Source organism: Phyllobates terribilis, unplaced genomic scaffold (genome assembly GCF_046119375.1).
Source record: "Phyllobates terribilis strain yellow unplaced genomic scaffold, ASM4611937v1 Scaffold_1__5_contigs__length_1240528914, whole genome shotgun sequence".
NCBI classification, from domain to species: domain Eukaryota; kingdom Metazoa; phylum Chordata; class Amphibia; order Anura; family Dendrobatidae; genus Phyllobates; species Phyllobates terribilis.
Genome location: NW_027362761.1, coordinates 210,927,601 through 210,999,689, shown reverse-complemented (window position 1 = coordinate 210,999,689; position 72,089 = coordinate 210,927,601).

The window sequence follows — 72,089 nt, the reverse complement described above, 5'->3', positions numbered from 1 at the left end:
TCCTCTGCTATGTCAGTTTCTGGTTATGAGAATGTGTGTACTAACAGTGGTGAACCGATGGAGATTGGATCGGTGGCACCTCGCTCTCAAGAAAAAGACCGTAGATTTTCTGAAGGCTTGTGTTTCTATTGCGGAAAATCTGGTCATTTGATTAAAGGCTGTGAGCTTCGTATGAAGAAAGAAAAAAAAATGGTCAGTCATGCCCGTATTGCCTGTTTAAATTCCAAGGGTGTATTTTTAGCTGCTTCCACGATTGCTCAGGAAAAATTAATGGAATTTCGGGTGTTTGTTGATTGTGGGTCTACTCTGAATGTAATTGATGGGGGATTCTTGGAAAGACTCAATTTAAAACCCGAACCTTTATCATCCCCCATTGCTGTGGTTTCTGTGGATGGTTCCCCTTTGAAGAATATTACTCTCAAGGTCTGTGAATTTCCTCTCACTATTAATGGTGTTCACCATGAGAAATTGGATTTGGTAGTTTTGAATAACTTGCCTTCTCCAGTAATATTGGGATTGCCCTGGTTAAAATTTCACAATCCTGTACTGGATTGGTCTACCAGTGAAATTAAATCCTGGAGCCATAAATGGTATGACAAGTGTTGTAACGGGCGTATTGCAGCTTTGGATAGGGGAGAATTGCCTGTTCCTATTCAAGATTTTTGGAGAGTTTTTTCTGAGAAGGAATCGCAGGTTTTGCCTCCTCATAGAGACTATGATTGTTCTATTGAATTTGTCCCTGGAGCGACTCTTCCTAAAAGTCGTTTATTTAACCTTACTATTCCTGAGAGGAAGGCTTTGGAGGAATACATACAGACAAGTTTGGCCGCCGGTCACATTAGGCCCTCTAAGTCTCCTGTGGCGGTTGGATTTTTTTTTGTAAAAAAAAAGGACGGCGGTTTACGTCCTTGTCTGGATTTTCGTGAGATTAACAAAATTACTGTACGCAATCCTTACCCACTGCCATTGATTCCTGATCTGTTTAACCAGTTAATGGGGGCCAAGTGGTTCTCTAAAATTGACCTTAAGGGGGCATACAATCTGTTGCGCATGAAGGAGGGTAACGAATGGAAGACTGCTTTTAACACTCCTGTGGGTCATTTTGAGAATCTGGTTATGCCTTTTGGTCTTACTAATGCTCCTGCATTTTTTCAGAATCTTATTAATGACATCCTTAGACCTTTGATCGGCAAAAATGTGGTTGTGTATTTGGATGACATTTTGATTTATTCGCCGGATCTGGAGTCTCATTGGCGGAGCGTACGTGAGGTATTACAGTTATTAATGGACAATTCGCTTTTTGCTAAGCTGGAGAAATGTGAGTTTGCTGTACAGAGAATTAGTTTTTTGGGTTACATTATCTCCAGCGAAGGTTTTGAGATGGACCCAGTTAAAGTTCAAGCTGTACAGGAATGGCCTAGGCCTATTGGTTTGAAATCGATACAGAGGTTTTGAGGTTTCGCCAATTATTACAGAAAATTCATAAAAAAAATTTCTAGTATTGTCAAACCTCTGACCGATCTCACCAGGAAAGGTGCTGAAGCGGTTCAGTGGTCTTCTGAGACCATTGAAGCTTTTGTGTATCTCAAGGAGAGGTTCACCTCTGCTCCCATCCTTATGCAGCCTGATGTGACTAAGCCGTTTTTGGTTGAGGTTGATGCTTCCTCTGTGGGGGTTGGCGCAGTATTGTCTTAGGATAACGGGGATGGATTACATCCCTGTGCCTTTTTTTCAAAAATTTTTTCGGAGACTGAACTGAATTACGATATTGGTAATCGGGAATTATTGGCTATTAAACTCGCATTTGAACACTGGCGCCACTTCTTGGAAGGTGCGGAATTTCCCGTTCAGGTTCTTACGGATCATAAAAATCTGATATATCTTGATGCTGCCAAGCGCCTGAATGCCCGTCAGGCTAGGTGGGCACTGTTTTTCTCGCGGTTTAATTTCTCCGTTACTTACATCCCTGGTACTAAGAATGTTAAGGCGGATGCCTTGTCTCACAGTTTTTCTCCCATAGTCGGTGCTGAGAAAGAGGAGAACATTTTACAAGAAGGTGTTGTGATAGCTGCTTTGGACTCCGTTTTGGAAGATGAGATTCTTAAAGCACAGGAGAATGCCCCATCTAACACTCCTCATGGGTGGTTGTTTGTGCCTGGGACCTTTAGGAGAGATTTGTTTGTTGAGTGTCACGAATCTCGGTTGGCAGGTCATCCCGGAATCTCTGAGACCAAGAGACTGGTGGGTCGCAGTTTTTGGTGGCCTGGATGGCAGAAGGAAGTCATTAAGTGGGTGCGTCAATGTACTATATGTGCTAGATCTAAGTCCTCACATACTCCTGCTGCGGGGTTGCTTTGTCCTTTGGAGGTTCCCAGTGCTCCTTGGACACATTTGGCTATGGACTTTATAACTGACCTTCCCCCCTCTGAGGGTTTTACTGTCATCTGGGTGGTCGTGGACCGTTTTAGCAAGATGTGTCACTTGGTTCCCTTCATCAAACTGCCCTGCGCTAAAACTCTCGCTAAGGCCTTTGTCAAGGAAATTGTCAGACTTCATGGCGTTCCTACTGACATTGTTTCTGATAGGGGTCCTCAGTTCGTGGCTCATTTTTGGCGTGCCTTTTGTGACAGGTTGGGAGTTCATTTGTCGTTCTCGTCCGGATATCATCCTGAATCTAATGGCCAGACAGAAAGGAAAAACCAGGATGTTGAGCAGTTCTTGCGTTGTTTTGTGGCAGACAATCAAGAGGGGTGGTCTGAGTTTCTGCCACTTGCTGAATTTGCTCTGAACAATCATACATCTTCTTCTGCTGGTTGTTCGCCTTTTTTTTGTTGTTCTGGGAGACATCCGTCGTTTGGGTCGTTCTCCAAGTTGGGATCTGACGTGCCTGAGGAGGAGAATTTTTCCGGTGATTTGGAGAGAGTTTGGACGGATGTGCGTGGTAATCTTCAGGAGGCCAACAGAAAATCTAAAGACTACTTTGATAGGAAACGACAGGAGGTTTTGTTCGCTGTTGGTGACATGGTTTGGTTGTCCTCTAGGAATCTGCGGTTGAGGATTCCTTCTAAGAAATTGGGTCCCAAGTTTGTAGGGCCCTTTAAGGTGCTTCAGGTTGTCAACCAATCTGCTGTTAAGATGGAGGTTCCTACCTCCTGGAGAATTAATCCGGTATTTCATGTCTCTCTGTTGAAAAAAGCTGTTGTATCGGATTGTGACGCCTCTGCCTCTGTTCCTCCGGTGGTGGAGGACGGGGAATATGAAATTTCTCGCATCCTTACCTCTAGACGGTATAGAGGTAGTTTGCAGTATCTTGTGGCCTGGAAAGGTTTCAGACCCGAGGATAACTCTTGGGTGAGGTCGGATGATGTTTCCGCGTCCAGACTTATCAGAGCGTTTCACAGGAGATTTCCTGATAAGCCTGGTCCTAGGGGATCCGGAGGATCCTCTTAGAAGGGGGGGTACTGTTAGAACCTTGCTCTTAGGTTTTTTCCTTTGCTGGTCACATGACCTTGTTGGCCTATTTAATCCTGCTCCGCCCTTCTGGCTTTGCTGGACTTCATTGTATAACTACTTTCTAGCTAGCCTGTGCTCTGTATCTAACTCTGTTAGTTTGCTTGGTCTACGGACCTCTGTGTTCTTTATATTTTGTTTGTTCGTCTGTCTGCTACTATTTCTGTTAGGAGGTGTCCCATTTTCCTCCCAGTCCTTAGTACTTGTAGGGATTCCTTCCCCACATCTATAGGTCTCCGTACAGACTAGCTTAGGACTTTAGCAGGTCTGATCGCAGGATCAGGTCCCCTGTTACATCGTAGGGATTAAGCTGAGTTCTATCGTAGGGACAGATCTCCTCTCTTTCCTTAGCTCTGGTAGCAGAACATAACAAATATTTTTTCAGAGGTAGATGCAGAAAAAAATATATTCAGCTTGCAACCTGATGGAGGTCAGTATAGATGGACTAATACAACAAGTCCCACACACAGCTAGAAGCCCAATATTTTTTCAGAGCTAGATGCAGAAAAAAATTATATTCAATTTGCAACCTGATGGAGGTCAGTATAGATGGACTAATAGAATGATGCTATGCCCAAAAGATTTTACTTCACTAGGTGCAGTAAAAAAATTGGTATTCTATACACAGGTGGTATATCTTGCAACACAGATAGGCTACTCCACTGACTAACACACTCTGCAATAGGCCAAAAAGGATTAGCTTTGCTAGATTCAGCCAAATGCTGTGAAAAAAACTTGCACAGCACTGGCACAGACCTGCCTGGCAACCTAGTCCTTAAAAGGACTGCAATCACAACTATTCCCTACTCCCAAGCTATCTGTAGATTTGAAATTAACAAGGTATAGCGCACACAGCAACAGCGGTGCCGTCTAACACGCAGCTGCAGCAGTGAGAAAATGGTGGCGATGGGGAAAATGGCTTGGTCTTATAGGGCAAGGACATGTGACATACACTGCCAATGACACATGCCCTTGCTTGTGTGAAAAAAAGCACTTCGCTCCGTGTGTGCGCTGCTGATAGGCTGACAGATTGCACCTCCCCACTGTAAATGCGGGAAAGAGAAAAAAAATGGAGATCTTCATTGTTCCTGCAGAGATCCATCCCCTGCCCCTCCCCCCACCCCGCTGTACACTCAAACTGCGCATTAACATTAATTTTCATCATTACTGAGAAAAAATCCAGTTATGATTTTGGTGCACGAACAGTTATCGAACATAACCTCGAACAGCCGAATTTTTCTCAAATTGTTCGTGTTCGCCGAACGGCTCGAACACCGCCCAAAACAGCTCGAATTTGAGATTGGCGAACAGTTCGAGTAGAACAACGCTCATCTCTAAATATGACACGGAGGAAGACAGAAAAGCAGCAGAAGCAGCAAGAAAATGACAACGTCGAGAGCAACAGACACCAGAACATACTGCCGCCAGACAAGCCCAGGATGCGGAATCTCACAAAAAACGCCGGGAACAGGAGACACCACAACATACTGCCGCCAGACAAGCCCAGGATGCGGAAGCTCACCAAAAACGCCAGGAACAGGAGACACCGCAACACACTGCCGCAACACACTGCCGCCAGACAAGCCCAGGATGCCGAATGTCACAAAAAACGCCGGGAACAAGAGACACCGCAACACACTGCCGCCAGACAAGCCCAGGATGCGGAAGCTCAACAAAAACGCCGGGAACAGGAGACATCGCAACACACTGCTGCCAGACAAGCCCAGGATGTGGAAGCTCAACAAAAACGCCGGGAACAGGAGACATCGCAACACACTGCTGCCAGACAAGCCCAGGATGTGGAAGCTCACCAAAAACGACGGGAACAGGAGACACCGCAACACACTGCCGCCAGACAAGCCCAGGATGCGGAATCTCAACAAAAACGCCGGGAACAGGAGACACCGCAACACACTGCCGCCAGACAAGCCCAGGATGCGGAAGCTCAACAAAAACGCCGGGAGCAGGACACACCGCAACACACTGCCGCCAGACAAGCCCAGGATGCGGATTCTCACCAAAAACTCCGGAAGCAGGAGACACCGCAACACACTGCCACCAGACAAGCCCACGATGCGGAATCTCAACAAAAACTCCGGAAGCAGGAGACACCGCAACACACTGCCGCCAGACAAGCCAAGGATGCAGAATATCGCCAAAAACGCCAGGAACAGGACACACCGCAACACACTGCCGTCAGACAAGCCCAGGATGCAGAATCTCACCAAAAACGCTGGGAACAGGAGACACCACAACACACTGCCGGCAGACAAGCCCAGGATGCGGAAGCTCACAGAAATCTTCGGAAGCAGGAGACAACAACACACACTGCCACCAGACAAGCCCAGGATGCGGAAGCTCACAGAAAAATTTGGCAACAGGAGACACACGACACACTGCCGGCAAACAAGCCCAGGATGCGGAAGCTCACAGAAAACTTCGGGACCAGGAGACACCACAACACACTGCCGGCAGACAAGCCCAGGATGTGCAATCTCACAGAAAACGTCGGGAACAGGAGACACCACAACACACTGTCGCCAGACAAGCCCAGGATGCCGAATGTCACAGACAACGTCGGGAACAAGAGACTCCACAACACACTGGCACCAGACAAGCCCAGGATGCGGAATCTCACCAAAAACGCCGGGAACAAGAGACACCACAACACACTGTTGCCAGACAAGCCCAGGATGCGGAATCTCACAGACAATGTCGGAAACAGGAGACACCACAACACACTACCACCAGACAAGCCCAGGATGCAGAATCTCACAGACAACGTGAAACACCGCAACACACTGCGGCTAGACAGGAACACGATGCGGAATCCCATAGACAATGTCGGCTGAATGAATCTCCAGAATCCAGGACAAACCAAGAACAACACGATCGACAAATTTATCAAAAACAAATGCTCTACCAACTAAGGCAAACCCAGCAGAACATTCAACAACTTGCACGTTACGTAATAGACAATGAAACTATAATTATTCAACACTACTGTGGGAAGATGAATGTAGTTTGTTCAAAATGCGACTCTCTGAATTTCATCGAGGAAAAACCATCTGACAATCAGTTTACTCAGTGCTGCCAAAAAGGAAAAGTGATGCTACCAAGATGTCACTACTCAGATCTGTTTGAGCAGTTGATGAAAGGAACGCATGAACACAGTAGAAATTTTATGGAAAATATCAGAAGTATCAACAGTTCTCATGCGTTTGCTTCTTTTGGTGCCAACATTGCACCGCCCCCTGGATTCGGACCGTATTGTTTTAAAATTCATGGCCAGATCTACCACCACACTGGAACACTTCACCCAGAACTAGGACAACCACCAACATTTGCACAATTATACATCTTTGATCCAAATGAGGCTACAGAACAAAGGATGAACCGAAAAGAAAATGAAAAGTGTAATGCAGAACTGATGAATCTAATTGCCATACATTTACAAACAATCATCCCATTTGCTGCCGCATATCGCATGCTAAAAGACGTCGAAGCTGACGAGGAACAGAGAGCTATACAAAATGGGACGGAAATGCCTTCTATTATCATGCCCATTAAACAAGAATGTCAACAAGATCCCCGATGTTACAACAAACCACGTGTAAGTGAGGTCGCAGTTGTTTTTCAAAATGATGATGGAGAGCCTCCTTTTCAAAGAGATATATTAGTCCATCTTAAGCCAGACAAAAACAACCCTTTCGTTCCTAAAACACAACGTGTTAGCATTTTGCACAGCAACCTTGATGCTCTTCTGTATTTGCTATTCTTTCCAAGCAGTGATCAAGGGTGGCATGAAAACCTACACCAGCAAGAAACTTCAAGAAGAATTACACAACTACAGTACTACAGTTTTCTTCTGTCTGTGCGAAATTACTTCAATCCTATTTTAAACGGTGGGAAACTGACACAACAGTACTTAGTCGATGCATACGTTAAAATTGAAGCTAATCGGCTCAATTTCATATGAATGAACCAAAAACAACTTAAAGTTGAAGACTACTGCGTTCTTCAAGAACATTTGCAAAAACAATCCATCCAAAAAGGAATTCCAATTGGAAAAACAGTAATTCTCCCGTCGTCCTTTGAAGGTAGCCCCCGCAACATGCAACAGCGTTATCAAGATGCAATGGCAATAGTAACAAAGTATGGAAGACCTGACATTTTTTTAACAATGACCTGTAATCCTAAATGGCCGGAAATTACCGAAAATCTACAACCCAGGCAGCAAGTTGAACACAGGCCGGACTTAGTTGCACGTGTATTTCGACTAAAACTCAGCAGCCTTTTTAAAGACATCAAAAATGGGCTTTTTGGAACAGTCGTAGCAATGGTACATGTCATAGAGTTTCAGAAACGAGGTCTCCCACATGCGCATATACTAATTATTTTAGACGCGGATTCCAAATTTCACACGGAGGACGAAATTGACAACATAGTGTGGGCTGAAATTCCTAACCAAGAAAAGTATCCTGAATTGTATAATATTGTAATCTTTAATATGGTTCATGGTCCATGCGGTGTAGCAAATCCAAAAACTCCATGCATGGAAAATGGAAAGTGTACAAAAGGGTTTCCAAAGCAGTTGAAACAGCACACTGTTAAAGATTTGGACGGCTACCCATCCTACCGGAGACATCTGATTGATAACATTGTACACAACAAAAAGATTATAAATAACTCATGGATAGTTCCATACAACCCGTACTTATTAAAATGCTACAACTGTCACATCAACGTTGAAATCTGCGCTTCAATAAAAAGTGTTAAATATCTTTTCAAGTACATCTACAAGGGGCATGACAAAGCTAACATCGAAATACAACAAAAAACAGTCAATCACGATGAATCATCACGGTTTCTTGACTAAAGATATGTCAGTGCTCCAGAAGCTGCTTGGAGAATATTTGCATTTCCAATCCCATGCCATTATACGTTTAGCTATTCATTTACCAAATCAACAGCAGCTTTATTTCTTTGAAAATGCTCAAGTCGAAGATGTCTCAAAAAATTTAAGCACAACATCAACATTAATGGAATGGTTTTTGCTGAACCAATGTGACGAAAACGCAAGGCAGTATTTGTATCGAGAGATTCCAGAGCATTACGTTTGGAATAAAACTTGGAAGCCAAGACAATGAAGACTTATCAGAATAATTGGACGCATGTATACTGTTAGTGTCAAGGATCAAGAAAGATATTGCCTTCGGCTGTTACTACTGCATGTCAAAGGAGCTAGAAGTTACGAAGATTTGAAAACAGTTAATGGAGTATTGCATGATACATTTAAAGCTGCAGCTTTGGCTTTAGGACTTCTATTGGATGATACTATGTGGACACTTACTTTAGAAGATGCAGTTACCCTACATATGCCTAAGAAACTTCGCGAATTGTTTGCCTACATTTGTGTCTTTGGACCGCCTACAAATCCGGCTCAACTTTGGACAAATTTCAAAGAACATATAATTGAAGATTACTGCTTACGTCTTCACAACAAAAGTGGAAATTGTCAAAATTGCGAATCTTATGCCATGCAAGATGTCCAAAATGTCCTACTACTGCATGGAAAAACGTTTTCAGACTTTAATTTGCCACAGCCTGCAAGTCAAGTTGCACAAATTCAAGAGTATGACGAAGCTTATGAATTATTGTTGGCAACAGAGAAGAAAAACTCCTTAAATCAAGAACAATGGATTGCATATGACACTATTGTGAGCGCTGTAGAAAACCAAGCCGATCCAATGCCAAAATGTTTCTTTATTGACAGTCCTGGAGGCAGCGGTAAAACATACCTCTATGAAGTTTTAATGCATCACGTTAGAGGGTTGGGAAAAGTCGTATTGCCATCGGCTACAACAGGTATTGCCACAAACCTTTTAAGAGGAGGTCGCACTATGCATTCACTCTTTGGGATACCAGTTCCAGTCAATGAAATCTCCGTTTCCAGAATCAAACAAGACACATTTGAAGGAAAACAGTTGAACAGTGCAAATCTTTTGATTCTTGATGAGTGCACCATGGCACCCAAATATGCTTTGAGCTTAATTGACAGACTTCTGCGTGAAGTTATGACTACAAATATTGCTGAAAAAAATGAAATTCCTTTTGGAGGTAAAGTTTTTGTACTTGGCGGAGATTTTAGGCAATGCCTTCCAGTTGTACCAAATGGAACAAGAACAAATATTATTGAGTCAATCTTAAAAATGTCAGACCTTTGGAAAGAGTTTAATAAACTCCAACTATTTAACAACATGCGATCTTCTGACCCAGAGTACAGAAACTGGCTTCTTAAACTTGGTAATGGTGAACTTAGCAATGAATATAACCTTGGAGAAGACATTATTGAAATACCAGAAGACATGTTGTGCACTGACTGCATCGTAAGTGATGTTTTTGGACAATGCGTTGAAATAGATGTGAACGACCAAAGCAGTGTTGAGAGTAGTGTTGAGCCACCCCCATAGTGTTCGAGTTCGGTTCGGTTCGTCGAACACCCGTGTGTTCGCCGAACTGTTCGTCGAACTGTTCGTCGAACACCTTCGAACACCGTTAAAACCAATGGCAGGCAAACAAAAACATATAGAAACACATAGAAAACACCTTCAAAGGTGTCCAAAAGCTGACAAACTGCTCAGAAGACACAACTAACACATGGAAAAGTGACAAGTACATATAGTCATGCGAAAAGAAAAGAGGTGGAGGAGTAAAAGGAGGGGGAGACACAGATATAGGCATGTCATGCCCTTCTAAAATCCAAAAAGTGAGAAGCCTACACGTTCAGTCCGCTCCTGCCCGTGCCACCTCCGCGTCGCCGGGTTTGTGCCAGAGCCGCGGTGAACCCTGACGGCCAGCCCCCCTCTCCCAATACTGGTGCCTGTCCGCTGGTGGGTTGAGTGAGCCCCCCTGTGGTGGAGGCAGCTCTAAGCTTTTTAATTTAAATTGTCTCTCTAATTTGAATGAATACACTTTAAATCCATTTACAAGGATCTATTGGAGGGCAAGTCTCATGCCAGCAGCCGCATAATTCCAGCTCCAGTAGCGTCCACTAAAGCTGCTGCAGTTAAAAAGCTTTTATAAGGATCGAGCTCGGCTGTCCACCGCAAGGCATCCTACTGCCAGTCCCAGCCCCTATGCCTTGGGGTGCCTCCTCATGCTCTTCACTGAGTATCCCGTGGTCCCGAAGCATTTCCTTTGAAAAAATTAAGTGTCCAAACTACAGATGGTGTAGCTTGCTTAACAGCCGGGATAATCCGCTGACTAGCAGACACTGCTACTAGGCACAAAGTATTTCCTGGGCTAGATGCAGTTAAATATTTGTAATTAGATACTCTCGTTGGATGCTGAGAAAGCATTCCATAGAGTCTCCTGGCACGCCATATATGATTCTCTTAAAAAGCTTGGGGTAGGGGTCTAGGGGACCCTTTTATAGCCAAAATCACGGCCCTGTATCACAATACGTCACCTAGGCTGAAGATAAATGGAACTGTAGCACCCTGAGGGCTCGGTTGCTACAGAGGTATTGCACCTCACCCAGAGGTGTGATATCTCACTCTCAGGTAAGGATGGAGTGTGGATCAGGACCCCGACACCTGCATGCATTACACCACATTGCCGTGGGGCAGGGCGACCAATATGCCCCTGATATGGGCACGACAGTCACTGACCCTGGCTGGAGTTGGGGGAGGGAACACTGAGGAAGGGGAACCCTGTAGTGCAGGAGCAGGGAGGAAGCAGTTCCTGGGTGCATTGATAAGGGAGTATAAAAGGTGGGCACTTTTACTCATCCCCAGTCCCTATCTATTTGCCTTATCCCCCACCATATTTAATTAACCCCTGTCCATAATTAATTGATTGATTCCCCAGACCACAATTAATTATTTCCCCAGTCCATATTTATTGATATTATTGATACTTATTGATCCCCAGTCCTTAGTTAATTGACCCACCGTCCATACCTATTTATTTGCTTTACCCCCCATCCTATTTAATTAAACCCCCTGTCCATAATTAATTGATTGATTCCCTAGTCCACAATTAATTATTTCCCCAGTTCATACTTATTGATCCCAGTCCATAGTTAATTGACACACCGTCCATACTTAATTAATCCACCTGACCCACTCAGCTGATTCCCCGTCCATACTTAATTGATACTTAATTGATCCCCCGTCCATACTTAACTGATCCCGCGCCGATATCTAATCGATACACTTGCACATCCCTAATTGATCCCCGTCCATACACCTATATATAAATAATTGTGTTTTGTACTTGTACATATATACTGACTGTATCCCCATATTTAGAATGACGTCCATGTTGGCCGGAGCCGTGCAGTGTACATCTTGCGCAATGTATGCATTCCCTGAGCTACCGCTCAGGGATCCATACTGCTGCGAGAGATGTGAGCATATCGTGCACTTGGAAGCCCAAATCCTGGATCTAAGTGCTCAGATAGCGGTACTGAGGAGCATCGACAACATGGAACGGAGTTTGCTGCTCACCGAGCAGACACTCAATGGGTCAACACTGGGGGTGGAGCTTAGTGGGGAAGCGCAGGCTGAACAGGCAGGGAGCTGGGTAACAGTTAGAAGGGATAGAGGGAAGAAGTATAGGAAGGCTGGTTCAGAACCGGCATTATTGGAGCACGACAGATCCTCTGACCGCCGGGGGAGTGTATGCTCCAGTAATGAGGGGGAGGGGGGAAGTGTAGGGCAGGCTAGACAGGTCCTGGTAGTGGGTGACTCTATTATTAGGGGGACAGACAGGGCAATCTGTCACAAAGACCGGGATCGCCGAACGGTGTGCTGCCTCCCTGGCGCTCGAGTCCGGCACATCGCGGATCGGGTTGACAGGTTACTGGGTGGGGCTGGCGAAGACCCAGCGGTCATGGTCCACATTGGCACCAATGACAAAGTGAGTGGTAGATGGAGGGTCCTTAAAAATGATTTCAGGGATCTAGGTAGGAAGCTTAGGGCAAGGACCTCCAAGGTAGTTTTCTCAGAAATACTACCAATCCCGCGAGCCACACAGGAGCGCCAACGGGAGGTTAGGGAGGTGAATAAGTGGCTAAAGAGTTGGTGCAAGGCAGAAGGGTTTGGGTTCATGGAGAACTGGGACGACTTCGCTGTCGGCTACAGGCTCTACCGTAGGGACGGGCTGCACCTCAATGGGGAGGGTGCAGCGGTGCTGTGGAAGAAGATGGCTAATAGGTTGGAGGAGTTTTTAAACTAGAGACGGGGGGGGGGGAACCAAGGAAATAGGTGGGATGTGAGGCAAGCAAGGGGGAAGGGGAGAAGTGAATATAATGAGGGTGGAGAGGGGGGTGGGGATAGTACAGTTAGATCGTTAGAGAAGAATAGGATGCTAAATAACCCCAAAGTTTTATCTTGCATGCTGACCAACGCAAGAAGCCTGACCAATAAGGCGGATGAGCTGCAGGCGCTTATATCGGAGGAGAGGTATGACATCGTAGGTATAACAGAGACTTGGCTAGACGATAGCTACGACTGGGCGGTAAATTTATTAGATTATAGTTTATTTAGAAGGGACCGGAAACAGGGGAAGGGCGGAGGAGTCTGCTTATATGTAAGGTCACGTCTAAAGCCCAGACTAAGGGAAGATATAGGAGAGGGAGAAGAGGGGGTCGAGTCCATGTGGGTAGAGATAGAGGGGGCAAAAAATAATAATAAAATATTACTGGGGGTCTGCTATAAGCCACCCAATATAACAGAGGAGAATGAGAAACTGCTATTAGGACAAATAGACAAAGTAGCAAAACATAATGAGGTGATTGTAATGGGGGACTTCAACTACCCGGATATTGACTGGGAAACAGAAACCTGTAGATCGCAGAAAGGAAAAAGGTTCTTGACAAATATCAAGGATAATTATCTCTCCCAACTAGTGCAGGAACCAACGAGAGGGAAGGCCGTGTTGGACTTAATATTGACTAATAGGCCTGATAGAATAACTGAGGTACAGATAGGGGGGCACCTAGGTAATAGCGATCATAATATTATCAATTTCAAAATGCCCTTCAGTAGGGTTATCAATAAGGGAACAACTAAAACATTAAACTTTAGGAGGGCGAAGTTTGATCAGCTGAAACAAAACCTTCAACTTATAGACTGGGACAAAGTTCTTAATCAAAGGAATACGAATAGTAAATGGGAAACCTTCAAAAGATTTCTGAATACTCAGTGCGAGAGGTATATACCGTATGGGAATAAAAGGGCCAGAAATAAGAGGAAACCAATATGGTTGAATAAGAACGTAAAAGGGGCGTTAAATAGCAAAAAAGAGGCATTCAAGAGATTAAAACAGGAAAACAGCAAGGAGGCACTAATGTGTTACAAGGAAAAAACGAGAACCTGCAAAAAACAAATAAAAATAGCAAAGGAGGAAACAGAGAGACGTATTGCTAGGGAAAGTAGATCAAATCCCAAACTGTTCTTTACGTATATAAATAGTAAAAGGATTAAATCGGATAATATTGGACCGATAAAAAGTGATGAAGGCAAAATCATAGAGAAAGATGAGGATAAAGCTAATCTATTAAATAAATTTTTTTTGTCAACTTTCACAAAGGAAAAAGAACTAACAGGCGAAATGAGAAGTGACAAACTTAATCCTCCACTAAGTATGACAAATCTAACCCAAGCTGGGGTACAGAAACGCCTCAGTAACATTAAAATAAACAAATCACCAGGACCTGATGGCATACACCCACGGGTACTAAGGGAACTAAGTAATGTGATAGACAGACCGTTATATCTTATATTTAAGGACTCTGTTGAGACTGGGTCTGTGCCACTTGATTGGCGACAGGCGAATGTAGTGCCAATATTCAAAAAGGGAGCGAAAAGTGACGCCGGAAACTATCGGCCAGTGAGTCTGACGTCCGTTGTGGGCAAAATTTTTGAAGGCTTTATTAATGAGGCAATTACGGAGCATCTTGATGCTAATAATCTATTAACCCCGAACCAACATGGATTCATGAGGAATCGCTCCTGCCAAACAAACCTGATTGACTTCTACGAGGAGGTTAGCTCTCGAGTAGATCAGGGGGAACCAGTGGATGTCGTGTATCTCGACTTCTCAAAAGCGTTCGATAGCGTGCCACATAATAGGTTGGTATACAAAATGAGAATGATGGGGCTGGGGGAAAATGTCTGCAAGTGGGTAGCTAACTGGCTAAAGGATAGAAGGCAGAGGGTGGTTATAAATGGAATATACTCAGATTGGGTAAGCGTCACTAGTGGGGTACCACAGGGGTCTGTACTAGGCCCAATGTTATTTAATATCTTTATTAACGACATAGTCAACGGGATAAATAGTAAAATATCAATATTTGCAGATGACACAAAGTTATGTAAAACAATTAATACAAAAGAGGACAGTGCAGACCTACAGAGGGATTTGGATAAGCTGGGTAGGTGGAGCATTAAATGGCAAATGAGGTTTAACGAGGAGAAATGTAAGGTCATACATATGGGAAGGAAAAATGGAAGTCACCAGTACTCACTGAATGGGAAATCATTGGGGAATTCAGAGATGGAGAAGGACTTGGGCATCTTGATTGATAGCAAACTAAATTGGAGTGCCCAAAGTCAGGCCGCTGCTGTAAGGGCAAACAGGGTAATGGGATGTATCAGAAGAGGTATAGCTGCAAAGGAGGAGAACATTGTTCTTCCACTGTACAAAGCACTGGTCAGACCACACTTGGAATACTGTGCTCAGTTATGGGCCCCAATATATAGAAAGGATATAAATGAGCTTGAAAAGGTACAAAGGAGGGCAACAAAATTAATAAAGGGAATGGAGGGACTGCAATACCCAGAGAGGTTGGCAAAACTAGGACTATTCAGCCTGGAAAAGAGAAGGTTGAGGGGGGACATAATAAATGTGTACAAATATGTTAGGGGACAGTATAGAGACCTTGGCCGGGATTTGTTCAAAAGGAGGGATATTACGGTAACAAGAGGGCATTCACTAAGACTGGAAGAGAAAAGGTTTCAGCACCAGCATAGGAAGGGGTTCTTTACGGTAAGAGCAGTGAGAATATGGAATTCACTGAGTGAGGAGACGGTAATGTCGGATTCACTACACCAGTTCAAGCGGGGACTGGATGCATTTCTAGATACCAGGCAGATTTCAGCATATACTTAAAAATAAAATAAAATAGTAGGTTGATACAGGGATTTATTCTGACTGCTGGTTTCAGAGTCGCGAGGGAATTTTTCCTCAGGTGAAGATTGGCCAAATCATTTGGGGTTTTTGCCCTCCTCTGGATCAACCTTAGCAATTACAGAACTAACAGGTTGAACTTGATGGATGCAAGTCTTTATTCGGCTTTACTAACTATGTACTATGTACTATGTACTATGTACTATTAGTTCAGTGCAGAGAAGTCTGAGCAGAAGTGACAGGGAGCAGGGGCTGTGCATGAGCTCTGCTCCGGAGGCGGGCCTAGTAACACAGGCCCAGGCCTGGAAGAGGGAGAAGGAAGGAAGAGGAGCGGAGAAGGCTCCAGGAAAGAGGAACGAAGGGATCCCAGGGTTGCGGATGGGCGAGTCGCCACCGCACGCCCGAATCCACCTGCGTAGAGGGGTCAGGCCAAAGGGGGAGACCGGTCCCTGAAACTAGTGGAGGCGGGAAACGACCCTCAGCTAGAAACCGGAGGCTGTGACATTTTATGTGGCGCAGCCCCTTGCTACACCCGCTAGGAAGGCACCACATAGGGTCAGGGAAACTGGTGCCAAGTTTACCAAGAGGAGGCCCGAGGCAGCCGGACAGAAGCGTTGGTAAGAAAGGCCAGACAAAGGACACACAAAGGGGGTACTGTGAAGCGCTCCAAAGTTATCTGGGAGTTGTCTGAGCCCCTCACCTGGTGAGCACAGTACGACGTGGGCAGCCGTTACCTGCAGACGTGGTCTGGATAATAAGAACTGTGAGTAAAGGCCCTGGACTGCATCACTGACTCCGTGTCGTTACTGCTGCTGCCCTGCACCATCACCCCCATCCTCCGCATACACTGCCCTGAGGCTATACTCCTCCCGTGGGGAGTTATGCTACGCTCTGCTGCACCCACAACACCAGCCTCAGCGGTCTGCCCTGCAGCGGCGGTTCACTCTGACCGCAATCCACGGGTGGCGTAGTCGGACATTTAAACATCAAAACCACATAAATAGTTCCGCCACTGGTTTGACCACCCTGAGCCACGGAACCGGGTCGCCGCCACGAAGACTACAACCACCAGCATCCACCAAAAAGGGTCCGGCTCCGGGTGTCCCAAGGCCCAGGGGGTGCGTCAGAACATTTTCATCACCTTTCACAATCACCAATGGGACAAGGCAGGGATGTCCTCTGTCCCCTCTCTTATACATCCTAGTGACGGAGCACCTGCTCTCATCAATTCGCCATAACCCCAATATTAGGTGGATTGAGGTGGGAGGCACCGAGTACAAGTGCTCTCTATTTGCTGATGATGTCCTAGTATATATCACTCAATCACATATATCCATCCATGCTGTTATGGCTGAAATAGATCACTTTGTTACATGGTCAAATTTTAAAATCAATGCAGCGAAGTCTGAGGCCCTCGATGTCTCCCTCCCCAAATCCATATAGGATTCCATCCAGTCCAACTTTCCCTTTGCCTGGCCCTCACAGGGTATCAAATACTTAGGAATTCCTATTCATAGAGACCTCTCCCATCTATGTTATCTTAATTTTGGGACCTTTATTGAACAACTCCATACAGACCACGGTTGGCAAGTTAGAACTGTAAGATTCACTACGTGAACCACTGGTGTTTTGTGGAAAAGCACATGTACAGTGTTTCAAATTATTATGCAAAAAGTGTTTAGGAGTGAATTTGTTTGTTTGTCAGTTAAACTCATTGATGGTGATGTGTGTCAGGGCTCTTTATATCACTGTAAGCAATTGCAGACACCTGTGCTAATTAGTTTGGCAGGTGTGTCCAATGAAAGGCAAGACTACTTAAGAAGGCTGTCTCACATTATTAAGCAGCCTACATTTTCTGCCAAAATGGGAAAGAAAAAGGATGTGTCGGCTGCTGAGAAGCAACAAATTGTGGAGTGTTTAGGTCAAGGCATGACTACAATCAACATTGTGCGATGATCAGGATGAAGTGTCTTGGCAATCAAGAAGTATGTAGCTGACTCACAGTACACACGTGTGCGTGCTGATAAGGGCAAATTGAGGACTCTTTCCTACAGGCAATTACGTCAGGTTAAAAGAGCAGCGGCAAAAAAGCCTTGTCATAGCAGCAGACAAGTTTTTGAAGCTGCTGGTGCCTCCAACGTCCCCCGAACAACAAGATGCAGGGTCCTTCAGAGGTTTGCAGCTGTGCATACGCCATCCTGTCGACCTCCTCTATCCACTTCACACAAGCAGAAACGGCTCCAGTGGGCCAAACATTACATGAAGACTGATTTCAAAACTGTTTTGTTCACGGATGAGTGCCGTGCAGCGCTCGATGGTCCAGATGGATGGAGTGGAGGATGGCTGGTTGATGGACACCCCACGCAAACATGGCTACAGCGCCAACAAGGAGGAGGTGGAGTAATGTTTTGGGCTGGAATCATGTGGAGAGAGATTGTCGGCCCCTTTAGGATCCCTGAAGGTGCTAAAGATGAACTCCATAATGTATGTGGATTTTCTCAAACAGCACTTCCTGCCATGGTTCAAGAAGAAGAACCGTGTATTTCACAGCAAGATCATTTTTTTGCATGATAATGCACCATCTCATGCTGCACATAAAACATCTGCATCTCTGGCTGATATGGGCATAAAAGGGGACAAACTTATGGTGTGACCCCCATGCTCCCCTGACCTCTACCCCATTCAGAACCTCTGGAGCATCATCAAAAGGATTGTCTATGATGGCGGGAGGCAGTTCACATCTAAGCAACAGCTCTGGGAGGGTATTCTGTCCTCATGCAAAACAATTGAAGCAGAAACCATCCAAAACCTGACAAATTCAATGGACGAGAGAGTTCAGAAGCTCCTTTCGAACAAGGGGTCCTATGTGAAAATGTAACATCACCTAGAATAAAGTTTTGAGTTGAAAACTGTTTGATTTCAGTTTCTAATAACCTGCTAATGCTTATAATTTCAAAAATGACCATTTTTTTGGTCTTTATTAAAATGAAAAGGTTGACCGAAAAGTTTGGGGGATCTAAGAGTGTGGCAACCCACTAGTCATGATTAGTGTTGAGCCACCCCCGTAGTGTTCGAGTTCGGTTCGGTTCGTCGAACACCTTCGAACACCGTTAAAACCAATGGCAGGCAAACAAAAACACATAGAAACACATAGAAAACACCTTCAAAGGTGTCCAAAAGCTGACAAACTGCTCAGAAGACACAACTAACACATGGAAAAGTGACAAGTACATATAGTCATGCGAAAAGAAAAGAGGTGGAGGAGTAAAAGGAGGGGGAGACACAGATATAGGCATGTCATGCCCTTCTAAAATCCAAAAAGTGAGAAGCCGAGACGGCCAGTCCGCTCCTGCCCGTGCCACCTCCGTGTCGCCGGGTTTGTGCCAGAGCCGCGGTGAACCCTGACGGCCAGCCCCCCTCTCCCAATACTGGTGCCTGTCCGCTGGTGGGTCGAGAGAGCCCCCCTGTGGTGGAGGCAGCTCTAAGCTTTTTAATTTAAATTGTCCCTCTAATTTGAATGAATACACTTTAAATCCATTTACAAGGATCTATTGGAGGGCAAGTCTCATGACAGCAGCCGCGTAATTCCAGCTCCAGTAGCGTCCACTAAAGCTGCTGCAGTTAAAAAGCTTTTATAAGGATCGAGCTCGGCTGTCCACCGCAAGGCATCCTAGTGCCAGTCCCAGCCCCTATGCCTTGGGGTGCCTCCTGATGCTCTTCACTAAGTATCCCGTGGTCCCGAAGCATTTCCTTTGAAAAAATTAAGTGTCCAAACTACAGGTGGTGTAGCTTGCTTAACAGCCGGGATAATCCGCTGACTAGCAGACACTGCTACTAGGCACAAAGTATTTCCTGGGCTAGATGCAGTTAAAAATTTGTAAGTAGATACTCTCGTTGGATGCTGAGAAAGCATTCCATAGAGTCTCCTGGCACGCCATATATGATTCTCTTAAAAAGCTTGGGGTAGGGGTCTAGGGGACCCTTTTATAGCCAAAATCACGGCCCTGTATCACAATACGTCACCTAGGCTGAAGATAAATGGAACTGTAGCACCGAGGGCTCGGTTGCTACAGACGTATTGCACCTCACCCAGAGGTGTGATATCTCACTCTCAGATAAGGATGGAGTGTGGATCAGGACCCGACACCTGCATGCATTACACCACATTGCCGTGGGGCAGGGCGACCAATATGCCCCTGAGATGGGCACGACAGTCCCTGTCCCTGGCTGGAGTGGGGGGAGGGAGCACTGAGGAAGGGGAACCCTGCAGTGCAGGAGCAGGGAGGAAGCAGTTCCTGGGTGCATTGAGAAGGGAGTATAAAAGGTGGGCACCATCTTAGTTCAGTGCAGAGAAGTCTGAGCAGAAGTGGCAGGGAGCAGGGGCTCTGCATGAGCTCTGCTCCGGAGGCGGGCCTAGTAACAGAGGCCCAGGCCTGCAAGAGGGAGAAGGAAGGAAGAGGAGCGGAGAAGGCTCCAGGAACGAGGAATGAAGGGATCCCAGGGGTGCGGACGGGCGAGTCGCCACCGCACGCCCGAATCCACCTGCGTGGAGGGGTCAGGCCAAAGGGGGAGACCGGTCCCCGAACTAGTGGAGGCAGGAAACGACCCTCAGCTAGAAACCGGAGGCTCTGACATTTTATGTGGCGCAGCCCCTTGCTCCACCCGCTAGGAAGGCACCACATAGGGTCAGGGAAACTGGCGCCAAGTTTACCAAGAGGAGGCCCGAGGCAGCCGGACAGAAGTGTTGGTAAGAAAGGCCAGACAAAGGACACACAAAGGGGGTCATGTGAAGCGCTCCAAAGTTATCTGGGAGTTGTCTGAGCCCCTCACCTGGTGAGCACAGTACGACGTGGGCAGCCGTTACCTGCAGACGTGGTCTGGATAATAAGAACTGTGAGTAAAGGCCCTGGACTGCATCACTGACTCCGTGTCGTTACTGCTGCTGCCCTGCACCATCACCCCCATCCTCCGCATACACTGCCCTGAGGCTATACTCCTCCCGTGGGGAGTTATGCTACGCTCTGCTGCACCCACAACACCAGCCTCAGCGGTCTGCCCTGCAGCGGCGGTTCACTCTGACCGCAATCCACGGGTGGCGTAGTCGGACATTTAAACATCAAAACCACATAAATAGTTCCGCCACTGGTTTGACCACCCTGAGCCACGGAACCGGGTCGCCGCCACGAAGACTACAACCACCAGCATCCACCAAAAAGGGTCCGGCTCCGGGTGTCCCAAGGCCCAGGGGGTGCGTCAGAACATTTTCATCACCTTTCACAATCACCAATGGGACAAGGCAGGGATGTCCTCTGTCCCCTCTCTTATACATCCTAGTGACGGAGCACCTGCTCTCATCAATTCGCCATAACCCCAATATTAGGTGGATTGAGGTGGGAGGCACCGAGTACAAGTGCTCTCTATTTGCTGATGATGTCCTAGTATATATCACTCAATCACATATATCCATCCATGCTGTTATGGCTGAAATAGATCACTTTGTTACATGGTCAAATTTTAAAATCAATGCAGCGAAGTCTGAGGCCCTCGATGTCTCCCTCCCCAAATCCATATAGGATTCCATCCAGTCCAACTTTCCCTTTGCCTGGCCCTCACAGGGTATCAAATACTTAGGAATTCCTATTCATAGAGACCTCTCCCATCTATGTTATCTTAATTTTGGGACCTTTATTGAACAACTCCATACAGACCACGGTTGGCAAGTTAGAACTGTAAGATTCACTACGTGAACCACTGGTGTTTTGTGGAAAAGCACATGTACACTGTGTTTCAAATTATTATGCAAAAAGTGTTTAGGAGTGAATTTGTTTGTTTGTCAGTTAAACTCATTGATGGTGATGTGTGTCAGGGCTCTTTATATCACTGTAAGCAATTGCAGACACCTGTGCTAATTAGTTTGGCAGGTGTGTCCAATGAAAGGCAAGACTACTTAAGAAGGCTGTCTCACATTATTAAGCAGCCTACATTTTCTGCCAAAATGGGAAAGAAAAAGGATGTGTCGGCTGCTGAGAAGCAACAAATTGTGGAGTGTTTAGGTCAAGGCATGACTACAATCAACATTGTGCGATGATCAGGATGAAGTGTCTTGGCAATCAAGAAGTATGTAGCTGACTCACAGTACACACGTGTGCGTGCTGATAAGGGCAAATTGAGGACTCTTTCCTACAGGCAATTACGTCAGGTTAAAAGAGCAGCGGCAAAAAAGCCTTGTCATAGCAGCAGACAAGTTTTTGAAGCTGCTGGTGCCTCCAACGTCCCCCGAACAACAAGATGCAGGGTCCTTCAGAGGTTTGCAGCTGTGCATACGCCATCCTGTCGACCTCCTCTATCCACTTCACACAAGCAGAAACGGCTCCAGTGGGCCAAACATTACATGAAGACTGATTTCAAAACTGTTTTGTTCACGGATGAGTGCCGTGCAGCGCTCGATGGTCCAGATGGATGGAGTGGAGGATGGCTGGTTGATGGACACCCCACGCAAACATGGCTACAGCGCCAACAAGGAGGAGGTGGAGTAATGTTTTGGGCTGGAATCATGTGGAGAGAGATTGTCGGCCCCTTTAGGATCCCTGAAGGTGCTAAAGATGAACTCCATAATGTATGTGGATTTTCTCAAACAGCACTTCCTGCCATGGTTCAAGAAGAAGAACCGTGTATTTCACAGCAAGATCATTTTTTTGCATGATAATGCACCATCTCATGCTGCACATAAAACATCTGCATCTCTGGCTGATATGGGCATAAAAGGGGACAAACTTATGGTGTGACCCCCATGCTCCCCTGACCTCTACCCCATTCAGAACCTCTGGAGCATCATCAAAAAGATTGTCTATGATGGCGGGAGGCAGTTCACATCTAAGCAACAGCTCTGGGAGGGTATTCTGTCCTCATGCAAAACAATTGAAGCAGAAACCATCCAAAACCTGACAAATTCAATGGACGAGAGAGTTCAGAAGCTCCTTTCGAACAAGGGGTCCTATGTGAAAATGTAACATCACCTAGAATAAAGTTTTGAGTTGAAAACTGTTTGATTTCAGTTTCTAATAACCTGCTAATGCTTATAATTTCAAAAATGACCATTTTTTTGGTCTTTATTAAAATGAAAAGGTTGACCGAAAAGTTTGGGGGATCTAAGAGTGTGGCAACCCACTAGTCATGATTAGTGTTGAGCCACCCCCGTAGTGTTCGAGTTCGGTTCGGTTCGTCGAACACCTTCGAACACCGTTAAAACCAATGGCAGGCAAACAAAAACACATAGAAACACATAGAAAACACCTTCAAAGGTGTCCAAAAGCTGACAAACTGCTCAGAAGACACAACTAACACATGGAAAAGTGACAAGTACATATAGTCATGCGAAAAGAAAAGAGGTGGAGGAGTAAAAGGAGGGGGAGACACAGATATAGGCATGTCATGCCCTTCTAAAATCCAAAAAGTGAGAAGCCGAGACGGCCAGTCCGCTCCTGCCCGTGCCACCTCCGTGTCGCCGGGTTTGTGCCAGAGCCGCGGTGAACCCTGACGGCCAGCCCCCCTCTCCCAATACTGGTGCCTGTCCGCTGGTGGGTCGAGAGAGCCCCCCTGTGGTGGAGGCAGCTCTAAGCTTTTTAATTTAAATTGTCCCTCTAATTTGAATGAATACACTTTAAATCCATTTACAAGGATCTATTGGAGGGCAAGTCTCATGACAGCAGCCGCGTAATTCCAGCTCCAGTAGCGTCCACTAAAGCTGCTGCAGTTAAAAAGCTTTTATAAGGATCGAGCTCGGCTGTCCACCGCAAGGCATCCTAGTGCCAGTCCCAGCCCCTATGCCTTGGGGTGCCTCCTGATGCTCTTCACTAAGTATCCCGTGGTCCCGAAGCATTTCCTTTGAAAAAATTAAGTGTCCAAACTACAGGTGGTGTAGCTTGCTTAACAGCCGGGATAATCCGCTGACTAGCAGACACTGCTACTAGGCACAAAGTATTTCCTGGGCTAGATGCAGTTAAAAATTTGTAAGTAGATACTCTCGTTGGATGCTGAGAAAGCATTCCATAGAGTCTCCTGGCACGCCATATATGATTCTCTTAAAAAGCTTGGGGTAGGGGTCTAGGGGACCCTTTTATAGCCAAAATCACGGCCCTGTATCACAATACGTCACCTAGGCTGAAGATAAATGGAACTGTAGCACCGAGGGCTCGGTTGCTACAGACGTATTGCACCTCACCCAGAGGTGTGATATCTCACTCTCAGATAAGGATGGAGTGTGGATCAGGACCCGACACCTGCATGCATTACACCACATTGCCGTGGGGCAGGGCGACCAATATGCCCCTGAGATGGGCACGACAGTCCCTGTCCCTGGCTGGAGTGGGGGGAGGGAGCACTGAGGAAGGGGAACCCTGCAGTGCAGGAGCAGGGAGGAAGCAGTTCCTGGGTGCATTGAGAAGGGAGTATAAAAGGTGGGCACCATCTTAGTTCAGTGCAGAGAAGTCTGAGCAGAAGTGGCAGGGAGCAGGGGCTCTGCATGAGCTCTGCTCCGGAGGCGGGCCTAGTAACAGAGGCCCAGGCCTGCAAGAGGGAGAAGGAAGGAAGAGGAGCGGAGAAGGCTCCAGGAACGAGGAATGAAGGGATCCCAGGGGTGCGGACGGGCGAGTCGCCACCGCACGCCCGAATCCACCTGCGTGGAGGGGTCAGGCCAAAGGGGGAGACCGGTCCCCGAACTAGTGGAGGCAGGAAACGACCCTCAGCTAGAAACCGGAGGCTCTGACATTTTATGTGGCGCAGCCCCTTGCTCCACCCGCTAGGAAGGCACCACATAGGGTCAGGGAAACTGGCGCCAAGTTTACCAAGAGGAGGCCCGAGGCAGCCGGACAGAAGTGTTGGTAAGAAAGGCCAGACAAAGGACACACAAAGGGGGTCATGTGAAGCGCTCCAAAGTTATCTGGGAGTTGTCTGAGCCCCTCACCTGGTGAGCACAGTACGACGTGGGCAGCCGTTACCTGCAGACGTGGTCTGGATAATAAGAACTGTGAGTAAAGGCCCTGAACTGCATCACTGACTCCGTGTCGTTACTGCTGCTGCCCTGCACCATCACCCCCATCCTCCGCATACACTGCCCTGAGGCTATACTCCTCCCGTGGGGAGTTATGCTACGCTCTGCTGCACCCACAACACCAGCCTTAGCGGTCTGCCCTGTAGCGGCGGTACACTCTGACCGCAATCCACGGGTGGCGTAGTCGGACATTTAAACATCAAAACCACATAAATAGTTCCGCCACTGGTTTGACCGCCCTGAGCCACGGAACCGGATCGCCGCCACGAAGACTACAACCACCAGCATCCACCAAAAAGGGTCCGGCTCCGGGTGTCCCAAGGCCCAGGGGGTGCGTCAGAACATTTTCATCACCTTTCACAATCACCAATGGGACAAGGCAGGGATGTCCTCTGTCCCCTCTCTTATACATCCTAGTGACGGAGCACCTGCTCTCATCAATTCGCCATAACCCCAATATTAGGTGGATTGAGGTGGGAGGCACCGAGTACAAGTGCTCTCTATTTGCTGATGATGTCCTAGTATATATCACTCAATCACATATATCCATCCCTGCTGTTATGGCTGAAATAGATCACTTTGTTACATGGTAAAATTTTAAAATCAATGAGGCGAAGTCTGAGGCCCTCGATGTCTCCCTCCCTAAATCCATATAGGATTCCATCCAGTCCAACTTTCCCTTTGCCTGGCCCTCACAGGGTATCAAATACTTAGGAATTCCTATTCATAGAGACCTCTCCCATCTATGTTATCTTAATTTTGGGCCCTTTATTGAACAATTCCATACAGACCACGGTTGGCAAGTTAGAACTGTAAGATTCACTACGTGAACCACTGGTGTTTTGTGGAAAAGCACATGTACACCGCGTTCCAAATTATTATGCAAAAAGTGTTTAGGAGTGATAAGGGAAGAATTTGTTTGTTTGTCAGTTAAACTCATTGATGGTGATGTGTGTCACGGCTCTTTATATCACTGTAAGCAATTGCAGACACCTGTGCTAATTAGTTTGGCAGGTGTGTCCAATGAAAGGCAAGACTACTTAAGAAGGCTCTCTCACATTATTAGGCAGCCTACATTTTCTGCCAAAATGGGAAAGAAAAAGGATGTGTCGGCTGCTGAGAAGCAACAAATTGTGGAGTGTTTAGGTCAAGGCATGACTACAATCAACATTGTGCGATGATCAGGATGAAGTGTCTTGGCAATCAAGAAGTATGTAGCTGATTCACAGTACACACGTGTGCGTGCTGATAAGGGCAAATTGAGGACTCTTTCCTACAGGCAATTACGTCAGGTTGAAACAGCAGCGGCAAAAAAGCCTTGTCATAGCAGCAGACAAGTTTTTGAAGCTGCTTGTGCCTCCAACGTCCCCCGAACAACAAGATGCAGGGTCCTTACGAGGTTTGCAGCTGTGCATATGCCATCCTGTCGACCTCCTCTATCCACTTCACACAAGCAGAAACGGCTCCAGTGGGCCAAACATTACATGAAGACTGATTTCAAAACTGTTTTGTTCACGGATGAGTGCCGTGCAGCGCTCGATGGTCCAGATGAATGGAGTGGAGGATGGCTGGTTGATGGACACCCCACGCAAACACGGCTACAGCGCCAACAAGGAGGAGGTGGAGTAATGTTTTGGGCTGGAATCATGGGGAGAGAGATTGTCGGCCCCTTTAGGATCCCTGAAGGCGCTAAAGATGAACTCCATAATGTATGTGGATTTTCTCAAACAGCACTTCCTGCCATGGTTCAAGAAGAAGAACCGTGTATTTCACAGCAAGATCATTTTTCTGCATGATAATGCACCATCTCATGCTGCACATAAAACATCTGCATCTCTGGCTGATATGGGCATAAAAGGGGACAAACTTATGGTGTGACCCCCATGCTCCCCTGACCTCTACCCCATTCAGAACCTTTGGAGCATCATTAAAAGGAGTGTCTATGATGGCGGGAGGCAGTTCACATCTAAGCAACAGCTCTGGGAGGGTATTCTGTCCTCATGCAAAACAATTGAAGCAGAAACCATCCAAAACCTGACAAATTCAATGGACGAGAGAGTTCAGAAGCTCCTTTCGAACAAGGGGTCCTATGTGAAAATGTAACATCACCTAGAATAAAGTTTTGAGTTGAAAACTGTTTGATTTCAGTTTCTAACAACCTGCTAATGCTTATAATTTCAAAAATGACCATTTTTTTGGTCTTTATTAAAATGAAAAGGTTGATCGAAAAGTTTGGGGGATCTAAGAGTGTGGCAACCCAGTAGTCATGATTACTTCGAATTCTGACAATATGAGGGTCATGCTGCAGGTAGTGCAGCAAGAAGGCACTTATGTGTCTTGCGCATCTCGGAGCCCCAAAATTATTTTCCGGGCTAGATGCAGCTAAAAATTATTTTTAATTTTAAATCTGGTGAAGCTTATTATAGATGGCCTAATAGGATCAGTGCTGCACACTGCTACAAAGCCCAAATTATTTTCCAGTCAAGATACAGATAAACATGATTAGTAATTTGAAAGCTTAAAACGGTTGGTAGGGTGATTTTAACCAATCATCAAGCTTTTACTCTCCCCAGGATGACACAGGGGTAGAAAAGTCGTTTCGGATCCATGATTTGTTCATCTTTATGAACGTGAGTCTGTCTACATTATCAGTGGAGAGCCGCGTGCGCTTATCTGTCAGCACACCACCAGCAGCTCTGAACACACGTTCAGACAGAACGCTGGCTGCGGGGCATGACAAGATCTCCAAGGCGTAAGTGGCTAGCTCCGGCCATTTATCCAGATTGGAAGCCCAAAAAGAGCAAGGGTCCAGTGACACAGTCGTGGCTTCAATGTTTACTTGGAGATACTCCTGTACCATCGTCTCTAGGCGTTGACTATGTGTCAGACTTCTTGTCTCCTGTGGCCTTGCAAAGGATGGGCTAAAAAAGTGGTGAAATGATTCCGCAAAATTGATGTTACCAGCAGATACTGTGGTTCTGTTACGGTTTGAGTGCTGAACACTTGACGGTCCCACGGTTGGCAAGTTGGAACTGTGAGATTCACTACATGCACCACTGGTATTTTGTGGAAAAGCACATGTAAGATTCTGCAACAGTCTCTGCTGATACTCCTGCATGCGTGCATCCCTTTCTATGGCAGGAATAATTTCTGCAAATTTACTTTTGTACCGGGGATCTAACAGTGTGGCAACCCAGTAGTCAGGATTATTTCTAATTCTCACAATTCGAGGGTCATGTTGCAGGTAGTGCAGCAAGAAGGCACTCATGTGTGTTGCGCATCCAGGAGCACCAAGTCCCTGTTGTGTTGGTGGCGAGGTAGCAATCATGCTTCCTTCCTCTGTCCTCTCCCCCCAACCTCGCACAACAGAAATGTGATCAAGGTCTCCCTCATCTGATGAGTCTTCCATCAGTTCGTCCTCCACTTCTTCCTGGGCTCCTGCACCTTCCTCACTAGTTTGGCTGCTACCATGCGCCCTGGTAAAATCATCTCCCCCACCCTCACATGCCTGCCGCCTTGGTGCTGCTGACCGTCTGGACCTTGCAGATGTTAGCCCTTCCGCATACAACTCCTCCTCCTCTACTTCCTCCACCTCCTCTTGTGCCACCACCTGACTCCGAATTCTGTTTAACATGTGCTCCAGCATGTAAATCACCGGAATAGTCATGCTGATAATGGCATCGTCAGCACTAAACATCTTCGTCGCCATTTCAAAACTGTGCAGAAGGGTGCATAGGTCCCTGATCTGAGACCACTCCTCCAGCGTGATTTGCCCCACCTCTGAATCTCGTTGGCCCAGGCTATACGTCAGAACGTATTGCACCAGGGCTTGTCGGTGCTGCCACAGTCGCTGCAACATGTGCAGAGTTGAATTCCACCGGGTAGGCACATCGCATTTTAGCCGGTGAAGTGGCAGGCCCAACGACTTCTGTAGAGATGTAAGTCGCTGAGCTGCGGGATGCGAACGGCGGAAGTGAGCACACAGCGACCGTGCCCTCTGCAGAAGGCCATCTAGTCTGGGATAGTGGGCTAAAAATTGCTGGACAACCAGGTTCAACACGTGAGCCATACAAGGCACGTGTGTGACATTGCCCCGGTGAAGGGCCGCACCCAGGTTTGCAGCATTGTCGCACACGGCCTTCCCTGGTTTCAGGTCCAGTGGAGACAACCATTCATGAAATTGGTTCTCCAGAGCTGACCACAACTCCTCAGCTGTGTGACTCACATTTCCCAGACATTTCAATGTAAAAACCGCCTGATGACGTTGAGCCCTACTGCCAGCATAGTAAGGAGGTGTGCAGGATCCCTTCTGCGCAGTTAGGAAGCTTGTGGCATGACCAGACAGGCTTTGGGTGCAGGTGGAAGACCGAGAGGAGGTTGAGGAGGCAGAAGCAGTGGAGGAAAAATGACATAAAGAGGATTGACGCACAACTCGTGGGGACGGCAAGACTTGGACAGCAGCCCCTTGTCCTGCTGTCACCATAGTTACCCAGTGCCCAGTCAGCGACATGTAACGCCCCTGTCCATGCCTACTCGTCCAAGTGTCTGTGGTGAAATGCACCCTGTCACACACAGAGTTTCTCAAAGAAGCGGTGATGTTGTGTGCGACATGCTGGTGGAGCGCAGGCACACCTTTCTTTGAGAAGTAGTGCCGACTGGGCATCTGGTACTGGGGCACTGCGACGGACATAAGGTCTCGAAAATCCTCTGTGTCCACCAGGCGGAAAGGCAGCATTTCTGTAGCCAAGAGCTTGCAGATGGTGAAATTCAACCTCTTAGCTTTCTCATGGCTAGGAGGAAATGGTCTTTTACTTGTCCACATCTGAGGGACCGAGGGCTGGCTATTGTGCTTAGACGGGGTTGATAAGGGTGTCCCCGGCAAACTGCCGGTCTGTGAGGAAGATGCAGGCGGACATGTTAGGTTGCCTTGATCCAAAGGTGGTGCTATCGATGTCGGACAGCGCTCAAGACCAGCTGGTGTTACCACCTCCAAAGAAAATGATGACCTGCCAATCACGCTGGCTGTTGCGGGTAAAGAGGTGGCAGGTCTGCGCCCCAAAACAGGTGTGACTGCTGTCCCCCCAGTCACAGAGGATGAAGAGGCCGCGGATGCACAAGATATGGCAGACGGTGGTTGGCCCGGCCGGCTAGACCGCATTGTAGCACACTGAGCTTCCCACTGCAACTTATGCTTCATGTCCATGTGCCGGTTCATGCATGAAGTACTCAAACTATGTATTTTTTGGCCTCTACTTAGCTTTTGCTGACAAATGTTACAGATAACACGAGTTGGGTCATCTTTATCGATCTGAAAAAATGCCCAGGCTATGCAAGGCTTAGCACCCATGCGACCTGAAGAGCCACCACGACTTGTGGTGAGAGGCAGAGTTGTGTTTGAGGATGCAGTTGTTGACGTGCTTCCAGTACTACGTCTCTGTCCAGGAAGGCGCAACCTGACCTCGTCGTCACTAGCATCTTCCTCCACCTCCTCTGCTGACCTCATCTCTTGGCTGACTGTGGGTTGACAGTAAGTGGGATCTCCGACCTCATCATCATCACCCTGTGCGTTATCACACCCGTCGTCCTCAGAGCCAACCTGTTCCTGCCCTGACAAAAAACTAAAGTTGTCGCTCCAATCAGGTATTTGAGTCTTATCATCGTCTTCCTCATTGTCTTCACCAACAGGAGTTACAGTTTGGGAATGAGGGTCTACATTATGGTCAGAACCTTCTGCGTCTGGTCCTGGATCCGACTCATAAAGATTCTGGGCATCAGTGCAGATCATTTCCTCGTCTGGATTCACAGAAGCGCTGGAGTCGACCTCTGATTCCCAGGCTATAGTATGAGTAAACAGCTCTGCAGACTCAACCATCTGTTCTACCTCATACTCAGACGGGCAGCTGGAGATTTGGGAGCTGTGAGGAAGCAAGTGCGATTTGGGTGACACCTTTGAGGACTGGAGTATTTGTGATGTTGAAGTTGATGTGGAGGAGAGCCCACTTAAAGGAGCACTTGATATCCGTTGAAGCACCTGCTGTTTTTGTGCCTCATCTGGAATTTGTAGCGATTGGCGTGGCCATAAGAAAGGGATCTTATCACATTGTCCGCTAAAAGAAGTAGACATTTTAGTTTGGCTGGAAGATGGTCTTTCTTCTGCACCTACCCCACGGACACAACCTTTTTTCCCCTTCCCAACACGCCTATTCCCCTTTCCACCAGCAGCAGGCCTTTTTCCACTCATTTTGGTGGTTAACTAATTCACAACTCTGGAGTTGTTTGCACAAAAAAACAATGGATGGTAACCGAGCAGAGCTGAGTGGCCAAACTGTGGTATTAGGCCAAAACTATTGGCTGGGTTAGATGCAGAAAAAAATTATTTTTAATTTGCAACCTGATGGAGGTCAGTATAGATGGACTAATAGACCAAGTCCCACACACCGCTAGAAGCCCAAATATTTTTTCAGAGCTAGATGCAGAAAATTTTTTTATTCAATTTGCAACCTGATGGAGGTCAGTATAGATGGACTAATAGACCAAGTCCCACACACTGCTAGAAGCCCAAATATTTTTTCAGAGCTAGATGCAGAAAAAAATTATTTTTAATTTGCAACCTGATGGAGGTCAGTATAGATGGACTAATAGACCAAGTCCCACACACCGCTAGAAGCCCAAATATTTTTTCAGAGCTAGATGCAGAAAAAAATTATATTCAATTTGCAACCTGCTGGAGGTCAGTATAGAAGGACTAATAGAACAAGTCCCACACACTGCTAGAAGCCCAAATATTTTTTCAGAGCTAAATGAAGAAAAAAATTATTTTTAATTTGCAACCTGATGGAGGTCAGTATAGATGGACTAATAGACCAAGTCCCACACACTGCTAGAAGCCCAAATATTTTTTCAGAGCTAGATGCAGAAAAAAATTATTTTTAATTTGCAACCTGATGGAGGTCAGTATAGATGGACTAATAGACCAAGTCCCACACACTGCTAGAAGCCCAAATATTTTTTCAGAGCTAGATGCAGAAAAAAATTATTTTTAATTTGCAACCTGATGGAGGTCAGTATAGATGGACTAATAGACCAAGTCCCACACACTGCTAGAAGCCCAAATATTTTTTCAGAGCTAGATGCAGAAAAAAATTATTTTTAATTTGCAACCTGATGGAGGTCAGTATAGATGGACTAATAGAACAAGTCCCACACGCTGCTAGAAGCCCAAATATTTTTTCAGAGATAAATGAAGAAAAAAATTATTTTTAATTTGCAACCTGATGGAGGTCAGTATAGATGGACTAATAGACCAAGTCCCACACACTGCTAGAAGCCCAAATATTTTTTCAGAGCTAGATGCAGAAAAAAATTATTTTTAATTTGCAACCTGATGGAGGTCAGTATAGATGGACTAATAGACCAAGTCCCACACACCGCTAGAAGCCCAAATATTTTTTCAGAGCTAGATGCAGAAAAAAATTATATTCAATTTGCAACCTGCTGGAGGTCAGTATAGAAGGACTAATAGAACAAGTCCCACACACTGCTAGAAGCCCAAATATTTTTTCAGAGCTAAATGAAGAAAAAAATTATTTTTAATTTGCAACCTGATGGAGGTCAGTATAGATGGACTAATAGACCAAGTCCCACACACTGCTAGAAGCCCAAATATTTTTTCAGAGCTAGATGCAGAAAAAAATTATATTCAGTTTGCAACCTGATGGAGGTCAGTATAGATGGACTAATAGAATGATGCTATGCCCAAAAGATTTTACTTCACTAGGTGCAGTAAAAAAATTGGTATTCTATACACAGGTGGTATATCTTGCAACACAGATAGGCTACTCCACTGACTAACACACTCTGCAATAGGCCAAAAAGGATTAGCTTTGCTAGATTCAGCCAAATGCTGTGAAAAAAACTTGCACAGCACTGGCACAGACCTGCCTGGCAAAAACTGATAGGAACTGATGTAACCTAGTCCTGAAAAGGACTCCAATTACAATTAGTCTTTACTCCCACAATCTATCTATTTAAGAGCACAGACCTGCCTGATAAAAGTCGTAGGAAATGCTGTAACCTAGTCCTTAAAAGGACTGCAATCACAACTATTCCCTACTCCCAAGCTATCTGTATATTTGTGCGAAAATTGGCTTGAAATTAACAAGGTATAGCGCACACAGCAACAGCGGTGCCGTCTAACACGCAGCTGCAGCAGTGAGAAAATGGTGGCGACGGGGAAAATGGCTTGGTCTTATAGGGCAAGGACATGTGACGTACACTGCCAATCACACATGCCCTTGCTTGTGTGAAAAAAAGCACTTCGCTCCGTGTGTGCGCTGCTGATAGGCTGACAGATTGCACCTCCCCACTGCAAATGCGGGAAAGAGAAAAAAAAATGGAGATCTTCATTGTTCCTGCAGAGATCCATCCCCTGCCCCTCCCCCCGCCCCGCTGTACACTCAAACTGCGTATTAACATTAATTTTCATCAATACTGAGAAAAAATCCAGTTATGATTTTGGTGCACGAACAGTTATCGAACATAACCTCGAACAGCCGAATTTTTCTGAAATTGTTCGTGTTCGCCGACCGGCTCGAACACCGCCCAAAACAGCTCGAATTTGAGATTGGCGAACAGTTCGAGTAGAACAACGCTCATCTCTACTCTGCAGACCACTTAACAAAGGCTGATGGCATTACCGGAGTGGCGGGATTAGAAGCATGGGTGATTTATAAGATAAGTAATAATTTTTGGTTCTTCAATGCTCTTTGAACATTCATTTCTTACAAGTCCTGGAAAACTACTTAAAAAATGGACCTATAACTTATGTACAGAAAAATGGTCAGGCATATCTCATTCAATAACACAATACCAATGTATGAGTAAAAAATATGGTAACAAATCAGCTTTAGATATACATGATTAGAACATATTATAGACCTATAACAGATTTAGAGGCTTAAAAAAGGGTTACTTATACTACCTTGAGGAATAATCTTTAAAACTCTAGTAATTTACCTCATCAAAAATGACAATGTCACTTTTTTTGATAATTCGGTCTTAAAACTTAAAAAATTTAAATTCTAAATCATTATTTTCAATTACTACTCTGCTTCATTAAAAAAGACATGATTTACATTTCATTCTCAGCTACTTTTCCTAAATTATGAGCAAATAGATCGGCCACACTCAGCAAAAACATCTAAAAAACATCAGCCTCCTCCATAACCCTTCTAGCTGTCCTTTCCATCACCAAGAGTAGTGTGTTTTCTGCCACTTTAGGCAAAATAAAAAGGTTAATCCATTTGCTTATAATTTAGGAAATCTCATACTAATTTAATATTCACATAATGTACTCCTTGAGGTTTTGAACTGTTTTGTAATATGGGTATATATTAAACCTATAATTTGTTCAAAATTTTTCAATACTGGCCACAAAGCAGGGAATGTGTCAAACTCAAAAATAGGTAGAATTTACCTAAAATTTCCGTCCGACAGCAGATTGTTGATATAATGGTCCCGCTGGTCTTTGAAAACTGTTTTGCATGACTTTTGAGCTGACCATACACAGGTTACAGCTACGGCCAATCCCTGGCTTCACCAGTCATGATACTATGCTGCATAAATGCATTGGCCATTGACAAGTCATATCTGTCCCGATGGTACTGTTGGGATCTAATTGCCGCAGGATACTCTAACAAGGACCAGCAGGACAAATGGGCATGCGGCACTGGAAATTACGTGAAGATTTACAAGGCAAGTAATAATTTTGAGTATTCCCTCCTCTGTGTCCATTTCTTAAAAATCCTATACAACTTAAAATGTACCAATAATTCATGCACAAAACATCATCACTGCAGACCACTTAACAAAGGCTGATGGCATTATCGGAGTCGTGGGTTTAGAAGCATGGATGATTTATAAGATAAGTAATAATTTTTGGTTCTTCAATGATCTTTGAACATTAATTTTTACAAGTCCTGGAAAACTACTTAAAAAATGGACCTATAACTTATGTACAGAAAAATGGTGAGGCATATCTCATTCAATAACACAATACCAATGTATGAGTAAAAAATATGGTAACAAATCAGCTTTAGATATACATGATTAGAACATATTATAGACCTATAACAGATTTAGAGGATTAAAAAAGGGTTACTTATACTACCTTGAGGAATAATCTTTAAAACTCTATTAATTTACCTTATCAAGAATGACAATGTCACTTTTTTTGATAATTCGGTCTTAAAACTGAAAAAATTAAAATTCTAAATCTTTATTTTCAATCATTACTCTGCTTTATAAAAAAGACATGATTTACATTTAATTCTCAGCTACTTTTCCTAAATTATGAGCAAATATTTCGGCCACACTCAGCAAAAACTTCTAAAAAACATCAGCCTCCTCCATAACCCCTCTAGCTGTCCTTTCCATCACCAACAGTAGTGTGTTTTCTGCCACATTAGGCAAAACAAAAAGGTTAATCCATTTGCTTATAATTTAGGAAATCTCATATTAATTTAATATTCACCTAATGTACTCCTCGAGGTTTTGAACTGTTTTGTAATATGGGTATATGTTAAACCTATAATTTGTTCCAAATTTTTCAATACTGGCCACAAAGCAGGGAATGTGTCAAACTCACAAATAGGTAGAATTTACCTAAAATTTCCGTCCGCTAGCAGATTGTTGATATAATGGTCCCGCTGGTCTTTGAAAACTGTTTTGCATGACTTTTGAGCTGATCATACACAGGTTACAGCTACGGCCAATCCCTGGCTTCACCAGTGATGATACTATGCTGCATAAATGCATTGGCCATTGACAAGTCATATCTGTCCCGATGGTACTGTTGGGATCTAATTGCCGCAGGATACTCTAACAAGGACCAGCAGGACAAATGGGCATGCGGCACTGGAAATTACATGAAGATTTACAAGGCAAGTAATAATTTTGAGTATTCCCTCCTCTGTGTCCATTTCTTAAAAATCCTATACAACTTAAAATGTACCAATAATTCATGCACAAAACATCATCACTGCAGACCACTTAACAAAGGCTGATGGCATTACCGGAGTCGTGGGATTAGAAGCATGGATGATTTATAAGATAAGTAATAATTTTTGGTTCTTCAATACTCTTTGAACATTAATTTTTTACAAGTCCTGGAAAACTACTTAAAAAATGGACCTATAACTTATGTACAGAAAAATGGTCAGGCATATCTCATTCAATAACACAATACCAATGTATGAGTAAAAAACATGGCAACAAATCAGCTTTAGATATACATGATTAGAACATATTATAGACCTATTACAGATTTAGAGGCTTAAAAAAGGGTTACTTATACTACCTTGAGGAATAATCTTTAAAACTCTATTAATTTACCTCATCAAAAATGACAATGTCACTTTTTTTGATAATTCGGTCTTAAAACTTAAAAAATTAAAATTCTAAATCTTTATTTTCAATCATTACTCTGCTTTATAAAAAATACATGATTTACATTTAATTCTGAGCTACTTTTCCTAAATTGTGAGCAATTAGATCGGCCACACTCAGCAAAAACATCTTAGAAACATCAGCCTCCTCCATAACCCCTCTAGCTGTCCTTTCCATCACCAAGAGTAGTGTGTTTTCTGTCACCTTAGGCAAAACAAAAAGGTTAATCCATTTGCTTATAATTTAGGAAATCTCATATTAATTTAATATTCACCTAATGTACTCCTCGAGGTTTTGAACTGTTTTGTGATATGGGTATATGTTAAACCTATAATTTGTTCAAAATTTTTAAATACTGGCCACAAAGCAGGGAATGTGTCAAACTCACAAATAGGTAGAATTTACCTAAAATTTCCGTCCGCTAGCAGATTGTTGATATAATGGTCCCGCTGGTCTTTGAAAACTGTTTTGCATGACTTTTGAGCTGACCATACACAGGTTACAGCTACGGCCAATCCCTGGCTTTACCAGTGATGATACTATGCTGCATAAATGCATTGGCCATTGACAAGTCATATCTGTCCCGATGGTACTGTTGGGGTATAATTGTCACAGGCTACTCTAACAAGGACCCGCAGGACAAATGGGCACGCGGCACTGGAAATTATGTGAAGATTTACAAGGCAAGTAATAATTTTGAGTATTCCCTCCTCTGTGTCTATTTTTTAAAAATCCTATACAACTTAAAATGTACCTATAATTCATGCACAGAACATCATCTCTGCAGACCACTTAGCAAAGGCTGATGGCATTACCGGAGTGGCGGGATTAGAAGCATGGATGATTTATAAGATAAGTAATAATTTTTGGTTCTTCAATACTCTTTGAACATTCATTTTTTACAAGCCCTGGAAAACTACTTAAAAAATGGACCTATAACTTATGTACAGAAAAATGGTCAGGCATATCTCATTCAATAACACAATACCAATGTATGAGTAAAAAATATGGTAACAAATCAGCTTTAGATATACATGATTAGAACATATTATAGACCTATAACAGATTTAGAGGCTTTAAAAAGGGTTACTTATACTACCTTGAGGAATAATCTGTAAAACTCTATTAATTTGCCTCATCAAAAATGACAATGTCACTTTTTTTGATTAATTCGGTCTTAAAACTTAAAAAATTAAAATTTTAAATCTTTATTTTCAATCATTACTCTGCTTTATAAAAAAAGACATGATTTACAGTTAATTCTCAGCTACTTTTCCTAAATTATGAGCAAATAGATCGGCCTCACTCAGCAAAAACATCTAAAAAATATCAGCCTCCTCCATAAACCGTCTAGCTGTCCTTTCCATCACCAAGAGTAGTGTGTTTTCTGCCACCTTAGGCAAAAAAAAAAGGTTAATCCATTTGCTTAGAATTTACGAAATCTCATATTAATTTAATATTCACCTAATGTACTCCTCGAGGTTTTGAACTGTTTTGTAATATGGGTATATGTTAAACCTATAATTTGTTCAAAATTTTTCAATACTGGCCACAAAGCAGGGAATGTGTCAAACTCACAAATAGGTAGAATTTACCTAAAATTTACGTCCACTAGCAGATTGTTGATATATTGGTCCCACTGGCCTTTGAAAACTGTTTTGCATGACTTTTGAGCTGACCATACACAGGTTACAGCTACGGCCAATCCCTGGCTTCACCAGTGATGATACTATGCTGCATAAATGCATTGGCCATTGACAAGTCATATCTGTCCCGATGGTCCTGTTGGGATCTAATTGCCGCAGGCTACTCTAACAAGGACCAGCGGGACAAATGGGCACGCGGCACTGGAAATTACGTGAAGATTTACAAGGCAAGTAATAATTTTGAGTATTCCCTCCTCTGTGTCTATTTTTTAAAAATCCTATACAACTTAAAATGTACCTATAATTCATGCACAGAACATCATCTCTGCAGACCACTTAGCAAAGGCTGATGGCATTACCAGAGTGGCGGGATTAGAAGCATGGATGATTTATAAGATAAGTAATAATTTTTGGTTCTTCAATACTCCTTGAACATTCATTTTTTACAAGCCCTGGAAAACTACTTAAAAAATGGACCTATAACTTATGTACAGAAAAATGGTCAGGCATATCTCATTCAATAACACAATACCAATGTATGAGTAAAAAATATGGTAACAAAGCAGCTTTAGATATACATGATTAGAACATATTGTAGACCTATTACAGATTTAGAGGCTTAAAAAAGGGTTACTTATACTACTTTGAGGAATAATCTTTAAAACTCTATTAATTTACCTCATCAAAAATGACAATGTCACTTTTTTTGATAATTCTGTCTTAAAACTTAAAAAATTAAAATTCTAAATCTTTATTTTCAATCATTACTCTGCTTTATTAAAAAATACATGATTTACATTTCATTCTCAGCTACTTTTCCTAAATTATGAGCAAATAGATCGGCCACACTCAGCAAAAACATCTAAAAAACATCAGCCTCCTCCAGAACCCCTCTAGCTGTCCTTTCCATCACCAAGAGTAGTGTGTTTTCTGTCACCTTAGGCAAAACAAAAAGGTTAATCCATTTGCTTATAATTTAGGAAATCTCATATTAATTTAATATTCACATAATGTACTCCTTGAGGTTTTGAACTGTTTTGTAATATGGGTATATGTTAAACCTATAATTTGTTGAAAATTTTTCAATACTGGCCACAAAGCAGGGAATGTGTCAAACTCACAAATAGGTAGAATTTACCTAAAATTTCCGTCCGCTAGCAGATTGTTGATTTAATGGTCCCGCTGGTCTTTGAAAACTGTTTTGCATGACTTTTGAGCTGACCATACACAGGTTACAGCTACGGCCAATCCCTGGCTTCACCAGTGATGATACTATGCTGCATAAATGCATTGGCCATTGACAAGTCATATCTGTCCCGATGGTATTGTTGGGATCTAATTGCCACAGGCTACTCTAACAAGGACCAGCAGGACAAATGGGCACGCGGCACTGGAAATTACGTGAAGATTTACAAGGCAAGTAATAATTTTGAGTAGTCCCTCCTCTGTGTCCATTTCTTAAAAATCCTATACAACTTAAAATGTACCTATAATTCATGCACAGAACATCATCACTGCAGACCACTTAACAAAGGCTGATGGCATTACCGGAGTGGCGGGATTAGAAGCATGGATGACTTATAAGATAAGTAATAATTTTTAGTTCTTCAATACTCTTTGAGCATTCATTTCTTACAAGTCCTGGAAAACTACTTAAAAAATGGACCTATAACTTATGTACAGAAAAATGGTCAGGCGTATCTCATTCAATAACACAATACCAATGTATGAGTAAAAAATATGGTAACAAATCAGCTTTAGATATACACGATTAGAACATATTATAGACCTATAACAGATTTAGAGGCTTAAAAAAGGGTTACTTATACTACTTTGAGGAATAATCTTTAAAACTCTAGTAATTTACCTCATCAAAAATGACAATGTCACTTTTTTTGATAATTCGGTCTTAAAACTTAAAAAATTAAAATTCTAAATCTTTATTTTCAATCATTACTCTGATTTATAAAAAAGACATGATTTACATTTAATTCTCAGCTACTTTTCCTAAATTATGAGCAAATAGATCGGCCACACTCAGCAAAATCATCTAAAAAACATCAGCCTCCTCCATAACCCCTCTAGCTGTCCTTTCCATCACCAAGAGCAGTGTGTTTTCTGCCACCTTAGGCAAAACAAAAAGGTTAATCCATTTGCTTATAATTTAGGAAATCTCATATTAATTTAATATTCACCTAATGTACTCCTCGAGGTTTTGAACTGTTTTGTGATATGGGTATATGTTAAACCTATAATTTGTTCAAAATTTTTCAATACTGGCCACAAAGCAGGGAATGTGTCAAACTCACAAATAGGTAGAATTTACCTAAAATTTCCGTCCGCTAGCAGATTGTTGATATAATGGTCCCGCTGGTCTTTGAAAATTGTTTTGCATGACTTTTGAGCTGACCATACACAGGTTACAGCTACGGCCAATCCCTGGCTTCACCAGTGATGATACTATGCTGCATATATGCATTGGCCATTGACAAGTCATATCTGTCCCGATGGTACTGTTGGGATATAATTGTCGCAGGCTACTCTAACAAGGACCAGCAGGACAAATGGGCACGCGGCACTGGAAATTATGTGAAGATTTACAAGGCAAGTAATAATTTTGAGTATTCCCTCCTCTGTGTCTATTTTTTAAAAATCCTATACAACTTAAAATGTACCTATAATTCAAGCACAGAACATCATCTCTGCAGACCACTTAGCAAAGGCTGATGGCATTACCGGAGTGGCGGGATTAGAAGCATGGATGATTTATAAGATAAGTAATAATTTTTGGTTCTTCAATATTCTTTGAACGTTAATTAATTACAAATCCTGGAAAACTACTTAAAAAATGGACCTATAACTTATGCACAGAAAAATGGTCAGGCATATCCCATTCAATAACAGAATACCAATGTATGAGTAAAAAATATGGTAACAAATCAGCTTTAGATATACATGATTAGAACATATTATAGAGCTATAACAGATTTAGAGGCTTAAAAAAGGGTTACTTATACTACCTAGAGGAATAATCTTTAAAACTCTATTAATTTACCTTATCAAAAATGACAATGTCACTTTTTTTGATAATTCGGTCTTAAAACTTAAAAAATTTAAATTCTAAATCTTCATTTTCAATCATTACTCTGCTTTATAAAAAAGACATGATTTACATTTAATTCTCAGCTACTTTTCCTAAATTATGAGCAAATAGATCGGCCACACTCAGCAAAAACATCTAAAAAACATCAGCATCCTCTATAACCCCTCTAGCTGTCCTTTCCATCACCAAGAGCAGTGTGTTTTCTGCCACCTTAGGCAAAACAAAAAGGTTAATCCATTTGCTTATAATTTAGGAAATCTCATATTAATTTAATATTCACCTAATGTACTCCTCAAGGTTTTGAACTGGTTTGTAATATGGGTATATGTTAAACCTATAATTTGTTCAAAATTTTTCAAAACTGGCCACAAAGCAGGGAATGTGTCAAACTCACAAATAGGTAGAATTTACCTAAAATTTCCGTCCGCTAGCAGATTGTTAATATACTGGTCCCGCTGGTCTTTGAAAACTGTTTTGCATGACTTTTGAGCTGACCATACACAGGTTACAGCTACGGCCAATCCCTGGCTTCACCAGTGATGATACTATGCTGCATAAATGCATTGGCTATTGACAAGTCATATCTGTCCCGATGGTACTGTTTGGATCTAATTGCCACAGGCTACTCTAACAAGGACCAGCAGGACAAATGGGCACGCGGCACTTGAAATTACGTGAAGATTTACAAGTCAAGCAATAATTTTGAGTATTCCCTCCTCTGTGTCCATTTCTTAAAAATCCTGTACATCTTAAAATGTACCTATAATTCATGCACAGAACATCATCACTGCAGACCACTTAGCAAAGGCTGATGGCATTACCAGAGTGGCGGGATTAGAAGCATGGATGATTTATAAGATAAGTAATAATTTTTGGTTCTTCAATACTCCTTGAACATTCATTTTTTACAAGCCCTGGAAAACTACTTAAAAAATGGACCTATAACTTATGTACAGAAAAATGGTCAGGCATATCTCATTCAATAACACAATACCAATGTATGAGTAAAAAATATGGTAACAAAGCAGCTTTAGATATACATGATTAGAACATATTGTAGACCTATTACAGATTTAGAGGCTTAAAAAAGGGTTACTTATACTACTTTGAGGAATAATCTTTAAAACTCTATTAATTTACCTCATCAAAAATGACAATGTCACTTTTTTTGATAATTCTGTCTTAAAACTTAAAAAATTAAAATTCTAAATCTTTATTTTCAATCATTACTCTGCTTTATTAAAAAAGACATGATTTACATTTCATTCTCAGCTACTTTTCCTAAATTATGAGCAAATAGATCGGCCACACTCAGCAAAAACATCTAAAAAACATCAGCCTCCTCCATAACCCCTCTAGCTGTCCTTTCCATCACCAAGAGTAGTGTGTTTTCTGCCACTTTAGGCAAAACAAAAAGGTTAATCCATTTGCTTATAATTTAGGAAATCTCATACTAATTTAATATTCACATAATGTACTCCTTGAGGTTTTGAACTGTTTTGTAATATGGGTATATATTAAACCTATAATTTGTTCAAAATTTTTCAATACTGGCCACAAAGCAGGGAATGTGTCAAACTCACAAATAGGTAGAATTTACCTAAAATTTCCGTCCGACAGCAGATTGTTGATATAATGGTCCCGCTGGTCTTTGAAAACTGTTTTGCATGACTTTTGAGCTGACCATACACAGGTTACAGCTACGGCCAATCCCTGGCTTCACCAGTCATGATACTATGCTGCATAAATGCATTGGCCATTGACAAGTCATCTCTGTCCCGATTGTACTGTTGGGATCTAATTGCCGCAGGATACTCTAACAAGGACCAGCAGGACAAATGGGCATGCGGCACTGGAAATTACGTGAAGATTTACAAGGCAAGTAATAATTTTGAGTATTCCCTCCTCTGTGTCCATTTCTTAAAAATCCTATACAACTTAAAGTGTACCAATAATTCATGCACAAAACATCATCACTGCAGACCACTTAACAAAGGCTGATGGCATTACCGGAGTCGTGGGATTAGAAGCATGGATGATTTATAAGATAAGTAATAATTTTTGGTTCTTCAATACTCTTTGAACATTAATTTTTTACAAGTCCTGGAAAACTACTTAAAAAATGGACCTATAACTTATGTACAGAAAAATGGTCAGGCATATCTCATTCAATAACACAATACCAATGTATGAGTAAAAAACATGACAACAAATCAGCTTTAGATATACATGATTAGAACATATTATACACCTATAACAGATTTAGAGGCTTAAAAAATGGTTACTTATACTACCTTGAGGAATAATCTTTAAAACTCTATTAATTTACCTCATCAAAAATGACAATGTCACTTTTTTTGATAATTCGGTCTTAAAACTTAAAAAATTAAAATTCTAAATCTTTATTTTCAATCACTACTCTGCTTTATAAATAATACATGATTTACATTTAATTCTCAGCTACTTTTCCTAAATTGTGAGCATTTAGATTGGCCACACTCAGCAAAAACATCTTAGAAACATCAGCCTCCTCCATAACCCCTCTAGCTGTCCTTTCCATCTCCAAGAGTAGTGTGTTTTCTGCCACCTTAGGCAAAACAAAAAGGTTAATCCATTTGCTTATAATTTAGGAAATCTCATATTAATTTAATATTCACCTAATGTACTCCTCGAGATTTTGAACTCTTTTGTAATATGGGTATATGTTAAACCTACAGTATTATTTGTTCAAAATTTTTCAATACTGGCCACAAAGCAGGGAATGTGTCAAACTCACAAATAGGTTGAATTTACCTAAAATTTCCGTCCGCTAGCAGATTGTTGATATAATGGTCCCACTGGTTTTTGAAAACTGTTTTGCATGACTTTTGAGCTGACCATACACAGTTTACAGCTACGGCCAATCCCTGTCTTCACCAGTGATGATACTATGCTGCATGAATGCATTGGCCATTGACAAGTCATATCTGTCCCGATGGTAATGTTGGGATCTAATTGCCGCAGGCTACTCTAACAAGGACCAGCAGGACAAATGGGCACGAGGCACTGGAAATTACGTGAAGATTTACAAGGCAAGTAATAATTTTGAGTATTCCCTCCTCTGTGTCCATTTCTTAAAAATCCTAAACAACTTAAAATGTACCTATAATTCATGCACAGAACATCATCTCTGCAGACGACTTAACAAAGGCTGATGGCATTACCGGAGTGGCGGGATTAGAAGCATGGATGATTTATAAGATAAGTAATAATTTTTGGTTCTTCAATACTCCTTGAACATTCATTTTTTACAAGCCCTGGAAAACTACTTAAAAAATGGACCTATAACTTATGTACAGAAAAATGGTCAGGCATATCTCATTCAATAACACAATACCAATGTATGAGTAAAAAATATGGTAACAAATCAGCTTTAGATATACATGATTAGAACATATTATAGACCTATATCAGATTTAGAGGCTTTAAAAAGGGTTACTTATACTACCTTGAGGAATAATCTGTAAAACTCTATTAATTTGCCTCATCAAAAATGACAATATCACTTTTTTGATAATTCGGTCTTAAAACTTAAAAAATTAAAATTCAAAATCATTATTTTTAATTATTACTCTGATTTATTAAAAAAGACATGATTTACATTTAATTCTCAGCTACTTTTCCTAAATTATGAGCAAATAGATCGGCCACACTCAGCAAAAACATCTAAAAAACATCAGCCTCCTCCAGAACCCCTCCAGCTGTCCTTTCCATCACCAAGAGTAGTGTGTTTTCTGTCACCTTAGGCAAAACAAAAAGGTTAATCCATTTGCTTATAATTTAGGAAATCTCATATTAATTTAATATTCACCTAATGTACTCCTCGAGGTTTTGAACTATTTTGTAATATGGGTATATGTTAAACCTATAATTTGTTCCAAATTTTTCAATACTGGCCACAAAGCAGGGAATGTGTCAAACTCACAAATAGGTAGAATTTACCTAAAATTTCCGTCCGCTAGCAGATTGTTGATATAATGGTCCCGCTGGTCTTTGAAAACTGTTTTGCATGACTTTTTTGCTGACCATACACAGGTTACAGCTACGGCCAATCCCTGGCTTCACCAGTGATGATACTATGCTGCATAAATGCATTGGCCATTGACAAGTCATATCTGTCCCGATGGTACTGTTGGGATATAATTGTCACAGGCTACTCTAACAAGGACCAGCAGGACAAATGGGCACGCGGCAGTGGAAATTACGTGAAGATTTACAAGGCAAGCAATAATATTGAGTATTCCCTCCTCTGTGTCCATTTCTTAAAAATCCTATACAACTTAAAATATACCTATAATTCATGCACAGAACAAAAACACTGCAGACAAACTTAACAAAGGCTGATGGCATTACCCGAGAGGCGGGATTAGAAGCATGGATGATTTATAACATAAGTAATAATTTTTGGTTCTTCACTATTCTTTGAACATTAATTAATTACAAGTCCTGGAAAACTACTTAAAAAATGGACCTATAACTTAGGTACAGAAAAATGGTCAGGCATATCTCATTCAATAACACAATACCAATGTATGAGTAAAAAATATGGTAACAAATCAGCTTTAGATATACATGATTAGAACATATTATAGAGCTATAACAGATTTAGAGGCTTAAAAAAGGGTTACTTATACTACCTAGAGGAATAATCTTTAAAACTCTATTAATTTACCTCATCAAAAATGACAATGTCACTTTTTTTGATTAATTCGGTCTTAAAACTTAAAAAATTAAAATTTTAAATCTTTATTTTCAATCATTACTCTGCTTTATAAAAAAAGACATGATTTACAGTTAATTCTCAGCTACTTTTCCTAAATTATGAGCAAATAGATCGGCCTCACTCAGCAAAAACATCTAAAAAATATCAGCCTCCTCCATAAACCGTCTAGCTGTCCTTTCCATCACCAAGAGTAGTGTGTTTTCTGCCACCTTAGGCAAAAAAAAAAGGTTAATCCATTTGCTTAGAATTTACGAAATCTCATATTAATTTAATATTCACCTAATGTACTCCTCGAGGTTTTGAACTGTTTTGTAATATGGGTATATGTTAAACCTATAATTTGTTCAAAATTTTTCAATACTGGCCACAAAGCAGGGAATGTGTCAAACTCACAAATAGGTAGAATTTACCTAAAATTTACGTCCACTAGCAGATTGTTGATATATTGGTCCCACTGGCCTTTGAAAACTGTTTTGCATGACTTTTGAGCTGACCATACACAGGTTACAGCTACGGCCAATCCCTGGCTTCACCAGTGATGATACTATGCTGCATAAATGCATTGGCCATTGACAAGTCATATCTGTCCCGATGGTACTGTTGGGATCTAATTGCCGCAGGCTACTCTAACAAGGACCAGCAGGACAAATGGGCACGCGGCACTGGAAATTACGTGAAGATTTACATGGCAAGAAATAATTTTGAGTATTCCCTCCTCTGTGTCCATTTCTTAAAAATCCTGTACTTCTTAAAATGCACCTATAATTCAAGCACAGAACATCATCACTGCAGACCACTTAACAAAGGCTGATGGCATTACCGGAGTGGCGGCATTAGAAGCATGGATGATTTATAAGATAGGTAATAATTTTTGGTTCATCAATATTCTTTGAACATTAATTTTTTACAAGTCCTGGAAAACTACTTAAAAAATGGACATATTACTGATGTACAGAAAAATGGTCTGCCATATCTCATTCAATAACACAATACCAATGTATGAGTAAAAAATTTGGTAACAAATCAGCTTTAGATATACATGATTAGAAAATATTATAGACCTATAACAGATTTAGAGGCTTAAAAAAGGATTACTTATACTACCTTGAGGAATAATTGTTAAAACTCTATTAATTTACCTCATCAAAAATGACAATGTCACTTTTTTTGATTATTTCGGTCTTAAAACTTAAAAAATTAAAATTCTAAATCTTTATTTTCAATCACTACTCTGCTTTATAAAAAAGACATGATTTACATTTAATTCTCAGCTACTTTTCCTAAATTATGAGCAAATAGATCGGCCACACTCAGCAAAAACATCTAAAAAACTTCAGCCTCCTCCATAACCCCTCTAGCTGTCCTTTCCATCACCAAGAGTAGTGTGTTTTCTGCCACCTTAGGCAAAAAAAAAAGGTTAATCCATTTGCTTAGAATTTAGGAAATCTCATATTAATTTAATATTCACCTAATGTTCTCCTCGAGGTTTTGAACTGTTTTGTAATATGGGTATATGTTAAACCTATAATTTGTTCAAAATTTTTCAATACTGGCCACACAGCAGGGAATGTGTCAAACTCACAAATAGGTAGAATTTACCTAAAATTTCCATCCGCTAGCAGATTGTTGATATAATGGTCCCGCTGGTCTTTTCAAACTGTTTTGCATGACTTTTGAGCTGACCATACACAGGTTACAGCTACGGCCAATCCCTGGCTTCACCAGTGATGATACTATGCTGCATCAATGCATTGGCTATTGACAAGTCATATCTGTCCCGATGGTACTGTTGGGATCTAATTGCCGCAGGCTACTCTAACAAGGACCAGCAGGACAAATGGGCACGCGGCACTGGAAATTATGTCAAGATTTACAAGGCAAGTAATAATTTTGAGTATTCCCTCCTCTGTGTCTATTTTTTAAAAATCCTATACAACTTAAAATGTACCTATAATTCATGCACAGAACATCATCTCTGCAGACCACTTAGCAAAGGCTGATGGCATTACCGGAGTGGCGGGATTAGAAGCATGGATGATTTATAAGATAAGTAATAATTTTTGGTTCTTCAATACTCTTTGAACATTAATTTTTTACAAGTCCTGGAAAACTACTTAAAAAATGGGCCTATAACTTATGTACAGAAAAATGGTCAGGCATATCTCATTCAATAACACAATACCAATGTATGAGTAAAAAATATGGTAACAAATTAGCTTTAGATATACATGATTAGAACATATTATAGACCTATTACAGATTTAGAGGCTTAAAAAAGGGTTACTTATACTACTTTGAGGAATAATCTTTAAAACTCTATTAATTTACCTCATCAAAAATGACAATGTCACTTTTTTTGATAATTCGGTCTTAAAACTTAAAAAATTAAAATTCTAAATCTTTATTTTCAATCATTACTCTGCTTTATAAAAAAGACATGATTTACATTTAATTCTCAGCTACTTTTCCTAAATTATGAGCAAATAGATCGGCCACACTCAGCAAAAACATCTAAAAAACATCAGCCTCCTCCATAACCCCTCTAGCTGTCCTTTCCATCACCAAGAGTAGTGTGTTTTCTGCCACCTTAGGCAAAACAAAAAGGTTAATCCATTTGCTTATAATTTAGGAAATCTCATATTAATTTAATATTCACCTAATGTACTCCTCGAGGTTTTGAACTGTTTTGTAATATGAGTATATGTTAAACCTATAATTTGTTCAAAATTTTTCAATACTGGCCACAAAGCAGGGAATGTGTCAAACTCACAAATAGGTAGAATTTACCTAAAATTTCCGTTCGCTCGAAGATTGTTGATATAATGGTCCCGCTGGTCTTTGAAAACTGTTTTGCATGACTTTTGAGCTGACCATACACAGGTTACAGCTGCGTCCAATCCCTGGCTTCACCAGTGATGATACTATGCTGCATAAATGCATTGGCCATTGACAAGTCATATCTGTCCTGATGGTACTGTTGGGATCTATTTGCTGCAGGCTACTCTAACAAGGACCAGCAGGACAAATGGGCACGCGGCACTGGAAATTACGTGAAGATTTACATGGCAAATAATAATTTTGAGTATTCCCTCCTCTGTGTCCATTTCTTAAAAATCCTATACAACTTAAAATGTACCTATAATTCATGCACATAACATCATCACTGCAGACCACCTAACAAAGGGTGATGGCATTACCGGAGTGGCGGGATTAGAAGCATGGATGATTTATAAGATAAGTAATAATTTTTGGTTCTTCAATACTCTTTGAACATTAATTTTTTACAAGTCCTGGAAAACTACTTAAAAAATAGACCTATAACTTATGTACAGAAAAATGGTCAGGCATATCTCATTCAATAACACAATACCAATGTATGAGTAAAAAATATGGTAACAAATCAGCTTTAGATATACATGATTAGAACATATTATAGACCTATTACAGATTTAGAGGCTTAAAAAAGGGTTCATTATACTACTTTGAGGAACAATCTTTAAAACTCTATTAATTTACCTCATCAAAAATGACAATGTCACTTTTTTTGATAATTCGGTCTTAAAACGTAAAAAATTAAAATTCTAAATCTTTATTTTCAATCATTACTCTGCTTTATTAAAAAAGACATGATTTACATATAATTCTCAGCTACTTTTCCTAAATTATGAGCAAATAGATTGGCCACACTCAGGAAAAACATCTAAAAAATATCAGCCTCCTCCATAACCCCTCTAGCTGTCCTTTCCATCACCAACAGTAGTGTGTTTTCTGCCACCTTAGGCAAAACAAAAAGGTTAATCCATTTGCTTATAATTTAGGAAATCTCATATTAATTTAATATTCACCTAATGTTCTCCTCGAGGTTTTGAACTGTTTTGTAATATGGGTATATGTTAAACCTATAATTTGTTCAAAATTTTTCAATACTGGCCACAAAGCAGGGAATGTGTCAAACTCACAAATAGGTAGAATTTACCTAAAATTTCCATCCGCTAGCAGATTGTTGATATAATGGTCCCGCTGGTCTTTTCAAACTGTTTTGCATGACTTTTGAGCTGACCATACACAGGTTACAGCTACGGCCAATCCCTGGCTTCACCAGTGATGATACTATGCTGCATCAATGCATTGGCTATTGAGAAGTCATATCTGTCCCGATGGTACTGTTGGGATCTAATTGCCACAGGCTACTCTAACAAGGACCAGCAGGACAAATGGGCACGCGGCACTGGAAATTACGTGAAGATTTACAAGTCAAGCAATAATTTTGAGTATTCCCTCCTCTGTGTCCATTTCTTAAAAATCCTATACAACTTAAAATGTACCTATAATTCATGCACATAACATCATCACTGCAGACCACCTAACAAAGGGTGATGGCATTACCGGAGTGGCGGGATTAGAAGCATGGATGATTTATAAGATAAGTAATAATTTTTGGTTCTTCAATACTCTTTGAACATTAATTTTTTACAAGTCCTGGAAAACTACTTAAAAAATAGACCTATAACTTATGTACAGAAAAATGGTCAGGCATATCTCATTCAATAACACAATACCAATGTATGAGTAAAAAATATGGTAACAAATCAGCTTTAGATATACATGATTAGAACATATTATAGACCTATTACAGATTTAGAGGCTTAAAAAAGGGTTCATTATACTACTTTGAGGAATAATCTTTAAAACTCTATTAATTTACCTCATCAAAAATGACAATGTCACTTTTTTTGATAATTCGGTCTTAAAACGTAAAAAATTAAAATTCTAAATCTTTATTTTCAATCATTACTCTGCTTTATTAAAAAAGACATGATTTACATATAATTCTCAGCTACTTTTCCTAAATTATGAGCAAATAGATTGGCCACACTCAGCAAAAACATATCAAAAATATCAGCCTCCTCCATAACCCCTCTAGCTGTCCTTTCCATCACCAAGAGTAGTGTGTTTTCTGCCACCTTAGGCAAAACAAAAAGGTTAATCCATTTGCTTATAATTTAGGAAATCTCATATTAATTTAATATTCACCTAATGTACTCCTCGAGGTTTTGAACTGTTTTGTAATATGGGTATATGTTAAACCTACAGTATCATTTGTTGAAAATTTTTCAATACTGGCCACAAAGCAGGGAATGTGTCAAACTCACAAATAGGTAGAATTTACCTAAAATTTCCGTCCGCTAGCAGATTATTGATATAATGGTGCCGCTGGTCTTTGAAAACTGTTTTGCATGACTTTTGAGCTGACCATACACAGGTTACAGCTATGGCCAATCCCTGGCTTCACCAGTGATGATACTATGCTGCATAAATGCATTGGCCATTGACAAGTCATATCTGTCCCGATGGTACTGTTGGGATCTAATTGCAACAGGCTACTCTAACAAGGACCAGAAAGACAAATGGGCACGCGGCACTGGAAATTACGTGAAGATTTACAAGGCAAGTAATAATTTTGAGTATTCCCTCCTCTGTGTCCATTTCTTAAAAATCCTATACAACTTAAAATGTACCTATAATTCATGCACAGAACATCATCACTGCAGACCACTTAACAAAGGCTGATGGCATTAACCGAGTGGCGGGATTAGAAGCATGGATGATTTATAAGATAAGTAATAATTTTTGGTTCTTCAATACTCTTTGAACATTAATTTTTTACAAGTCCTGGAAAACTACGTAGAAAATGGACCTATAACTTATGTACAGAAAAATGGTCAGGCATATCTCATTCAATAACACAATACCAATGTAAGAGTAAAAAATATGGTAACAAATCAGCTTTAGATATACATGATTAGAACATATTATAGACCTATTACTGATTTAGAGGCTTAAAAAAGGGTTACTTATACTACTTTGAGGAATAATCTTTAAAACTCTATTAATTTACCTCATCAAAAATGACAATGTCACTTTTTTTGATAATTCGGCCTTAAAACTTAAAAAATTAAAATTCTAAATCTTTATTTTCAATCATTACTCTGCTTTATTAAAAAAGACATGATTTACATTTAATTCTCAGCTACTTTTCCTAAATTATGAGCAAATAGATTGGCCACACTTAGCAAAAACATCTAAAAAATATCAGCCTCCTCCATAACCCCTCTAGCTGTCCTTTCCATCACCAAGAGTAGTGTGTTTTCTGCCACCTTAGGCAAAACAAAAAGGTTAATCCATTTGCTTATAATTTAGGAAATCTCATATTAATTTATTATTCACCTAATGTACTCCTCGAGGTTTTGAACTGTTTTGTAATATGGGTATATGTTAAACCTATAATTTGTTAAAAAAATTTCAATACTGGCCACAAAGCAGGGAATGTGTCAAACTCACAAATAGGTAGAATTTACCTAAAATTTCCGTCCGCTAGCATATTGTTGATATAATGGTCCCGCTGGTCTTTTCAAACTGTTTTGCATGACTTTTGAGCTGACCATACACAGGTTACAGCTACGGCCAATCCCTGGCTTCACCAGTGATGATACTATGCTGCATCAATGCATTGGCTATTGACAAGTCATATCTGTCCCGATGGTACTGTTGGGATGTAATTGCCACAGGCTACTCTAACAAGGACCAGCAGGACAAATGGGCACGCGGCACTGAAAATTACGTGAAGATTTACAAGTCAAGCAATAATTTTGAGTATTCCCTCCTTTGTGTCCATTTCTTAAAAATCCTATACAACTTAAAATGTACCTATAATTCATGCACATAACATCATCACTGCAGACCACCTAACAAAGGGTGCTGGCATTACCGGAGTGGCGGGATTAGAAGTATGGATGATTTATAAGATAAGTAATAATTTTTGGTTCTTCAATACTCTTTGAACATTAAATTTTTACAAGTCCTGGAAAACTACTTAGAAAATGGACCTATAACTTATGCACAGAAAAATGGTCAGGCATATCTCATTCAATAACACAATAAAAATGTATGAGTAAAAAATATGGTAACAAATCAGCTTTAGATATACATGATTAGAACATATTATAGACCTATAACAGATTTAGAGGCTTAAAAAAGGGTTACTTATACTACCTTGAGGAATAATCTTTAAAACTCTATTAATTTACCTCATCAAAAATGACAATGTCAATTTTTTTGATAATTCGGTCTTAAAACTTAAAAAATTAAAATTCGAAATCTTTATTTTCAATCATTACTCTGCTTTATAAAAAGACATGATTTACATTTAATTCTCAGCTACTTTTCCTAAATTATGAGCAAATAGATCGGCCACACTCATCAAAAACATCTAAAAAACATCAGCCTCCTCCATAACCCCTCTAGCTGTCCTTTCCATCACCAAAAGTAGTCTGTTTTCTGCCACCTTCGGCAAAACAAAAAGGTTAATCCATTTGCTTATAATTCAGGAAATCTCATATTAATTTAATATTCACCTAATGTACTCCTCGAGGTTTTGAACTGTTTTGTAATATGGGTATATCTTAAACCTACAGTATAATTTGTTGAAAATTTTTCAATACTGGCGACAAAGCAGGGAATGTGTCAAGTTCACAAATAGGTAGAATTTACGTAAAATTTCCGTCCGCTAGCAGATTGTTGATATAATGGTCCCGCTGGTCTTTGAAAACTGTTTGCATGACATTTGAGCTGACCATACACAGGTTATAGCTATGGCCAATCCCTGGCTTCACCAGTGATGATACTATGCTGCATAAATGCATTGGCCATTGACAAGTCATATCTGTCACGATGGTACTGTTGGGATCTAATTGCCGCAGGCTACTCTAACAAAGACCAGCAAGACAAATGGGTACGCGGCACTGGAAATTACGTGAAGATTTACAAGGCAAGTAATAATTTTGAGTATTCCCTCCTCTGTGTCCATTTCTTAAAAATCCTATACAACTTAAAATGTACCTATAATTCATGCACAGAACATCATTACTGCAGACCACTTAACAAAGGCTGATGGCATTAACCGAGTGGCGGGATTAGAAGCATGGATGATTTATAAGATAAGTATTAATTTTTGGTTCTTCAATACTCTTTGAACATTAATTTTTTACAAGTCCTGGAAAACTACGTAGAAAATGGACCTATAACTTATGTACAGAAAAATGGTCAGGCATATCTCATTCAATAACACAATACCAATGTAAGAGTAAAAAATATGGTAACAAATCAGCTTTAGATATACATGATTTGAACATATTATAGACCTATTACTGATTTAGAGGCTTAAAAAAGGGTTACTTATACTACTTTGAGGAATAATCTTTAAAACTCTATTAATTTACCTCATCAAAAATGACAATGTCACTTTTTTTGATAATTCGGTCTTAAAACTTAAAAAATTAAAATTCTAAATCTTTATTTTCAATCATTACTCTGCTTTATTAAAAAAGACATGATTTAGATTTAATTCTCAGCTACTTTTCCTAAATTATGAGCAAATAGATTGGCCACACTTAGCAAAAACATCTAAAAAATATCAGCCTCCTCCATAACCCCTCTAGCTGTCCTTTCCATCACCAACAGTAGTGTGTTTTCTGCCACCTTAGGCAAAACAAAAAGGTTAATCCATTTGCTTATAATTTAGGAAATCTCATATTAATTTATTATTCACCAAATGTACTCCTCGAGGTTTTGAACTGTTTTGTAATATGGGTATATGTTAAACCTATAATTTGTTAAAAAAATTTCAATACTGGCCACAAAGCAGGGAATGTGTCAAACTCACAAATAGGTAGAATTTACCTAAAATTTCCGTCCGCTAGCAGATTGTTGATATAATGGTCCCGCTGGTCTTTTCAAACTGTTTTGCATGACTTTTGAGCTGACCATACACAGGTTACAGCTACGGCCAATCCCTGGCTTCACCAGTGAGGATACTATGCTGCATCAATGCATTGGCTATTAACAAGTCATATCTGTCCCGATGGTACTGTTGGGATGTAATTGCCACAGGCTACTCTAACAAGGACCAGCAGGACAAATGGGCACGCGGCACTGAAAATTACGTGAAGATTTACAAGTCAAGCAATAATTTTGAGTATTCCCTCCTTTGTGTCCATTTCTTAAAAATCTTATACAACTTAAAATGTACCTATAATTCATGCATATAACATCATCACTGCAGACCACCTAACAAAGGGTGCTGGCATTACCGGAGTGGCGGGATTAGAAGTATGGATGATTTATAAGATAAGTAATAATTTTTGGTTCTTCAATACTCTTTGAACATTAAATTTTTACAAGTCCTGGAAAACTACTTAGAAAATGGACCTATAACTTATGCACAGAAAAATGGTCAGGCATATCTCATTCAATAACACAATACCAATGTATGAGTAAAAAATATGGTAACAAATCAGCTTTAGATATACATGATTAGAACATATTATAGACCTATAACAGATTTAGAGGCTTAAAAAAGGGTTACTTATACTACCTTGAGGAATAATCTTTAAAACTCTATTAATTTACCTCATCAAAAATGACAATGTCAATTTTTTTGATAATTCGGTCTTAAAACTTAAAAAATTAAAATTCGAAATCTTTATTTTCAATCATTACTCTGCTTTATAAAAAGACATGATTTACATTTAATTCTCAGCTACTTTTCCTAAATTATGAGCAAATAGATCGGCCACACTCAGCAAAAACATCTAAAAAACATCAGCCTCCTCCATAACCCCTCTAGCTGTCCTTTCCATCACCAAGAGTAGTGTTTTTTCTGCCACCTTCGGCAAAACAAAAAGGTTAATCCATTTGCTTATAATTCAGGAAATCTCATATTAATTTAATATTCACCTAATGTACTCCTCGAGGTTTTGAACTGTTTTGTAATATGGGTATATGTTAAACCTACAGTATAATTTGTTGAAAATTTTTCAATACTGGCGACAAAGCAGGGAATGTGTCAAGCTCACAAATAGGTAGAATTTACCTAAAATTTCCGTCCGCTAGCAGATTGTTGATATAATGGTCCCGCTGGTCTTTGAAAACTGTTTTGCATGACTTTTGAGCTGACAATACACAGGTTACAGCTACGGCCAATCCCTGGCTTCACCAGTGATGATACTATGCTGCATGAATGCATTGGCCATTGACAAGTCATATCTGTCCCGATGGTACTGTTGGGATGTAATTGCCACAGGCTACTCTAACAAGGACCAGCAGGACAAATGGGCACGCGGCACTGAAAATTACGTGAAGATTTACAAGTCAAGCAATAATTTTGAGTATTCCCTCCTTTGTGTCCATTTCTTAAAAATCCTATACAACTTAAAATGTACCTATAATTCATGCACATAACATCATCACTGCAGACCACCTAACAAAGGGTGCTGGCATTACCGGAGTGGCGGGATTAGAAGTATGGATGATTTATAAGATAAGTAATAATTTTTGGTTCTTCAATACTCTTTGAACATTAAATTTTTACAAGTCCTGGAAAACTACTTAGAAAATGGACCTATAACTTATGCACAGAAAAATGGTCAGGCATATCTCATTCAATAACACAATACCAATGTATGAGTAAAAAATATGGTAACAAATCAGCTTTATATATACATGATTAGAACATATTATAGACCTATAACAGATTTAGAGGCTTAAAAAAGGGTTACTTATACTACCTTGAGGAATAATCTTTAAAACTCTATTAATTTACCTCATCAAAAATGACAATGTCAATTTTTTTGATAATTCGGTCTTAAAACTTAAAAAATTAAAATTCGAAATCTTTATTTTCAATCATTACTCTGCTTTATAAAAGACATGATTTACATTTAATTCTCAGCTACTTTTCCTAAATTATGAGCAAATAGATCGGCCACACTCAGCAAAAACATCTAAAAAACATCAGCCTCCTCCATAACCCCTCTAGCTGTCCTTTCCATCACCAAAAGTAGTGTGTTTTCTGCCACCTTCGGCAAAACAAAAAGGTTAATCCATTTGCTTATAATTCAGGAAATCTCATATTAATTTAATATTCACCTAATGTACTCCTCGAGGTTTTGAACTGTTTTGTAATATGGGTATATCTTAAACCTACAGTATAATTTGTTGAAAATTTTTCAATACTGGCGACAAAGCAGGGAATGTGTCAAGTTCACAAATAGGTAGAATTTACCTAAAATTTCCGTCCGCTAGCAGATTGTTGATATAATGGTCCCGCTGGTCTTTGAAAACTGTTTGCATGACTTTTGAGCTGACCATACACAGGTTATAGCTATGGCCAATCCCTGGCTTCACCAGTGATGATACTATGCTGCATAAATGCATTGGCCATTGACAAGTCATATCTGTCACGATGGTACTGTTGGGATCTAATTGCCGCAGGCTACTCTAACAAAGACCAGCAAGACAAATGGGTACGCGGCACTGGAAATTACGTGAAGATTTACAAGGCAAGTAATAATTTTGAGTATTCCCTCCTCTGTGTCCATTTCTTAAAAATCCTATACAACTTAAAATGTACCTATAATTCATGCACAGAACATCATTACTGCAGACCACTTAACAAAGGCTGATGGCATTAACCGAGTGGCGGGATTAGAAGCATGGATGATTTATAAGATAAGTAATAATTTTTGGTTCTTCAATACTCTTTGAACATTAATTTTTTACAAGTCCTGGAAAACTACGTAGAAAATGGACCTATAACTTATGTACAGAAAAATGGTCAGGCATATCTCATTCAATAACACAATACCAATGTAAGAGTAAAAAATATGGTAACAAATCAGCTTTAGATATACATGATTTGAACATATTATAGACCTATTACTGATTTAGAGGCTTAAAAAAGGGTTACTTATACTACTTTGAGGAATAATCTTTAAAACTCTATTAATTTACCTCATCAAAAATGACAGTCACTTTTTTTGATAATTCGGTCTTAAAACGTAAAAAATTAAAATTCTAAATCTTTATTTTCAATCATTACTCTGCTTTATTAAAAAAGACATGATTTACATTTAATTCTCAGCTACTTTTCCTAAATTATGAGCAAATAGATTGGCCACACTTAGCAAAAACATCTAAAAAATATCAGCCTCCTCCATAACCCCTCTAGCTGTCCTTTCCATCACCAAGAGTAGTGTGTTTTCTGCCACCTTAGGCAAAACAAAAAGGTTAATCCATTTGCTTATAATTTAGGAAATCTCATATTAATTTATTATTCACCAAATGTACTCCTCGAGGTTTTGAACTGTTTTGTAATATGGGTATATGTTAAACCTATAATTTGTTAAAAAAATTTCAATACTGGCCACAAAGCAGGGAATGTGTCAAACTCACAAATAGGTAGAATTTACCTAAAGTTTCCGTCCGCTAGCAGATTGTTGATATAATGGTCCCGCTGGTCTTTTCAAACTGTTTTGCATGACTTTTGAGCTGACCATACACAGGTTACAGCTACGGCCAATCCCTGGCTTCACCAGTGAGGATACTATGCTGCATCAATGCATTGGCTATTGACAAGTCATATCTGTCCCGATGGTACTGTTGGGATGTAATTGCCACAGGCTACTCTAACAAGGACCAGCAGGACAAATGGGCACGCGGCACTGAAAATTACGTGAAGATTTACAAGTCAAGCAATAATTTTGAGTATTCCCTCCTTTGTGTCCATTTCTTAAAAATCTTATACAACTTAAAATGTACCTATAATTCATGCATATAACATCATCACTGCAGACCACCTAACAAAGGGTGCTGGCATTACCGGAGTGGTGGGATTAGAAGTATGGATGATTTATAAGATAAGTAATAATTTTTGGTTCTTCAATACTCTTTGAACATTAAATTTTTACAAGTCCTGGAAAACTACTTAGAAAATGGACCTATAACTTATGCACAGAAAAATGGTCAGGCATATCTCATTCAATAACACAATACCAATGTATGAGTAAAAAATATGGTAACAAATCAGCTTTAGATATACATGATTAGAACATATTATAGACCTATAACAGATTTAGAGGCTTAAAAAAGGGTTACTTATACTACCTTGAGGAATAATCTTTAAAACTCTATTAATTTACCTCATCAAAAATGACAATGTCAATTTTTTTGATAATTCGGTCTTAAAACTTAAAAAATTAAAATTCGAAATCTTTATTTTCAATCATTACTCTGCTTTATAAAAAGACATGATTTACATTTAATTCTCAGCTACTTTTCCTAAATTATGAGCAAATAGATCGGCCACACTCAGCAAAAACATCTAAAAAACATCAGCCTCCTCCATAACCCCTCTAGCTGTCCTTTCCATCACCAAGAGTAGTGTTTTTTCTGCCACCTTCGGCAAAACAAAAAGGTTAATCCATTTGCTTATAATTCAGGAAATCTCATATTAATTTAATATTCACCTAATGTACTCCTCGAGGTTTTGAACTGTTTTGTAATATGGGTATATGTTAAACCTACAGTATAATTTGTTGAAAATTTTTCAATACTGGCGACAAAGCAGGGAATGTGTCAAGCTCACAAATAGGTAGAATTTACCTAAAATTTCCGTCCGCTAGCAGATTGTTGATATAATGGTCCCGCTGGTCTTTGAAAACTGTTTTGCATGACTTTTGAGCTGACAATACACAGGTTACAGCTACGGCCAATCCCTGGCTTCACCAGTGATGATACTATGCTGCATGAATGCATTGGCCATTGACAAGTCATATCTGTCCCGATGGTACTGTTGGGATCTTATTGCCGCAGTTTACTCTAACAAGGACCAGCAGGACAAATGGGCACGCGGCACTGGAAATTACGTGAAGATTTACAAGGCAAGTAATAATTTTGAGTATTCCCTCCTCTGTGTCCATTTCTTAAAAATCCTATACAACTTAAAATGTACTTATAATTCATGCACAGAACATCATCTCTGCAGACCACTTAACAAAGGCTGATGGCATTACTGGAGTGGCGGGATTAGAAGCATGGATGATTTTTATGATAAGTAATAATTTTTGGTTCTTCAATACTCTTTGAACATTCATTTTTTACAAGTCCTGGAAAACTACTTAAAAAATGGACCTATAACTTATGTACAGAAAAATGGTCAGGCATATCTCATTCAATAACACAATACCAATGTATGAGTAAAAAATATGGTAACAAATCAGCTTTAGATATAGATGATTTGAACATATTATAGACCTATAACAGATTTAGAGGCTTTAAAAAGGGTTACTTATACTGCCTTGAGGAATAATCTTTAAAACTCTATTAATTTACCTCATCAAAAATGACAATGTCAATTTTTTTGATAATTCGGTCTTAAAACTTAAAAAATTAAAATTTGAAATCTTTATTTTCAATTATTACTCTGCTTTATAACAAAGACATGATTTACATTTAATTCTCAGCTACTTTTCCTAAATTATGAGCAAATATATCGGCCACACTCAGCAAAAACATCTAAAAAACATCAGCCTCCTCCATATCCCCTCTAGCTGTCCTTTCCATCGCCAAGAGTAGTGTGTTTTCTGCCACCTTAGGCAAAACAAAAAGGTTAATCCATTTGCTTATAATTTAGGAAATCTCATATTAATTTAATATTCACCTAATGTACTCCTCGAGATTTCGAACTGTTTTGTAATATGGGTATATGTTAAACCTACAGTATAATTTGTTCAAAATTTTTCAATACTGGCCACAAAGCAGGGAATGTGTCAAACTCACAAATAGGTAGAATTTACCTAAAATTTCCGTCCGCTAGCAGATTGATGATATAATGGTCCCGCTGGTCTTTGAAAACTGTTTTGCATGACTTTTCAGCTGACCATACACAGGTTACAGCTACGGCCAATCCCTGGCTTCACCAGTGATGATACTATGCTGCATAAATGCGTTGGCCATTGACAAGTCATATCTGTCCCGATGGTACTGTTGGGATCTAATTGCTACAGGCTACTCTAACAAGGACCAGCAGGACAAATGGGAACGCGGCACTGGAAATTACGTGAACATTTACAAGTCAAGCATTAATTTTGAGTATTCCCTCCTCTGTGTCCATTTCTTAAAAATCCTATGCAACATAAAATGTACCTATAATTCATGCACAGAAGAACATCACTGCAGAACACTTAACAAAGGCTGATGGCATTACCGGAGTGGCGGGATTAGAAGCATGGATGATTCATAAGATAAGTAATAATTTTTGGTTCTTCAATACTCTTTGAACACTAATTTTTTACAAGTCCTGGAAAACTACTTAAAAAATGGACCTATTACTTATGGACAGAAAAATGGTCAGGCATATCTCATTCAATAACACAATACCAATGTATGAGTAAAAAATATGGTAACAAATCAGCTTTAGATATACATGATTAGAACATATTATAGACCTATTACAGATTTAGAGGCTTAAAAAAGGGTTACTTATACTACTTTGAGGAATAATCTTTAAAACTCTATTAATTTACCTCATCAAAAATGACAATGTCACTTTTTTTGATAATTCGGTCTTAAAACTTAAAAAATTAAAATTCTAAATCTTTATTTTCAATCATTACTCTGCTTTATTAAAAAAGACATGATTTACATTTAATTCTCAGCTACTTTTCCTAAATTGTGAGCGAATAGATTGGCCACACTCAGCAAAAACATCTAAAAAATATCAGCCTCCTCCATAACCCCTCTAGCTGTCCTTTCCATCACCAAGAGTAGTGTGTTTTCTGCCACCTTAGGCAAAACAAAAAGGTTAATCCATTTGCTTCTAATTTAGGAAATCTCATATTAATTTAATATTCACCCAATGTACTCCTCGAGGTTTTGAACTGTTTTGTAATATGGGTATATGTTAAACCTACAGTATCATTTGTTGAAAATTTTTCAATACTGGCCACAAAGCAGGGAATGTGTCAAACTCACAAATAGGTAGAATTTACCTAAAATTTCCGTCCGCTAGCAGATTGTTGATATAATGGTCCCGCTGGTCTTTGAAAACTGTTTTGCATTACTTTTGAGCTGACCATACACAGGTTACAGCTATGGCCAATCCCTGGCTTCACCAGTGATGATACTATGCTGCATAAATGCATTGGCCATTGACAAGTCATATCTGTCCCGATGGTACTGTTGGGATCTACTTGCCGCAGGCTACTCTAACAAGGAACAGCAAGACAAATGGGCACGCGGCACTGGAAATTATGTGAAGATTTACAAGGCAAGTAATAATTTTGAGTATTCCCTCCTCTGTGTCCATTTCTTAAAAATCCCATACAACTTAAAATGTACCTATAATTCATGCACAGAACATCATCACTGCAGACCTCTTAACAAAGGCTGATGGCATTAACCGAGTGGCGGGATTAGAAGCATGGATGATTTATAAGATAAGTAATAATTTTTGGTTCTTCAATACTCTTTGAACATTAATTTTTTACAAGTCCTGGAAAACTACTTAGAAAATGGACCTATAACTTATGCACAGAAAAATGGTCAGGCATATCTCATTCAATAACACAATTCCAATGTAAGAGTAAAAAATATGGTAACAAATCAGCTTTAGATATACATGATTGGAACATATTATAGACCTATAACAGATTTAGAGGCTTAAAAAAGGATTACTTATACTACCTTGAGGAATAATCTTTAAAACCCTATTAATTTACCTCATCAAAAATGACAATGTCAATTTTTTTGATAATTCGGTCTTAAAAATTAAAAAATTTAAATTCGAAAACTTTATTTTCAATCATTACTCTGCTTTATAAAAAAGACATGATTTACATTTAATTCTCAGCTACTTTTCCTAAATTATGAGCAAATACATCGGCCACACTCAGCAAAAACATCTAAAAAACATCAGCCTCCTCCATAACCCCTCTAGCTGTCCATTCCATCACCAAGAGTAGTGTGTTTTCTGCCACCTTAGGCAAAACAAAAAGGTTAATCCATTTGCTTATAATTTAGGAAATCTCATATTAATTTAATATTCACCTAATGTACTCCTCGAGGTTTTGAACTGTTTTGTAATATGGGTATATGTTAAACCTACAGTACAATTTGTTCAAAATTTTTCAATACTGGGCACAAAGCAGGGAATGTGTCAAACTCACAAATAGGAAGAATTTACCTAAAATTTCCGTCCGCTAGCAGATTGTTGATATAATGGTCCCGCTGGTCTTTGAAAACTGTTTTGCATGACTTTTGAGCTGACCATACACAGGTTACAGCTATGGCCAATCCCTGGCTTTACCAGTGATGATACTATGCTGCATAAATGCATTGGCCATTGACAAGTCATATCTGTCCCGATTTTTCTGTTGGGATCTAATTGCCGCAGGCTACTCTAACAAGGACCAGCAAGACAAATGGGCACGCGGCACTGGAAATTACGTGAAGATTTACAAGGCAAGTAATAATTTTGAGCATTCCCTCCTCTGTGTCCATTTCTTAAAAATCCTATACAACTTAAAATGTACCTATAATTCATGCACAGAACATCATCACTGCAGACCACTTAACAAAGGCTGATGGCATTAACCGAGTGGCGGGATTAGAAGCATGGATGATTTATAAGATAAGTAATAATTTTTTGTTCTTCAATACTCTTTGAACATTCATTTTTTACAAGTCCTGGAAAACTGCTTAAAAAATGGACCTATAATTTATGTACAGAAAAATGGTCAGGCATATCTCATTCAATAACACAATACCAATGTATGAGTAAAAAATATGGTAACAAATCAGCTTTAGATATACATGATTAGAACATATTATAGACCTATAACAGATTTAGAGGCTTAAATAAGGGTTACTTAAACTACCTTGAGTAATAATCTTTAAAATTCTATTAATTTACCTCATCAAAAATGACAGTCACTTTTTTTGATAATTTGGTTTTAAAACTTTAAAAATTAAAATTCTAAATCTTTATTTTCAATCATTACTCTGCTTTATAAAAAAGACATGATTTACATTTAATTCTCAGCTACTTTTCCTAAATTATGAGCAAATAGATCGGCCACACTCAGCAAAAACATCTAAAAAACATCAGCCTCCTTCATAACCCCTCTAGCTGTCCTTTCCATCACCAAGAGTAGTGTGTTTTCTGCCACCTTAGGCAAAACAAAAAGGTTAATCCATTTGCTTATAATTCAGGAAATCTCATATTAATTTAATATTCACCTAATGTACTCCTCGAGGTTTTGAACTGTTTTGTAATATGGGTATATGTTAAACCTACAGTATAATTTGTTGAAAAATTTTCAATACTGGCCACAAAGCAGGGAATGTGTCAAACTCACAAATAGGTAGAATTTACCTAAAATTTCCGTCCGCTAGCAGATTGTTGATATAATGGTCCCGCTGGTCTTTGAAAACTGTTTTGCATGACTTTTGAGCTGACCATACACATGTTACAGCTATGGCCAATCCCTGGCTTCACCAGTGATGTTACTATGCTGCATAAATGCATTGGCCATTGACAAGTCATATCTGTCCCGATGGTACTGCTGGGATCTAATTGCCGCAGTTTACTCTAACAAGGACCAGCAGGACAAATGGGCACGCGGCACTGGAAATTACGTGAAGATTTACAGGGCAAGTAATAATTTTGAGTATTCCCTCCTCTGTGTCCATTTCTTAAAAATCCTATACAACTTAAAATGTACTTATAATTGATGCACAGAACATCATCTCTGCAGACCACTTAACAAAGGCTGATGGCATTACCGGAGTGGGGGGATTAGAAGCATGGATGATTTATAAGATAAGTAATAATTTTTGGTTCTTCAATACTCTTTGAACATTCATTTTTTACAAGTCCTGGAAAACTACTTAAAAAATGGACCTATAACTTATGTACAGAAAAATGGTCAGGCATATCTCATTCAATAACACAATACCAATGTATGAGTAAAAAATATGGTAACAAATCAGCTTAAATATACATGATTAGAACATATTATAGACCTATAACAGATCTAGAGGCTTAAAAAAGGGTTACTTATACTACCTTGAGGAATAATCTTCAAAACTCTATTAATTTACCTCATCAAAAATGACAATGTCACTTTTTTTGATAATTTGGTCTTAAAACTTAAAAAATTAAAATTCTAAATCTTTATTTTCAATCATTACTCTGCTTTATAAAAAAGACATGATTTACATTTAATTCTCAGCTACTTTTCCTAAATTATGAGCAACTAGATCGGCCACACTCAGCAAAAACATCTAAAAAACATCAGCCTCCTCCATAACCCCTCTAGCTGTCCTTTCCATCACCAAGAGTAGTGTGTTTTCTGCCACCTTAGGCAAAACATAAAAGGTTAATCCATTTGCTTATAATTCAGGAAATCTCATATTAATTTAATATTCACCTTATGTACTCCTCGAGCTTTTGAACTGTTTTGTAATATGGGTATATGTTAAACCTACAGTATAATTTGTTGAAAATTTTTAAATACTGGCCACAAAGCAGAGAATGTGTCAAACTCACAAATAGGTAGAATTTACCTAAAATTTCCGTCCGCTAGCAGATTGTTGATATAATGGTCCCGCTGGTCTTTGAAAACTGTTTTGCATGACTTTTGAGCTGACCATACACAGGTTACAGCTATGGCCAATCCCCGGCTTCACCAGTGATGATACTATGCTGCATAAATGCATTGGCCATTGACAAATCATATCTGTCCCGATGGTACTGTTGGGATCTAATTGCCGCAGTGTACTCTAACAAGAACCAGCTGGACAAATGGGCACGCGGCACTGGAAATGACGTGAAGATTTACAAGGCAAGTAATAATTTTGAGTATTCCCTCCTCTGTGTCCATTTCTTAAAAATCCTATACAACTTAAAATGTACTTATAATTCATGCACAGAACATCATCTCTGCAGACCACTTAACAAAGGCTGATGGCATTACCGGAGTGGCGGGATTAGAAGCATGGATGATTTATAAGATAAGTAATAATTTTTTGTTCTTCAATACTCTTTGAACATTCATTTTTTACAAGTCCTGGAAAACTGTTTAAAAAATGGACCTATAATTTATGTACAGAAAAATGGTCAGGCATATCTCATTCAATAACACAATACCAATGTATGAGTAAAAAATATGGTAACAAATCAGCTTTAGATATACATGATTAGAACATATTATAGACCTATAACAGATTTAGAGGCTTAAAAAAGGGTTACTTATACTACCTTGAGTAATAATCTTTAAAATTCTATTAATTTACCTCATCAAAAATGACAGTCACTTTTTTTGATAATTTGGTTTTAAAACTTTAAAAATTAAAATTCTAAATCTTTATTTTCAATCATTACTCTGCTTTATAAAAAAGACATGATTTACATTTAATTCTCAGCTACTTTTCCTAAATTATGAGCAAATAGATCGGCCACACTCAGCAAAAACATCTAAAAAACATCAGCCTCCTTCATAACCCCTCTAGCTGTCCTTTCCATCATCAAGAGTAGTGTGTTTTCTGCCACCTTAGGCAAAACAAAAAGGTTAATCCATTTGCTTATAATTCAGGAAATCTCATATTAATTTAATATTCACCTAATGTACTCCTCGAGGTTTTGAACTGTTTTGTAATATGGGTATATGTTAAACCTACAGTATAATTTGTTGAAAAATTTTCAATACTGGCCACAAAGCAGGGAATGTGTCAAACTCACAAATAGGTAGAATTTACCTAAAATTTCCGTCCGCTAGCAGATTGTTGATATAATGGTCCTGCTGGTCTTTGAAAACTGTTTTGCATGACTTTTGAGCTGACCATACACAGGTTACAGCTATGGCCAATCCCCGGCTTCACCAGTGATGATACTATGCTGCATAAATGCATTGGCCATTGACAAGTCATATCTGTCCCGATGGTACTGTTGGGATCTAATTGCCGCAGTTTACTCTAACAAGAACCAGCTGGACAAATGGGCACGCGGCACTGGAAATGACGTGAAGATTTACAAGGCAAGTAATAATTTTGAGTATTCCCTCCTCTGTGTCCATTTCTTAAAAATCCTATACAACTTAAAATGTACTTATAATTCATGCACAGAACATCATCTCTGCAGACCACTTAACAAAGGCTGATGGCATTACCGGAGTGGCGGGATTAGAAGCATGGATGATTTATAAGATAAGTAATAATTTTTTGTTCTTCAATACTCTTTGAACATTCATTTTTTACAAGTCCTAGAAAACTGCTTAAAAAATGGACCTATAATTTATGTACAGAAAAATGGTCAGGCATATCTCATTCAATAACACAATACCAATGTATGAGTAAAAAATATGGTAACAAATCAGCTTTAGATATACATGATTAGAACATATTATAGACCTATAACAGATTTAGAGGCTTAAAAAAGGGTTACTTATACTACCTTGAGTAATAATCTTTAAAATTCTATTAATTTACCTCATCAAAAATGACAGTCACTTTTTTTGATAATTTGGTTTTAAAACTTTAAAAATTAAAATTCTAAATCTTTATTTTCAATCATTACTCTGCTTTATAAAAAAGACATGATTTACATTTAATTCTCAGCTACTTTTCCTAAATTATGAGCAAATAGATCGGCCACACTCAGCAAAAACATCTAAAAAACATCAGCCTCCTTCATAACCCCTCTAGCTGTCCTTTCCATCACCAAGAGTAGTGTGTTTTCTGCCACCTTAGGCAAAACAAAAAGGTTAATCCATTTGCTTATAATTCAGGAAATCTCATATTAATTTAATATTCACCTAATGTACTCCTCGAGGTTTTGAACTGTTTTGTAATATGAGTATATGTTAAACCTACAGTATAATTTGTTGAAAATTTTTCAATACTGGCCACAAAGCAGGGAATGTGTCAAACTCACAAATAGGTAGAATTTACCTAAAATTTCCGTCCGCTAGCAGATTGTTGATATAATGGTCCCGCTGGTCTTTGAAAACTGTTTTGCATGACTTTTGAGCTGACCATACACACGTTACAGCTATGGCCAATCCCTGGCTTCACCAGTGATGTTACTATGCTGCATAAATGCATTGGCTATTGACAAGTCATATCTGTCCCGATGGTACTGTTGGGATCTAATTGCCGCAGTTTACTCTAACAAGGACCAGCAGGACAAATGGGCACGCGGCACTGGAAATTACTTGAAGATTTACAGGGCAAGTAATAATTTTGAGTATTCCCTCCTCTGTGTCCATTTCTTAAAAATCCTATACAACTTAAAATGTACTTATAATTCATGCACAGAACATCATCTCTGCAGACCACTTAACAAAGGCTGATGGCATTACCGGAGTGGCGGGATTAGAAGCATGGATGATTTATAAGATAAGTAATAATTTTTGGTTCTTCAATACTCTTTGAACATTCATTTTTTACAAGTCCTGGAAAACTACTTAAAAAATGGACCTATATCTTATGTACAGAAAAATGGTCAGGCATATCTCATTCAATAACACAATACCAATGTATGAGTAAAAAATATGGTAACAAATCAGCTTTAGATATACATGATTAGAACATATTATAGACCTATAACAGATTTAGAGGCTTAAAAAATGGTTACTTATACTACCTTGAGGAATAATCTTCAAAACTCTATTAATTTACCTCATCAAAAATTACAATGTCACTTTTTTTGATAATTTGGTCTTAAAACTTAAAAAATTAAAATTCTAAATCTTTATTTTCAATCATTACTCTGCTTTATAAAAAAGACATGATTTACATTTAATTCTCAGCAACTTTTCCTAAATTATGAGCAAATAGATCGGCCACACTCAGCAAAAACATCTAAAAAACATCAGCCTCCTTCATAACCCCTCTAGCTGTCCTTTCCATCACCAACAGTAGTTTGTTTTCTGCCACCTTAGGCAAAACAAAAAGGTTAAACCATTTGCTTATAATTTAGGAAATCTCATATTAATTTAATATTCACCTAATGTACTCCTCGAGATTTTGAACTGTTTTGTAATATTGGTATATGTTAAACCTACAGTATAATTTGTTGAAAAATTTTAAATACTGGCCACAAAGTAGGGAATGTGTCAAACTCACAAATAGGTAGAATTTACCTAAAATTTCCGTACGCTAGCAGATTGTGGAATTAATGGTCCCGCTGGTCTTTGAAAACTGTTTTGCATGACTTTTGAGCTGACCATACACAGGTTACAGCTACGGCCAATCCCTGTCTTCACCAGTCATGATACTATGCTGCATAAATGCATTGGCCATTGACAAGTCATATCTGTCCCGATGGTACTGTTGGGATCTAATTGCCGCAGGCTACTCTAACAAGGACCAGCAGGACAAATGGGCACGTGGCACTGGAAATTACGTGAAGATTTACAAGGCAAGTAATAATTTTGAGTATTCCCTCCTCTGTGTCCATTTCTTAAAAATTCTATACAACTTAAAATGTACCTATAATTCATGCACAGAACATCATCTCTGCAGACCACTTAACAAAGGCTGATGGCATTACCGGAGTGGCAGGATTAGAAACATGAATGATTTATAAGATAAGTAATAATTTTTGGTTCTTCAATACTCTTTGAACATTCATTTTTTACAAGTCCTGGAAAACTACTTAAAAATGGACCTATAACTTATGTACAGAAAAATGGTCAGGCATATCTCATTCAATAACACAATACCAATGTATGAGTAAAAAATATGGTAACAAATCAGCTTTAGATATACATGATTAGAACATATTATAGACCTATAACAGATTTAGAGGCTTTAAAAAGGGTTACTTATACTACCTTGAGGAATAATCTTTAAAACTCTATTAATTTACCTCATCAAAAATGACAATGTCACTTTTCTTGATAATTCGGTCTTAACATTTAAAAAATTAAAATTCTAAATCATTATTTTCAATTATTACCCTGCTTTATTAAAAAAGACATGATTTACATTTAATTCTCAGCTACTTTTCCTAATTTATGAGCAAATAGATTGGCCACACTCAGCAAAAACATCTAAAAAACATCAGCCTCCTCCAGAACCCCTCTAGCTGTCCTTTCCATCACCAAGAGTAATGTGTTTTCTGCCACCATAGGCAAAACAAAAAGGTTAATCCATTTGCTTATAATTTAGGAAATCTCATATTAATTTAATATTCACATAATGTACTCCTTGAGGTTTTGAACTGTTTTGTAATATGGGTATATGTTAAACCTATAATTTGTTGAAAATTTTTCAATACTGGCCACAAAGCAGGGAATGTGTCAAACTCACAAATAGGTAGAATTTACCTAAAATTTCCGTCCACTAGCAGATTGTGGATTTAATGATCCTGCTGGTCTTTGAAAACTGTTTTGCATGACTTTTGAGCTGACCATACACAGGTTACAACTACGGCCAATCCCTGGCTTCACCAGTCATGATACTATGCTGCATAAATGCATTGGCCATTGACAAGTCATATCTGTCCCGATGGTACTGTAGGGATCTAATTGCCGCAGGCTACTCTAACAAGGACCAGCAGGACAAATGGGCACGCGGCACTGGAAATTACGTGAAGATTTACAAGGCAAGTAATAATTTTGAGTATTCCCTCCTCTGTGTCCATTTCTTAAAAATCCTATACAACTTAAAATGTACCTATAACTCATGCACAAAACATCTTCACTGCAGACCACGTAACAAAGACTGATTGGCATTACCGGAGTGGCGGGATTAGAAGCATGGATGATTTATAAGATAAGTAATAATTTTTGGTTCTTCAATACTCTTTGAACATTCATTTTTTACAAGTCCTGGAAAAATAGTTAAAAAATGGACCTATAACTTATGTACAGAAAAGTTGTCAGGCATATCTCATTCAATAACACAATACCAATGTATGAGTAAAAAATATGGTAACAAATCAGCTTTAGATATACATGATTAGAGCATATTACAAACCTATAACAGATTTAGAGGCTTAAAAAAGGGTTACTTATTCTACCTTGAGGAATAATCTTTAAAACTCTATTAATTTACCTTATCAAAAATGACAATGTCACTTTTTTCGATAATTCTGTCTTAAAACTTAAAAAATTAAAATTCTAAACCTTTATTTTCAATCATTACTCTGCTTTATAAAAAAGACATGATTTACATTTAATTCTCAGCTACTTTTCCTAAATTATGAGCAAATAGATCGCCACACTCAGCAAAAACATCTAAAAAACATCAGCCTCCTCCATAACCCCTCTAGCTGTCCTTTCCATCACCAAGAGTAGTGTGTTTTCTGCCACCTTAGGCAAAACAAAAAGGTTAATCCATTTGCTTATAATTTAGGAAATCTCATATTAATTTAATATTCACCTAATGTACTCCTCGAGCTTTTGAACTGTTTTGTAATAAGGGTATATGTTAAACCTACAGTATAATTTGTTGAAAATTTTTAAATACTGGCCACAAAGCAGGGAATGTGTCAAACTCACAAATAGGTAGAATTTACCTAAAATTTCCGTCCGCTAGCAGATTGTGGATTTAATGGTCCCGCTGGTCTTTGAAAACTGTTTTGCATGACTTTTGAGCTGACCATACACAGGTTACAGCTATGGCCAATCCCTGGCTTCACCAGTGATGATACTATGCTGCATAAATGCATTGGCCATTGACAAGTCATATCTGTCCCGATGGTACTGTTGGGATCTAATTGCTGCAGTTTACTCTAACAAGAACCAGCTGGACAAATGGGCACGTGGCACTGGAAATGACGTGAAGATTTACAAGGCAAGTAATAATTTTGAGTATTCCCTCCTCTGTGTCCATTTCTTTAAAATCCTATACAACTTAAAATGTACTTATAATTCATGCACAGAACATCATCTCTGCAGACCACTTAACAAAGGCTGATGGCATTACCGGAGTGGCGGGATTAGAAGCATGGATGATTTATAAGATAAGTAATAATTTTTTGTTCTTCAATACTCTTTGAACATTCATTTTTTACAAGTCCTGGAAAACTACTTAAAAAATGGACCTATAATTTATGTACAGAAAAATGGTCAGGCATATCTCATTCAATAACACAATACCAATGTATGAGTAAAAAATATGGTAACAAATCAGCTTTATATATACATGATTAGAACATATTATAGACCTATAACAGATTTAGATGCTTAAAAAAGGGTTACTTATACTACCTTGAGGAATAATCTTTAAAACTCTATTAATTTACCTCATCAAAAATGACAATGTCACTTTTTTTGATAATTCGGTCTTAAAACTTAAAAAATTAAAATTCTAAATCTTTATTTTCAATCATTACTCTGCTTTATAAAAAAGACATGATTTACATTTAATTCTCAGCTACTTTTCCTAAATTATGAGCAAATAGATCGGCCACACTCAGCAAAAACATCTAAAAAACATCAGCCTCCTTCATAACCCCTCTAGCTGTCCTTT